This window comes from Rhinolophus sinicus, chromosome 17 (genome assembly GCF_057876585.1).
Source record: "Rhinolophus sinicus isolate RSI-liver-muscle chromosome 17, RSI-T2T, whole genome shotgun sequence".
In the NCBI taxonomy this organism is placed as follows: domain Eukaryota; kingdom Metazoa; phylum Chordata; class Mammalia; order Chiroptera; family Rhinolophidae; genus Rhinolophus; species Rhinolophus sinicus.
In genome coordinates this window covers 101,545,591-101,617,679 of record NC_142517.1, presented here as the reverse complement: position 1 = coordinate 101,617,679, position 72,089 = coordinate 101,545,591, and the positions used below count along the sequence as shown (strand labels likewise).

The window sequence follows — 72,089 nt, the reverse complement described above, 5'->3', positions numbered from 1 at the left end:
TCACCCTCTCCTCTTTACAGAGAACTCTTTTTCCTTCAGGACTGTGACAGTCTCTTTGGGCTAGGAAAAAGGTATAGTCGGTGTGGGGACAGAACCCCAAAAAGCAGTTTCCAGGTTCTCACCCTCACATAGAAAGGTGCTGGCTCAAGTAGTAAATGGCCATCAACTGTGATTGGATGGCCATCAGCTGTGGCTAGTTGGCCGTCAGCTGTACCCAGTGAGCCACTGGCCACTAATATAACTGCTGTGGCTACGCTAGCAGAAAAATGGGAGCTAGCAAGAAGATGGTGGCTGAGCCTGCAAGCGGCAGAGTAAGGGTTGTGGATCGTGTGGCTCCTGCTTCCTGTGTCTCCAATCCCACCGCCAGCGAGAATATTGTGGTATGACTCCCCCATCTATGGCTCCGTGGGTGTTCCTTTTTGGCCTCACCATATCCTGCATTCTTATGTGGGGAGCAGGAGCAGAGACCCCGCAGGCCGCCCTGCACGACAACTGGCGCAGCGAGCAGGGTACCCTGCACGACAGTTGGTTTTCTCATCATTCAGCTGAGAGGATGAATGAAAATCTCCTAACTGTGCTAGATACTCAGGAGGCCTCAGTAAATGGGAATTCTCATCCCTCATCTACGAAATAAAAAATCTGGACAAGGTTACCTCTAAAATCCTAGGATACCACAGAAATTCATAGCCAAGTGTGAACCCAGGATATATTTGCATGCTGGCAGGACAGTTTTTCTAACCACCTCCACCCTCACTCAACTAATCTCTAGTTGATAAACTATGTGATATTTAAAGATACCAGGGGAAACTGGATCACCCCCAGCCCACACACAAAGACCAGACTGGTACTAAGCTCCTCACCATTCCACTTCTGAAGGGTGGCTGGCCCCTGTCCTGCACACAAATATGGCTAAAGAATTGAAATTAAGATTACCTCCTGTTAAGGATGTTTATGGACAGTCCCAGGAAACATAGGTCAATGTCATCTTAGAGGGACACTTTGATCAGAAGCTCTGACCTCAGGTTATCAGAGGCATGACGGGCTTTTAGAATAGACTCTAAGAACAGCCAGGGCACCCCAGGTTTCTGCAAACATCTGCTGCATTCACACTAGGGTGACCTGACCTGAAGATGGCACTTGCCATTAAGGCAAGTTTGGAATTTGATGGTTGGTTTGTCAAGCGGAAGACCATCCATAGGACTGATGGCTCCATAAGAGCCCAGTAATGGAATTATGTGCCTAGGATACACAGCTGGCAATTATACTCTCTATGGATCACTTCAGGCAGCAATAAAGATGAAGTGCTTTATAATGTATTCATTCATTTCAATACAGTCCGTAGTAATGTTAGAAAGTGGTTCATATCAAGAAAAAGACGGAACTGCATTTGAAAAGGAGAAATGTGTTTTCTTAAAGGGATTATTTTGGAGAACCAAATGAATGTGCATGAGATACTTCATTAAATCATGTCAGTTTGGCAGGTGATCCTAATATGCTCCTGGCAAGAGTGGGAATTGAAGCAATTCAAACAGTGGAAACAAATGAGTTACAGGTGTGCCTTGTTTTGTTTTTGGTCTCATTTGGATTATTATAGGCTACATCAGATATATTTCAAAAAGTTTGCAGTAGATTATCCCAATAAACAGATTTGGACTTTCTAGAAATCATCAGTTATTTATTTGATGGACAGCCTAAAGGACAAAATGTAGTTCCTAGGTTGTCTTCTCAGAGACTCAGCAGCTTCCAGGTACATCCCCCTATTCCAAAGCTGTCTTCCCCTCCTCTCTCCCAGGGAACAGTTAAGTCACACAGGGAGGAAATGGACTCCTAAAGTAAGGGGGACAACACTGAGACACCACCAAGAGCAGGGGGCTATCCTAGAAGAGGCTGCTATGATGCTTAGAAGGAAGGCTCACCTAAGAAAGTAGCTTCAGCCTAGCTTGAAATCCTGCCAATCACCACCGAAGTGTTGTCTTTTCTAGGATGATCCATGTTTAAAGTTAGCTCATCATCTTTCTTCTTCTCCTCTCCCCACATTAGGTCCTTTTGGAACTTTCTTGTTTCATTCATTTAATTAACATACATTCATTGAGAACCTAGTATGTGCCAGGCTCTGTATTGGGTGCTGAGTTAAAAATAAGACAGTCTCTGTTCATATACCCTGTCGTGCAGGAGACCCTGCTCACTGCGCCATTTTTCAGGCGGGGTGGCCTGTTGGGTTTCTGCTCCCACTCCCCACACAAGAACGCAGGATATGGTGAGGCCGAAAAGGAACACCCACGGAGCCATAGGTAGGGGAGTCATACCACTATGGTCTCACTGGAGGCTGGGGCCACCGGACGCGCGACCTGCCGTCCACCTTTCCGCCAACCGACCGACCGACGACTCCTCCACTCTCCTCGACTCTGTTCCTCCGCTCTCTTCCGCTCTCCTCGGCTCCTCGGCAATCCTCCGTAGCCGCAGCAGTTATACCAGCGGCCAATCGGCTAACCGGCCACAGCCGACGGCCATCTACCACCCGAGCCAGCACCCTTCACGTGAGGCCGAGAGCCTGTAAACTACTTTCTGGGGCTCTGTCCCCACATACCCTTACATGCTAGTAAGAAAAAAAAGAAAGAAAAGAACCAAACAAATGACTATACATGATATACTGTCAGTTGAGGAAACATGCTATGAAGAAAAATGAAGTAGGGAAAGGGGAAAGAGAGGGATGGAGTAGTCAAAGGAAGGTCATGCTGATGAGGGTACATTTTAACAACTTTTATAGCTTAATCCCTCCATCTCTGTGCACCAGCAAGAATTTGGGAGGCAAGCAGTATTTTCATCTTTAGTGTATTGACTGAAAGCCCCAATGTTTACAAAGGTAACATAAATAAGTGGAGAGGGACAGATAGGGACTGAAAGTGAAGAACCAAGCCAGGTAGGTATCTGGGGGGAGAATGCTCAGGAGGAACTGGCGAGCGGCAAGGTCCTGAGGTGGGATTATGCTTGCCTTATTCCAGGAACAGCAAGGAGACCTGTGTGACTGGAGAAGAGTGAGCATGGTGGGTGAGGGGCAGGGTATGTCTCAGCTCTGATTCCCTTTCAGGTTGCAAATTGCAGCTAAACAACAGTTGTCTCTTACTCCTCCCACCCTTTCTTGGATCCAGCTATATTTGGTTATCTTTTCTAAAAGATGATTCTCTAAAACTGCCCTCCCTGCTTCTCCCTCCTCTGTTACCTGAATTTGGCCTTCACTCACTTTATGCCCGGATTACTCAGGAGCCCCCTGTCATGCAGGGTGTCAGGCGGGGTCTCTGGACCCTCTCCCCACATAAAAACGCAGGACATGGTGAGGCCAAAAAGGAACACCCAGGGAGCCATAGATGGGGGAGTCATACCGCTATATTCTCGCTGGTGGCATCCTCCTTTCTGCAATCCACTCTTGCTAGCTCAGCCACCATCTTCTTGCTAGCTCCCCATTTTCTGCTAGCATAGCCACAGCAGTTATATTAGTGGCCAATGGCTCACTGGTTACAGCTGACGGCCAACTAGCCACAGTTGATGGCCATCCAATCACAGTTGATGGCTATTTACTACTTGAGCCAGCACCTTTCCATGTGAGGCCAAGAGCCTGGAAACTGCACTCCTGGCTCTGTCCCCACACTCCACCCCTACAGGGTCTCGCCTCACAATCTACGTGACAAGCGTCTTCCGAGAGATGCCCTGTGCAAGGAGCCTGCAGATGAATGCAATATCCTGGACACAGCCAGGCTCTCTGGGCACAGCCTGGGTTTCTCAGGGCACCACCAGTCCTTCTGGGCACAGCCAGACTTCCTGGGCTTCTTAGGGTACCACCAGTCTCCCTGGGCACAGACAGGGCTTCTCAGGGCACTGCCACTCTCTCTCTGGGCCTCTCAGGTACCGTGCTGGAACAACAGCAACTCACAATCAAGGTGCTTACATATTCTCGATGGTGGCCAGTCAAGACACAAAATCAAACATCCGCCAGTTCCACTACATGGTGGTACCATTCCCAAGCAAACAGTCAAGCGGTCTATTAAATTAGGGATGGAAGGCAATTCCCCATAGTCCATAGTCATTTGCCAGGGCTGTCCTGGGGGTGAGGGATGACCTTGACCTCACCCTCATCTCCCACAAGAGAACTCAGCAAGTGTTTCCTTCTGGGACTACAAGTCCTGCATCCAGGCAACCTCAGCAAGAACCTCCAAGCCCACAAGGCCGCAACGACCTTCGCTTTCTCCAGCCTGTGCTGGTGGGGGAACCATCCACGTCTTCCCACCCTTCCATGGGGGTCCAGCTCTCCGGCAGCTGCTCCTCCTGGTCTTCCTGAGACTGATTGTTCATATGCACAAACTGCTCCACCGTCCTTCAGAGAGCTTTGGCCGGCACCGTACCCTGCTCGCTGCACCATGTGTCACGCAGGGTGTCAGGTGGGGTCTCTGGTCCCACTCCCCACATAAGAATGCAGGATATGGTGAGGCCAGAAAGGAACACCCACAGAGCCATAGATAGGGGAGTCATATCACTATATTCTCGCTGGCGGCATCTGCCTCTCTGCAATCCGCACTTGCTAGCTCAGCCACCATCTTCCTGCTAGGCCCCCATTTTCTGCTACCGTAGTCACGGCAGTTATATTAGTGGCCAATGGCTCACTGGTTACAGCTGACAGTCAACTAGCCACAGCTGATGGCCATCCAATCACAGTTGATGGCCATTTACTACCTGAGCCAGCACCTTCCCACGTGAGGCCGAGAGCCTGGAAACTGCACTCCTGGCTCTGTTCCCACAACCCCTAACTGGCCTTTCAGCCTCTTGCCATTTCTATCACTCTAATCATTTTACTCTAAGCTTCTAGATTAATCTTCCTAGAGCAGTGCTTTCGTCATCTTTTCCTCCCTTGCATATAAATGCCTTGACATTATCTGTAAGATAAAGCAGAAGCTCCTTAGCCTGCGTCTCCTCCATCCCTGCCTCCATCTGGCCTAAACTCTATCACTCTATAATTCTGCTCCCACCTTCTCAACCCCAGTGACCTCTACCCATCAGCCATACTCTGTCCTCACCCTCAACCCTAAAGCCCAGTGCAGGACCCACGTCAGCCTGCTCTGAGTGGCCCAGCCCAAACCAGGCGGCCTCCTCTCTGAACAGCTGGTGCACTAAGTCACTTATATCAGCAGCCCATTGGCGCTTACTATGCAGCAGTACAGAAGGTCCATTGTTCTTTCTTTAGTCCTGGCTCACCAATTAGACTAAATTCGTCGAGCGCAGGAACTATGTCTTCTACATCTGTGCATCGTCTGAGTGCCATATATGTACAAACCAGAATTCATACAGTATGTGAACAATAAATATTAACAAAGAATGATTTCAGGTTTGTCAGGCATTGAATTGGGTAAGAAAATGAAGTCAAATGATCATATTCTGTCTATGAAGTCCTCCTTCATCTGCAGGCAAAAGGGCTTTCAGTCAGTGCGAGGTCATCTTCCTCTTAATAGAAGGATGGGAAGCTCAGCAGCGTGGTCACAAACAGCTTATTTGCTCACCCACTATATTCAGTAACTAGGATTCTAAGTAATCAGATAGCGCACATATTTATGGTAAGCACTGTGTGTATGTAACTACAGACTGTCTAGTGAAGTGCTATCGATGTGGTAGAACCGAAGGTGAGACCTGTGCACACCTACCTCTGGGCCTCTAATCACTCATGTTAACACGTGTGAGGAGCCTTATAAAAGTGAGAACGTTTCTCACATCCTCAGTACCAATGTCAGAAGCTGAGCAGCAGCAACATTGTTCCCACACAGAAAGCTCACATGGGTGCCAAGAATAACACAGGCAAGGTTTATAAAGCCTGCGTTGTTATGAGAAGAATGTAAAATCTCATTCTTCAGTAGAAAGGTTCCCAACGAGATGCTCCAGTACAAACCCTTCACCTCTGGGTGCCTGATGGCCTCGTGTAGAGTTGTCTAGTGGAACTGAACTGTCTGGACAGTGTTTTATGTGCATTCTTAGAAGTTAGCACCTGCCAGCTTCTTTGAATTCCTATCTTTCAAAATAATAATAATAAAATTAAAAATAAGAGATGCAGGAATTCTGTATTCAATTCGTGTTTCACCTGGTTTCAGTAGGATAGAGTGCTTGAAGGTACGTGGGGGTGAGGTTGGGTACAAACCAACTTCCAGCTAACTCTGCTGCCTAACTTTCCACCTACCTTTATCCCTGGAGACCAGGTTGCCCTGGTGACACTGTTCATGTGAAGGCTCAGGACAAGCCTTGCTCACGTGAACAGTAGGCAAAGGCCTTATTTGACAAGATATGCAGAAGCCCTAATATGCTGAAACCTGAAATTCCATTATTATTCTATAATTATAATCTGTACACCTTCCTTCCTTTTCTGTGAATCTGCAGAATTTTGAGGAAAGATAATACTTGAAGCTGTCATCTACACCATAGGTTGAAATTCCAATGTCTACAGGGCCAGGCGAGGCTGGGAGCTGACTGAGGCAAACAGCTCCGCTCAGCCAGCAGAATGGAGTCGCGTCTACAGGGCCAGGCGAGGCTGGGAGGTGACTGAGGCAAACAGCTCCGCTCAGCCAGCAGAATGGAGTCGCGTCTACAGGGCCAGGCAAGGCTGGGAGCTGACTGAGGCAAACAGCTCCGCTCAGCCAGCAGAATGGAGTCGTGCAGCGTGGGTAGCCCTGTGATGCCAGACTTCTGACTTTTCCAGAGAAGCCAGAAATCCCAATTTTTATGTGAAATCTCCCATGTTTAGTGTTGGCAATGCCCTATGATTTGTTAATAATTGTACAGACCTGAAGCTGAAGCTGAATAATACTGAATGTCAACTGGATGTGGAGTACAGCGTAGGGAATAGAGTCAAAGAAATTGTAAGCTATGTATGATGTCAGAGGGGTAGCAGATTGGAGGAGGCGGGTTATCACTTTGTGAGGGGTGTAAATGTCTAACTAGTACATTGTTTTGTACACCTGAAACTAATAAAAAAATAAAAATTAAATTAAAATTTTAAAAAGGTCCAATCAGAAACAATGAAGAAATTTAAAAAAAAAATTATAATAATTGTTCAGACTAGAGCAAACCCACCCGCAGGCCCACACTGAAACATGTTAACAAGCTTGCCTCATTACAGTGCATGAGAGAAGTGGGGAAGCCAGCACCCACCTGGTGACAGAGGCAGGTGAGGGGTGGGGGCGGCTTCAGGGAGAAGCCCAAGGTGCACAATGAGTTGAGCAGCTTTGCCTAATGGGCTCTGCACCGGCTGGCTTGGGCACTACCCTGCAGAAAGGAGTGGACCACACAAGGAGCCTCCAGAAGGGCCTGTGAGCCGCAACTTAGGCCATACCCACCCACCTACCTCTGCTCTGCGCTCCCATCGGGCTGCGTTATGATGTCCCGGGGCACATTTTAAAATATGTGAAATATAAATTACGACTATACTGGTATAAAGACAAATATGATCCAGGCTAGATTATATTCACATATTTCTCCTGATTTTAAAAGAAATGAAAATATTTTCTTGGGCCCCTAAAAGAATTATGGGCCTTAGGCCCTGGTGTGCTGTGCCGAAAATATAACGTCGGCCCTGCCTCCCGCTCAGCAGCACTTAGCTTAAACCTTGGAGGGAACTCTTGGTTACTGGCTACTGTCATGTGTCGCGGAAATATGGCAAATTAGTAGTCATGTTGGGAGGTAGTTATATTATTGTGGACATAAGCACGGGCCTTAAAAACAGCCTGCAGAGCTTCAAATCCCAGCTCTGCCATTTACAATTTAAGTGACATTAGGTAAGTCATTTACCTTCTCTGTGGCTTGACCTCCTGATCCATAAAACAGGAGTAATAACAGTACCTACCTGAGGACTGCTGTAAGGATTCAATGAGTTAATAGATGTAAAAAGCTTAGAAAAGTGCCTGCAAAAGTAAGAAATAAATGTTAGCTATTACCATCACTTTGTTCTACTGTGTCCCCACAACTGACTGGCTTTATGGTTCTAGATATTGGTAAAATTATTGAGTTAACGCATGTGAAAACTCTTTTTTCTTGTGATGAGAATTTTTTCTTAATTAAATTTATTGGGGGTGACAATGGTTAGTAAAATTACACAGGTTTCAAGTGTCATTTCTACGAATATATATATTGTCTATATATCACATCGTGTGATATATATAATACATCGTCTATATATCACACTGTGTGCTCACCACCCAGAGTCAGTTCTCCTTCCATCACCATATATTTGACCCCCATTAGCCTCTTCTACCACCCCCCCTCCTCCCTTACCCTTGGCTAATTTTTAATTGTATCTTATGTTCCTTCTATCAGCTGATTGCTCCCATTTGTCTATGGAGACTGGAACTTAGAAACTTGGATTGTGTTATATTTCTAAAGCGATAGGATCTTTCAGTAAATATGCCTTGCATTCATCAAATGTCTAGCAGCTTTCAGAGCACTCGGACATTATAAAATGATATAACATAACATTCGGAACAGCTAACAGGAGAGAATTTTAGAAAACTTCATAGCACTGGGAGGACCCAGAGTATCAATCTTTCCTCTCGTACTTGGACAATTGTCGACAGTAATTTCTGTTGTGATCCTCAGAATGGCAGAGCGAGAAAGAGACTCTCAGGTAACCAATCCATCCCTCCTTTGCCAAGGACACTGAGGCTGAGAGAATTCAGTTGTTTCCTCAAGGTCTCACTGGTTAGTCTCATGCTCTTTCTCTATGTCTTCCAGGGCCACCTGTCATCATTTTGCCTATATTGTTTATTCTCAGATCTTTTGGATGAGTCTATATCTCTAATGTTAGAACTGTTGCAGCCAAAGACAGTTACAGACCGTTGTACAGATTTTAAATTTCTTTTGGTGAAGAAAAGAAAATAGTCGGTGCTCAAAAATGAATGAATGTTGAATGAATGAATGAGTGAAAGTTCTTTTGGCTTTCGTTTCATACCATCTTGTGATCTCATTGTTGAAATTCTTACCATTCTATAAAGTAGAAAGAGGATGGAGACCCTCATGTATTACCACGTTCTCAGCCTACGAATAGTCCATATGGTTCATCACTACATGTGGTTCATGTGTTGTGAAGACATAAAGGTTTTCTATTTCCAAATGTTGGAAGATTATATTAAAATGAGTACTGCTTGATTTCAAAAGAGCTGACAAAGATGTATCCAAAGCCATGTGATCTGGTGATTCCTGAAGACAAGAAGGAGGGAGGTTACATGGAATTGTGGGCTAAGCTAAGCCTGCAGTCCTTGCTCTCTCTGCATAATGTACTTTTAAGTGTTCAAAACTGCCAAAAATATTATACACACACACACACACACACATTGTAATCTAATCTGGAGGAAATGGCACAACTTTAAGTCTCTTCCATCAGCCAAGAAAAAAATGCATTTTTTAAAATCCATCTTTACTATAGCATAATAGCCTTCTTTCAAAAAAAAAAAAAAATCAGCAAACATCTTCTGCACAATACTTTAAAATCAATAATTCCTCCCAATGGCACTGTTAGCTCATTTTATAGTAAAGGTGCTAAAGAAAGTTGGAGGCATATGATGGAATTGTATGTAACGCAAGTTCTAGTCTGTTGTTGAGTCCAGTAAGCCATGCTGTGCTCCTACTGGTCAGAGTCTGAATCTTTCTTTGGGCCAAAATAAACCAATTGGTTGCATTTAAAAATAGCTGCTTTGTTAAAAATCAGAGTCATTTATAGACAAAATGGTTATTTCTTTATAGCAAGAGAACAAAACCTGTTCCTAATCTATGCTCACATATGATGTTCAGCGCTATGGGCCTCAAAGCAATTCCTGAACATAAGCCATGTCAGCATTAAGTGCTGAAAACAGGCTACTACATTGGCTCTTTTTAACTAGACTGTTAGATCCATTATCATTTAATGAAACAATTTCAACTTTAGCCACAAAACACTCATAATGCCTTTCCATCAACTCCCTAAAGGCAAAACATCATAAATTTAAAAGAAAAATAACTATGAAGCTTCCCTAAGTGTAGATGATTTCCACAGGACAGGTTAAGTCTTGAATTGCTGTTTCAATGCAGTCCACGTTTGATTTTTACTACCAAGATAAACCCAAACTGGCAATTACCCTTTGCTAACCCTACCAAATAATCTCAGCATGAAAACCCTGGCATTTTTCTTACTATAGTGTAATGTATATAAAATTAACTAACAAATTACACAGTCTTAGTAATCCATTTCAAAATTGTGCAGTGAAACTTTATCTTTAAAAATATCGTTAAGAGAATAACTTGCCAGATGGGAGGGGGTGGGTGACTGGGAGGGGTTAAGTACAAATTGGTAGTTGCAATAGTCATGGGGATGTAAAGTACAGCACAGGGAGTATAGTGAGTAATATTGTAATAACTATATATATATGGTGTCAGGTGGGTGCAAGATTTATCAGGGGGATCATTTCATAAATTATATAAATGTCTAACCACGATGTTGTATACCTGAAATTAATATAATATTGAATGTCAACTGCAATTGAAAAATAAAAAAAATTTTAAAGAATTTTAAAATCATGTTAATTATTTATTCTTTACAGCAGTCTCAAAATAAAATTATATCCACTTTGGCTTGAATGATTAAGATCTAGAAACCAAAGTCCTTTACAGAGATCCAACTGACACATTGACACAGAGAGATATGTATGAAACACAAAAAAATCAAATTGTTCATTCAGTTGTATTTTATTCCGTTACCTTCACCACATACATACACTAGTTTAAACTAATGTTTGTTCCGAAACTTAAGCCTGAATCTTTTTATAAGTATATTTTTCCCAAGGTCTAATTTGAAAATTCTAAGGTAAAGAGAATCGAAATTGACTCCCTTATTAGGATTTAAAAAATAAATGAACTAACGTTTTTATTCATGTTTCTTAGTGTGATGCTAATATCTGGACAATTCTATTTATTTAACAATCCTATACCCATTCCTCCCAAATTTGATCCCTTGAAAACAGCTCTCCCTCAAAAATTTCTTTTTCTGAAAGCTACAAACATCCATGACTTATAGTCATGTTTTTAGTAAACTTATTTAATAATCTACTGATTAAAAAATAAGTCATATTTTTTTAAACATCTGTCTTGAAAGATCTGACATAGCAGCTTCAGGGATTTGAATACCTTTTAGAAGCCCGAACATCTAAAGGAGTTAGTGGGACTTAGGCAGTTGAGGCCCTGAACACTTGACGTGGCAGTTGTAGAAGTTGTAAATGTACCACAGTAGGAAGCAGCTTTCCATAGACTTCAAAGCAAACAGCAGTTAATTATCTAGCTTTCAGGAGCAGCGCGGACTTACCGTGACAGCTGTAGACGAGGATACATGGGCGTCTCCACAACAGAACATCAGCTTGTGTCATTGGTTAGCTTGGATCTCATGGAAAGAAATGCTTAAGGTCTCAGCTTGGTTCAATCCAAATTAGTCGAAGAGTTTTCCCAGATGGTTTCTTGGCACAAGCTTATTTCTTACCCCAGAGCCTGTGCTTCGCATTACCTCAGAGCTGCAGTCGACATGCTGTTGGCATATGCTCAAAGCTCCATTTTTAATGCTATGTGTAAGATATATCCATTTGGACTGTCTCTTCCCCATCATTATTGTGAATTCAACCTGGAGATCTTATAACTTTGGTCAGAAAAAAATGCTGCTTTGTTTTAATTCTCTCTCTCTCTCTCTCTCTCTCTCTCTCTCTCTTTCTCTGTTTCTCCCCACTTCTCCCCTCCCACCCACCCCTCTCAGTTTTTAACCGACAGAGAAGATTATTGATTGTTTCTGCCTGGTGCCTAATGAGTGAGGTGTCTTGGAGTATTCTCCATGGCTGGCCAAATAGAGTGGGTCCCACAATTATTTGACTTGCATGAATCCTGGCAGCGCTGGCTTGTCCACAGTTTCCCAGAGCATCAGTTTCTATCTATAACCTCATCAGGTTCCAGATTATCTACAAAAAATGCTGAGAGTAACCGAGTTCATTCTTGGCCTCCCCTAACACCTCCTCGCAATTGGGGGCTGTCGTCACAATTGTGCACTTTGAGGCATCTGGCACCATTTTTAGATCCAGAACTCATCCTCTTGAACAATGTCAGGTAGGCCCTAAATGCAAGGGATGTTCCCTCAAGGAAAGAAGACAAAAAGAAAGTAAAGAATATATTCCTTCAACTATACCCAGGATATGAAAGGGGGAAAAAAATAAGAGACAGAATTATAGGGATCAGAAAGCTACTTAGGAAAGAACTGAGGGAAAGAAAACTTTTCAGAAAAAGAAAACTGAAGTACCAAACTCTTTGATAAGACCTAAACTATAACTTCGTCCCTCTTAGAAAATGTCTGCCGTTAAGTACTCTAAGTTAGTGAGGTCTTGCTCTTAAACTTGAAAAGTAAAAAAAATAGCACTTGAACAAAAATCCACAGCAGTTGCTGACCTCTCATTGGTATTCACTTCAATCAGCCCCATACTGTTTCTTGACGCGTCCAAAGTCCCGAATGAGGCCTTCCTGATTTTGAGCAATTGGTAACTATGTGCAACATATGCAGAATCATTTTCTGGGGACTTCAAAACTCTAGGACTCTTCTTGTCCCTCCACCTCCAGGAAATAAATATCAAATGCTTTCATCTTTTTAGTGTGCAAAATGTTTTTAAGCTGCCTGTGAAACATGTGATGTGAGCGATTTGACAAAAATATTACAAAAATGTATTAATTATCTTTAAATATGGTTCTTTGCAGTTTTCAGTTCATCTTATAGTAAGTACTGAACAGAAACTGGCTTTGTTTCTTGCAGCCAAATTACACAAGAAGCATAAATCTTTAATGTTCTTGATTTATTTTATTCTAGAAAGGGTCTGAATAGCATGCTGGATACATTCCAAAGATGCCAGGCTGTTGGCCAAAATACTCAAAGGTGATAGGAAACAGCTGCTTCCTTATTCCTAGGGAAAAGGATGCAAAGGTGTAGGTCACTGGACACTTGACAAATGTGTGATTGCCAAGTGTTCAGGCTCTGTCTCCGAAAGAGATGCTGAGTAGACTATGTTAAACCAAGCTGCTTTATGTGGAGAGTGCATAGGTTTTCTAGTCTAAATAAGGCAATGTTTAATCAATGAGTCATAAAAGCTGAGAATGGAAATGTATTCTAAAAATTACAAGGTGCAGAGATCTGATCCAAGAATACCTGCTATAATACTCCCATTGAGTGAGCATATATTTGAACACCTCTGGGGCAGAGAATCCACTGTGTTAAAACAGTCTATACACACACACACACACACAGCTGTAATTCATATCAGACAAACAGATAATCTCTATAATATGTAAAGAGCTACTATACCTCACTAAGAAAAAGACCAATAGTCCAACAGAAAAATGAGCAAAGGATGTGGAAATAAAAAGAAATATGATTCTTAGATATAAAAAGAGAGAGATAATATACTCAACCTCACTTATAGTAAGAGAAATGTAAATTAAAACTAAACTAAGATACAACTTTCAAATGTCTCATATATTATTGGTATGAGTATAATTTGGTACAATCCCTACAGAGGGCAATTTAGTAATCAAAGCAACACATATATGCATAAGCTTTTACTCACTATTTCAACTTTTGGGAATTTTCACACATGCAAAATGATAGCTATATATGGTTAGTCACTGAAGCATTAATTTTGCTAAGAAAAGATGTAAAAATAACCTAAATACCCACCATCAGCGATCAGGTTAAATAAACTGTAGTATATCCATGCAATGGAGTACTATGCAGCTGTAAGTAATAATAATTAATAATAATAATAATAATGCTCTTATGTCCATAAGAGAAAGTTCTCTATACTAAGGGAAAAAGCAACATACCCTCAGCAAACCGGGAATAGAGGAGAACTTCCTCAACTTGACAATGAACAACTACAAAACAATCTACACCTAACATCATACTTAATGGTGAGAAACGTGAAATTTTGCCACTAAGATCAGGAACAAGAGAAGGATGTCCCGTCTTACAACTATTTTACATCATACTAGAAGTCCTCACTAATGCAATAAGATAATAAAAGGAAATGAGAGGTATACAGATTGGGAAGGAAGAAATAAAACTGTCTTTGTTTGCAGATGACATGATTGTCCATATAGAAAATCCAGAAAAATAACAAAACAAAAAAATTCCAGAACTAATAAGCAATTATAAGGTTTCAGGATACAAGGTTAGTTATACAAAAGTTGGTTATTTTCCTATATATCATCAATGAACAAGTAGAATTTGAAATTAAAAACACATTACTATTTACATTAGCACCCCCCAAAACAAAATATATACAAGGTCTAAATGAGGAAAACTACAAAAGTCTGATGAAAGATGTCAAAGAATAATAAACAGAGAGACAGTCCATGTTCATGAATATATGGAAGACTCAATATGGTCAAGATGTCAGGTCTTCCCAAGATTATCTATGAATTCAACACAATCCCGATCAAAATCCCAGTAAGCTGTTTTGAGAAAATTGGCAAACTGGATATAAAGTTTAGATGGAAGGCAAACGATCCAGAGAGCAAACTCAGTATGAACAAAGCTGGAGGACTGACACTACCTGACTTCAAGACTTACTATAAAGCTGCAATAATCAAAACAGTGTGGTACTGGCAAAAGAATAGAGCATAGATCAATGGAATAGAGAGTTCAGAAATAGACACACATAAATACAGTCCATTTATCTTTAGCAAAGGGGCAAAGGCACGGCAATGTAGAAAAATAGTCTTTTCAACAAATAGTGTTGAAACAACTCCACATCCATGTGCAAAAAAAAAAAAAAAATTATGGCAGATACAGATCTGATACCTCTTATAAACGTTACCGCAAACTGAATCACGGACCTAAATGTGAAACATAAAACTACAAAACTCCTCAAAGATAACATAGGAGAGAATCTCGATGACCTTGGGTTTGGCAATGACTTTTTCAATAAGACACCACAGGCACAATCCATGAAAGAAAGAATTGATAGCCTAGAATTCATTAAAATTAAACATTTCTGCTCTGTGAAAGACACTGTCAAGAGAATGAAAAGATAAGCCACAGACTGGGAGAAACTACTTGCAAAAGACATATCTGACAGAGGACTGTTATCCAAAATATACAAACTCTTGAAGCTAAGCAGTAAGAAAATAAACAACCCAATTAATAAATGAGCCAAAGACCTTAACAGACACCTCACCAAAGAAGATATACAGATGCTACGTAAGCATAAGGAACTATGTTCCACATCATGCCACCAGGGAAAGGTGAATTAGAACATGACATACCACTACACACCTATTAGAATGGCCAATACCCAGAACACTGACAATACCAGATGCTGGTGAGGATGTGGAGCAACAAGAACTCTGATCCATTCCCGGTGAGTGTGCAAAATGGTACCTACACTGTGGAAGACAAGTTAGCCACTTCTTACAAAACTAAACATACTCTTCCATATGATCCAGCAATTGTTCTCCTTGGTATTTACCCTGGAAAACTTGAGTATGTCTGCACAAAAACCTGCACATGGATGTTTATAACAGCTTTATTCATAACTGCCAAACTTGGAAGCAAACAAGATGCCTTTCAGTAGGTGATGGATAAATAATCTGTGGTCCATTCAGACAATGGGATATTATTTAATGCTTAAAAGAAATGAGCTACTGAGCCATGAAAAGACATAAAGGGCCCTTAAATGCATATTACTAAGCAAAAGAAGCCAATCTGAAAAGGCTACATACTGTATGATTCCAACTATATGACATTCTGGAAAACGCAAAGCTATGGAGGCAATAAAAAGGTTAGTGGTTGCCTGGGTTATGAGGGGAGGGATGAACAGGCAGAGCACAGAGAATTTTTAGGGCAGTGAAACTGCTCTGTATGATACATAATGATAGATACACATCATACAATTGTCCAAAACCATAGAATATACCAAGAGTGAACCCTCTGGTAAACTGTGGACTTGGGGTGACAATGCTGTGTCGGTGTGGGTTCACTGAATGTAACAAATGCACCACTGTGGTGGGGAATGGTGACAGTGGGAAGGGCGTGTGTGGTGGGGACGGGAACAGAGGGTATATGGGAACTCTGTACTTTCTGTTCAATTTTGCTGTGAACCTGTGAGGAATTACAGTGAGGAATTTGCTGTGAGGAATTACATACATATTCATTTTTCTTATATATGCACAAAATGGTTGCCTGTGGATAGTAGGACAGGGATTGGAGAAAGATTTTTCATCATAAACCTTTTTATATTTATTGTTGAACCATTAAAAAATTACCTATTCAAAAATTAAGTAAAATAATTAAAAATACATGAAAAATAGTTTATTCTATCCCTTTCTTAAAGTTAGTTTTTAAAAAACCCACTTCAATATTGAAATACTACCCCAAATAGTTAACTCTTGTCACATATATCTTAACTGAGACAATCACACAATGGTGTATTTATTCTAACCCTCAAAGTTTGGACCCAATTTTCAATCTTCTTGAAACCAATAAAAGTGTAACGGAAGGGCTGGCCCGGTGGCTCAGGCGGTTGGAGCTCCGTGCTCCAAACTCCAAAGGCTGCCAGTTCGATTCCCACATGGGCCAGTGGGCTCTCAACCACAAGGTTGCCGGTTCAACTCCTCAAGTCCCACAAGGGATGGTGGGCTCCGCCCCCTGCAACTAAGATTGAACACGGCACCTTGAGCTGAGCTGCCTCCCAGATGGCTCAGTTGGTTGGAGTGCAGGTTCTCAACAACAAGGTTGCCAGTTCAATTCCTCGAGTTCCGCAAGGGATGGTGGGCTGTGCCCCCTGCAACTAGCAACGGCAACTGGACCCGGAGCTGAGCTGCGCCCTCCACGACTATGATTGAAAGGACAACTTGATTTGGAAAAAAGTCTGGAAGTATATACTGTTCCCCAATAAAAGTTCTGTTCCCCTGTCCGCCCCCCAAAAAAAGTATAAAGGAAATCTTACAATACCTCCAAAAGAGAAAAATCAAATCTTAAAAGAATGTGGATTCCTGTATTAACCTCTGCCTTCCATTTTTTTTTCTTATTTAATCTTTACCTGAAACGTCAGCCATCAGTCTTGATTATTTATCTGCCATTTAAGGCTTTAACCACTAAGCATCCAATCCAGAAGTTTCTGCAGGCAGGGAACAAATGGTGCTGTCTGCGTCATGGGCGTGTCTGAAATACCCAGCTGTCCTCACCAGCTGAGCATAGTCCCTGGAAACTGCTAGCTGCAGGGCTTCTGGTCCTTTCAAGCATTTTTCTCCTGACCTCAAAAAGCATCCAAACACCTTTTCTAGACAAATGCGATTTCTTTCAGAACCGATTTATCCAGGAGTTCTGTCGGACAAATTGACTGAAGGTTTATCTTTGATAAAGGCCTTTCTTCTGCTTGTGCCTGGGGAGTTTAGTATCTTTCTTACAGACATCCCCCGATGAGTTTCACATTGCCATGTTTCCCTGAAAATAAGACCATGTTTCCCTGAAAATAGTCAGACCATCAGCTCTAATAGAGCAAAAATTAATATAAGACCTGGTCTTATTTTACTATAATGTAAGACTGTGTCTATAATATAATAATATAATATAATACAATGTAATATAACATAATATAACATGACATGACATGACATGACATGACATGACATAACATAACATAACATAATATAATATCGGGTCTTATATTAATTTTTGCTCCAAAAGATGCATTAGAGCTGATTGTCCAGCTAGGTCTTCTTTTCCGGGAAACACTTTCTGGATGAATTTGATTCTAGCCTAACACACCAGAATTGTAAATGAATATCATCACTTCAGGGCAGGTGGCTGGGCAGCTCCCCCTCCTCTCCCTTGGGGAGAACTCACTTGTCTCCAGAAAGGGCTGCCCTCAGCTGACACCAACAAAACTTGCCAAAGAGTTCACATGCTGATTTTTTGAAAGGCCCAACGGGTTAGATACTATCACCCTCCTAAGCTTTTGGCCAGGCCAGAAGCTGGGTACACCCTAACCCTAATGATGTACCATGACCAAACTGCTTTGGCTGCAGCTACTTATTTGGCAATACAACAGTGCAGTATCAAATTCTGTAGTATCAATAGCGATAGCTTTCAGCTCTGTGGTATTCAAGGAAGATCCTGGGCTAAAAGAGGGGTTTTCCTGATGCAAAATGGCAGAGAAAAATCGACAGGTCAAGGTCAGTCCATGCTGCATGAGTCAGTCTACCCACTAGCCCTTAAATTACTGATTACAAAGCTATATCCAGAATATAGATATGAACAGACTGGAATTCCTAAATATTTGCCAATGAAAGTTAACAGTGCACACTTCATTAAAAATTTTAACCTTTTTAAATGCAAATGAAAATGATCTCAATCATCCAACAGAACAAAACCTGAAATATTTTGTGAACCAAACATGTATCTGGTCATCAAAAGCAAATTTCAAACTAACTAACTTCAAGTTCATCAGAAGGGAAAGTGAAAGCGACCAACAACATATATTTAAGAGCCATGTTATGAGAAACAGAAGAAATGAAGTATTTTAAAGCTCAAGGGCCATATTGATCTGTATGGAATAATAAAAAGTCACTCGTTCTCACCTTACTTTAAAAAAAATGCTTAAAACACATATGTGGAAAAAAACTTAAATATCCCTTAAAAAGTTGAAGTTCCAGGACTGAGTAAATTTCTACCTCGACATAAACACGTCTCCAAATTACAATGACCACAACAGCACTAGGTACCCCGATTACAAGAATTACATGCTACCATAATCACTCTTTGTACAAAATAGTGATGCCTCAATCAATGCATCTTCTGAAAAGCTGTTGCTTTATTGAGAAGTTTGTTTTCAAGAATTTTCAGTAATCATTTTGAGTAACACTCTATATACTCACATATGACAAAAATACTTCTGGACACAGAATCTATTTACTGGCTCATAAGAGGTATATTCACACACTGAAGGTAAACAGTTTCGTAACCTCTCAGTTTCATCATTTTTGTGTACAAAATGGAGCTAACAATAGCTCCTGCACAGGACTCTTGGAAAGATTACATGAGATCACATATATAGTACCTATTCCTTACTGTGCGTAATACTAACGTGATGTTAAAATAAGTGTCTCTTCTTCAACCGAATTGTTTTCCTCTCTAATTGTAGGTGAAACATTTTGTCCTCCGTAAAAGGAATTTCAGACAGGTGGGGTATTTCAGTAGCTTAGGATATTTCAAGACAGCATTCAGCCTTTGTTCAGATGACCTCTCCCTGGACCCAAGAGTCAGTGGTAAGACCCATTCTCAGAGCTGCCTGGGAATTACTGGGACTGAAGTGACACATGTGCTTTGACACCAGCTTTTCCAGGACCTTGGAGCTTTCTTTGCTCTTTTTCACGCCTACCCTCACTCCTCAGCCCACCCAGGGCTGTCTCTGAGGCTCCTTCTAAAACTTACCTATCTTTTACTTTCTGCCCCCTTTCCTATTCTTAGAAACCCTTTTTCAAAAATCCTATGCCTCATTCATTCCTCCATTTCCTCTCTATCAACAGGAGAAGCAGTTGGTGGGAGCTTATTGGCATACTGACTGCCTACACTGGAAATGAATATATCTCTGAGATCCTAAAGTCTGAGGAATCCTCTGTTTCCACTCAAACTTCAGGGAGGCAGCACAGTTTAAGAAGACCCAGACACACCACTTTCTAGTAAAAAGACCTTGAACAATTTTCTAACTTCTCTAAGGGGACAATAATTCCATGTGAACTGAAGAAAGTCATTTACACCTGGTAGAAAAGAAATAAAAACACCATATTTTTGTTTCCAAACATTGTGCTCAATAGACATCCCTCACGCTCACCCTCCCTTTGGAGGTTCAAAGCTGGGACTGAACTCAGAGGGGTATGAGGGGCTATTCAGTGACATGAAGAGGACTCAGGATTGGGTGGAGGTATCTGCTACAGCCTTTAGGTTTTTTTAAAGCTGTAAACTGAATGCTTTTAAAAATAATAATAATAATTGTTATTAGAGTTCCAATGGCCTTGTGAAAATACCATGGATCCAATTGCATTCCCTGAGAGGCTGTTTTCAGGATCAAATGAGATAATCCACAGGAGAATACTTTCTATGATATACAGAGGGTGCCAAAAAAAATGTATACACATTTTAAGACAGGAAAACACTGTATTAAAATTGCAATACTAATATATACCAATAACAAAAGACGAATACAAGTCACGTTTGACTTCTGCAATTACAAGAGGTGCTCAAAGTGGTTACCATCAGCGTCCAGACACTTCTGATTATGGCGAACTACTAAGTAATACATAGATAACATCTCTTAAATGTGTACACATTTCTTTTTGGTACCCCTGCTATGTTGTGACCTTGAGGTTTGGTGACAATGATGTTTTTGCTCCACGTTTTCTGCTCTTCAGGCAAAACCCCTGCAATCAATAGATCACTGATACTCTGGACTGTAATGAACCTTGGACTCGTCTTTTCTAATCCTTCTCAAAAGAGGCCCTGAGAGTACATGTGCTAGACACAAGTAGAAGCAGATGGCACTGGCATGCTAAAGGAAAGTAATTTTGCAGTAATACACGTGGGGACTTATATTCCCTTCTTTCTCAGTGTACTATAAGCAGACATCAGATCACCTTAGGCCATAATTAATTTTATATAAAACCAATAACTTCCATTCTTAATGATCTGATCCAAATTTGTTAATGAACTTGAAAAGTTAACTGCCATTCTTATAAAGTTAAATACACCATGCTATATCACCCAGCAATCCCACTCCTAGTATTCAAATATTCATGGTAGCTTTATTCATAAAACTCAAAAGTAGAAGCAACTGAAATGTCCATCTGCTGGTGACTATATAAATACACTGTGGTGGTATACACATGCAAAAGAATACTACTCAGCAATACAAAGGAATGAACCACTGATACGCTCGACAACATGAATAAATCTCAAAAGTATTATGCTAAGTGAAAGAAGCCAGACTAAATAGACTACATATTGTATGAACGCATTTATGTGAAATTCTAAAAAAGGCACATCTATATGGACCAAAATCAGAGCTGTGTTTGCCAACAACCAGGGTAGGGGGGTGGGAATGGCCAAAAAGGCATAAGAGAAAACTTTCTGGGAGATTGTGGTGATGGTAACATGACTGTATATATTTGTCAAAACTTACTGTACACTTTTAAAAAGTGAATTATATTGTACATAAATTATGTCACAATAAAGCTAACTTTAAAGAAAAGGTAACTGCCAAAGAGATTCTCTTAATTTTAGTCTTATAGCTAACTAATTTAAATTATTTAATCCACCAACAAACATGGAAACTAAAGTTTGAAAGGTGAAATATATTTGAAATGTTCAGAGTAAGAGACTCTGGACAATTTTATCCTTCCTTTTTGCCCACAGTCATGTTGTTATGCCACTGGTAGAATAAATTATAAAAGTAAGATTGAAAGATCAAGCAATTACTTTGTCTTTTAAGATTTTAAACTAATTACAAAAGGTTATTCCCATGTCCGGATCAGTAACACCGACTCTCTAATTTATAGATAGAATCCTCATTTTACTGACAAATGACTACAAAAACCTCCAGAGTCACCCTATTATGCTGAAATTTTATCTTCCATGTTCTACTCGCACTAGAAACCTCTTCTCATTTAATTATTTACTAATTAATCCCACATTCCTTCCCTACTTCCAAAGCGTCTCAAGCAACTTCATAAACAAGTCAGGCAAGAGTAATAATGGGGAAAAAAGTTAACGCACAAACAAATGCAGGATTGAGAGCCTAAATAACAACTAGAAGTGGCTGCAAATTTTGCCCTAGGCTTCTAAGTGGCCTCTAAAATGGGGAAGCTCTGATACAAGACTCAAAATGTCTATAAGACAAAGAAAAGATTATATATTAAAAAGAAGCAACCTTTCTGATACCAAGGCCAATATGAAAAATTTCCCATGGATCCTTCAAAAGAGGAAATTATAAATTGTGTGACATAGCAAATATCTTCCATAGCACCTAGGAAAAGCTACAACAGTGAGTTTTCCATGGCAACCTTAAAGCCACAGACAAAGCCAAGACCATAATGCCAATCTAAAGAGAGGAATGTGGTAGTTGGGGGTAAAGGTGGCCAGGGACAGTTTCTTTCCTCTATACACATATCCTTTTGCAGATTTTAATTAGTGCACAAGCTACACACATTACCAAACAGTGGTTAATGTACAGACTGGGGAGGCAGGCTACCTGGTTCGATTCCCGGCTCCCAAATTACTAGCTGTATAATGTTGGGTAAATTCTGTGCCTCAACTCTAAACTGGGGATTAGAGACTATCTACCTCATGAGACTATTGTCAAGGCTCAATGTTTTCATATATATAAGAGCTCAGCATCAGGTAAGTGTTAGCCATTACTAACGACAGTGCCAAAAGGCAGTTTTGAAAAGGTTGCCCTGTGATGGGGCAAAACAACGATGCTCCGCGTATAAAGCTTGACCCGATAATCAGATCTTAGTCAAGAACGTAAGTTCAAAGTATCTAATGGATATGAAAGTCAGCTGCTATGCCTGTGATGTCGATGCAGCTAACAGACCTAATTTATTTGAATTTTATGTGTTATAAAAGGCAATGTACTACTAAGCATTGTTGAAAGAAATTAAAGGTATAAGTAAGATATATGAAAACATATCCCATGTTCATGGATCAGAAATCTTAAAGTTGTTAAGCTATCCATACTCTCCAAATTGATCTGCAAATTCAGTGAAATCCCTATCAAAATCCTAGCTTCCTCTACTACAGAAATTAATAAACTGAAATTATATGGAAATTCAAGGAACCCAGAATAGCCAAAATAATCTTGAAAAAAGAACAAAAATGAGGGACTCACAATTTGCAATTCCAAACTTAACTACAAAGTTGCAGATATCAAGATAGTATAGAACTAGAATTAGGATAGACATGTATATCAATGGAGTAGAATTGAGTCCAGAAATAGAATTGTCACATTTATAGTCAATTAATTTTCAACAAAGGTGCCGAGACAATCCAATGGGCAAATAATAGTCTTTTCAACAAATGGTGCTGGGACAACTCAATATTCACATACAAAAGAAGGAAGTTGGAGCTCTACTGCACACCACACACAAAAATCAATTCAAAATGGATTATAGACCTAAATTTAAGAGCTAAAACTATAAAACTCTTAAAAGAAACATAAAGATAAATCTTTAAGACCTTTGGTTAGGCAATGGCTCCTTAGACATGACACCAAAAGCACAAGCAACAAAAGAAAAATAAATAAATTGGACCATGTAGAAATTTAAAACTTTTCTGCTGAAACACACACACACATACACACACACACACACACACACACACACACAAAAGTAAAAAGTCAACCCACAGAATGAGAGGATATATTTGCAAATTTCATATACATGCATGTCATATATATCTGATAAAGGACTTATATCCAGAATATACAAAGAACTCTTAAAAAACAATAATAAAAAGCTAAGCCAATTTTAAAAAATAGGTAAAGGTTTAAATTCCCATTTCTCCAGAGAGGATATTCAAATGGCCAATAAGTTCACAAAAAGATGCTCAACCTCACTAGTCATTAGGGAAATGCAAATCAAAACCACAATAAGAGACCATTCCAGGGACGTCATCAAAATGGCGGCATGAGGTGAGCCTCTGTAAAACTCCCCTGGAATTTACATCTAATCAAACAACAATAACTCCACAAAGGACTCCCTGCACAGCAGACACGCAAGACGAAGAGGCCCACTACTGAATTCACCTAAAGGTGGGCGAATCCCGCGAGTGGGGGAGGAGGAAAGGGAGAAGTGCGGAGACAGAACCACGCAGGCGCAGGAGCAGACCTAGCTCAGTGCTCCGAGCTCGCTGCTTCCCGGAATTACCGCAGCTACGGGAGAGGGAAGAACTCGGACTGCTAGGGCTCCGCTTATGGCCCTCAGGGCTGAGGGGGCAGCATATAACACGGCTGAACCCAACGTTCACGGCAGAGACCACGGAGAAAAAATTGAGGGAAGAAGGCTGAAAACAGTGGTAAGCCCCCACTGCCACAGAGAACAGAAGCCTTAGGCACTCAGACTAGCCGCCCCTCCCTACCCTCCCAGAGCTCACCCCACCCTCATCTGCCTGGTGCTAGAAGCAGAACAGTAGCAATGTCAGATCAAAAGAACAGAATATTTGCTGTTCTGAGAACTGTGGACCGCAGACACAGATTCGCAGCCCAACTAGTTCCGGCAAAGGGGAGGGAGCTGTGGAAGCAGGACCGGCTGTGGTGGTGGTCGCCATCATTGCTCTGGGCCACTTCTCACAACTCACCCTGCCCTTGGCCCCACTTATCTGGGCGGATTCCTGCAGGAGTAAACAGAACTGCTGAAACATACGGGCTCTGAATCTGGATCTGGAAGAGCTTTGGAACATCAAAAGCTCTTCGCATACCCACCGGGGCACTGCGCCCTGTGACCCAGGCGAACTATTAACAGAGGAGAAGCCCGTCTCCCAGAGAATCCCCCCCATTGTGTGAGAAGCTGGAATTGTGCAGAGAAAACATAGCACTACCGTGTGAGAGAGAGAAAAAAAGGCTGCAATCAGAGAAAAAATAAAACATTCTACCAACAAGTACTGGAAAACAAAAGAAAGACCTCTTCCTATCAACCTGTTGCAGAAGCCACTCATGTAGATGTCTAGGAAGAGAAATAATAAATCAGTAATTGCCATGAATAACAAAGGCAACAAGACAGCTCAGAAAGAAAGTGAAATATCTCCAGGAAAGGAACTTCAAGACATGGAAATATGTGACTTAAATGACAGAGAATTCAAGATTGCAGTTCTGAAAAAACTCAACAAGATGGAAGAAAACACAGAAAGGCAGTTTAATGACCTCAGAAACACAATCAAAGAACAACATGAGCATTTTATGAAAGAGATTGAAATTTTAAAAAAGAACCAAATAGAATTTCTGGAGATTAAGAACTCAATAGACGAATATAAGAATGAAATAACCAGCTTAGGTAGTAGAGTTGACCAGATGGAGGAAAGCATCAGTGACATCGAAGATAGAAACCTGGAAATGACACGGATGGAAGAAGAAAGAGACTTGAGACTTAAAAGAAATGAAAGAACTCTACAACAACTTTCTGACTCCATCAGAAAGAGCAATATAAGAATAATGGGCATACCAGAAGGAGAAGAAAGAGAGAAGGGAACAGAGAATATATTCAAACAAATTGTCGATGAGAACTTCCCAAACTTGTGGACAGAACTGGATCCTCGAATCCAAGAAGCAAATAGAACACCTAATTACCTCAATCCCAACAGGCCTTCTCCAAGGCACATTGTATTGAAGCTGTCTAAAATCAACGACAAAGAAAGAATCCTCAAGGCAGCCAGGGAAAAGAAGACGGTAACCTACAAAGGAAAGCCCATTAGATTATCATCAGATTTTTCAGCAGAAATTCTACAAGACAGGAGGGAGTGGAATCAAATATTCAAACTATTGAAAGAGAGAAATTGCGAGCCAAGAATAATATATCCAGTAAAGATATCCTTTAGATATGAAGGAGGAATAAAGACCTTTCCAGACATACAGAAGCTGAGGGAATTTTCTAATACACGACCTGCACTACAAGAAATACTAAAGAAGGCTATTCAACCAACATCAACAGGGATAATTAGTGGCAACCAAAACACAAAAAGGGGGAGAGTAAAGGCCTGAACCGGAATACGGGAATGGAGAAATATGGGTGCTGAAGAAAATGGAATACTCTAAATATCAAACTTTCTTTTACATAAACTTAAGGGTAACCACTCAAAAAGAATCTAGAACTGAAATATATACTGTAATAAAAGAAGAAACAGAGGGAAACATCATAGAATACCACCACACAGAAATAATAGACAACAACAAAAAGGCAAAGAAACAATGGAGACACAGCCTTACCAGAAAACTAAATATAGAATGACAGGAAATTCTCACATATAAATAATCACCCTAAATGTAAATGGACTGAACTCACCAATAAAAAGGCACAGAGTAGCAGATTGGATCAAAAAACTAAACCCAACCATATGCTGTCTCCAAGAGACATATCTCAGCTACAAGAACAAGCATAGACTCAAAGTGAAAGGGTGGAAATTGACACTCCAAGCAAATGGTACCCAGAGAAAATCAGGTGTAGCCATAATGATATCAGATGAAACAGACTTCAGGGTGAAAAAGATAACAAGAGACAAAGATGGACATTTCATAATGGTAAAGGGGTCTAATACAACAAGAAGACATAATAGTCATCAATATTTATGCCCCCAATCAGGGAGCACCGAAATATACCAAGCAACTACTAACAGAACTAAAGGGAGAAATTGACCAAAACACAATTATACTAAGGGACTTAAATACATCATTGACAGCTATGGATAGATCATCCTAACAGAAAATAAATAACAAAATAGCAGCCCTAAATGACACATTAGATGAAATGGACATAATTGACATACATAGAGCACTTCATCCTAAAACATCAGACTATACATTATTTTCTAGTGTACATGGAATATTCTCAAGGATAGACCATATATTGGGACATAAAATCAGCCTCAACAAATTTAAGAAGACTGAAATCATACCACGCATATTCTCTGATCACAAGGCTTTGAAATTGGTAATCAACAGCAAAAAGAAAGCAGGAAAAAACACAAATACATGGAGATTAAACAACATACTTTTAAAGAACGACCGGGTCAAAGAAAAAAATTAGAGGGGAGATCAAAAGATACATAGAAACAAATGACAATGAAAATACATCCTACCAAAATTTTTGGGATGCAGCGAAAGCAGTTTTAAGAGGGAAATTTATCTCACTACATGCTTATCTCAAGAAACAAGAAAAATCCCAAATAAACAACCTCATGTTACACCTTAAAGAATTAGAAAAAGAGGAACAAGTGAAACCCAAGGCCAGCAGAAGAAAGGAAATAACAAAAATCAGAGCAGAACTAAATGAGGGAGAGAACAAAGAGACAATAGAAAAAATTAATGTGACAAAGAGCTGGTTCTTTGAAAAGATTAACAAAATTGACAAACGCTTGGCTAGACTCACTAAGATAAAAAGAGAGAAGATACTAATAAACAAAATCAGAAATGAAAAAGGGGAAGTTATCACGGACACCACAGAAATATAAAAGGTCATCCAAGAATACTATGAAGGACTATATGCCACCAATTTCAATAACCTAGAAGAAATGGACAAGTGCTTAGAAACGTATAGCGTTCCAAGGCTGAACCATGAAGAACTGGAAAATCTAAACAGACTGATCACCAGTAACAAAATTGAATCAGTCATCCAAAACCTTCCCAGATGGCTTCACTAGTGAATTCTACCAAACCTTCAAAGAGGATCTAATACCAATCCTGCTCAAACTCTTCCAAAAAATTGAAGAAGAGACAGTACTCCCTAACTCATTTTATGAGGCCAACATTACCCTGATACCAAAACCTGGTAAGGACAACACAAAAAAAGAAAACTACAGACCAATATCTCTGATGAATACAGATGCAAAAATCCTAAACAAAATTCTAGCAAATCGAATACAACAATGCATTAAAAAGATTATTCATCACGACCAAGGGGGGTTCATCCCCGGGGCACAAGGATGGTTCAACATCTGCAAATCCATCAATGTGATACATCACATAAACAAATAAAGGACAAAAATCATATGATTATATCAATTGATGCAGAAAAAGCATTTGACAAAATACAGCATCCATTTATGATTAAAACACTTAATAAAATAGGTACAGAAGGAAAATAACTTAACATAATAAAGGCCATATATGACAAGCCCTCAGCTAATCTCATAATTAATGGTGAAAAACTGAAGCCCTTTGCTCTACGTTCAGGAACACGACAGGGCTGTCCCCATCATCTCTGCTTTTCAACATAGTGTTGGAAGTCCTTGCCAGAGCAATCAGGCAAGAGAAAGAAATAAAAGGCATCCAAATTGGGAATGAAGAAGTTAAATTATCACTCTTTGCAGATGACATGATGCTATATACAGAAAACCCTAAAGACTCCACCAAAAAGCTATTAGAAACAATCAACGAATACAGTAAAGTTGCTGGCTACAGAATCAACGTACAAAAGTCCACTGCATTCTTATATACTAACAAAGAAATCTCAGAAAAAGAAATACAAAAAACAATTCCCTTTGCAATTGCAGCAAAAAGAATAAAATACCTAGGAATAAACTTAACCAAGGATGTGAAGGACCTATATGCTGAAAACTATGACATTTTTGAAAGAAATTGAAGAAGACACAAAGAAATGGAAAGACATTCCGTGCTCATGGATTGGAAGAATCAACATAGTTAAAATGGCCGTATTACCCAAAGCAATATACAGATTTAATGCAATCTCCATCAAAATCCCAATGGCATTTTTTAAAGAAATAGAGCAAAAAATCATCAGATTTGTTTGGAACCACAAAAGACCCCGAATAGCCAAAGCAATCTTAAGAAAAAAGAACAATACTGGAGGTATCACACTTCCTGACTTTAGCTTGTACTACAGGGCTACAATAATCAAAACAGCATGGTATTGGCAGAAAAAACAGACACATAGACCAATGGAATAGAATTGAGAACCCAGAAATAAAACCACATAAATATGGACAGATAATTTTTGACAAAGAAGCTGAAAACATACAATGGAGGAAAGACAGCCTCTTTAATAAATGCTGCTGGGAGAATTGGATAACCACGTGCAAAAGAATGAAACTGGACTGCTATCTGTCATCATGTACCAAAATTAATTCAAAATGGATCAAAGACTTAAGCATAAGACCAGACACAATAAACTGCATAGAAGAAAACATAGGTACTAAATTTATGGAACTTGGGTTCAAAGAGCATTTTATGAATTTGACTCCAAAGGCAATGGAAGTAAAAGCTAAAATAAATAAATGGGACTATATGAAACTTAAAAGCTTCTGCAGAGCAAAAGAAACCATCGACAAAATAAAGAGGCAACCAACTGAATGGGAGAAGATTTTTGCAAACAGTGCCTCCGATAAGGGGCTAATTATCCAAAATATACTAGGAACTCATGCAACTCAACAACAAAAAAACAAACAACCCAATTGAAAAATGGGCAGAGGACCTGAAGAGACATTTCTCCAAAGAGGACATACAAATGGCAAATAGACATATGAAAAAATGCTCAACATCACTAATCATCAGAGAAATGCAAATGAAAAGCACAATGAGATATCACCTCACCCCAGTCAGAATGGCTGTCATCAACAAGACAAATAGTGACAAGTGTTGGAGAGGCTGTGGAGAAAAAGGAACCCTCATACACTGTTGGTGGGAATGTAGACTATTGCAGCCGTTATGGAAGGCAGTGTGGAGGTTCCTCAAAAAATTACGAATAGAATTACCATATGACCCAGCAATCCCTCTCCTGGGTATCTATCCAAAAAATCTGAAAACATTTATCCATAAAGACACGTGTGCTCCAATGTTCATTGCAGCGTTGTTTACGGTGGCCAAGACACGGAAACAACCAAAATGTCCTTCGATAGATGAATGGATAAAGAAGTTGTGGTATAGATACACAATGGAATACTATTCGTCGGTAAGGAAAGATGATATAGGAACATTTGTGACAACATGGATGGATCTTGAGAGTATAATGCTAAGCGAAACAAGTCAGACAGAAAAAGCAGAGAACCATATAATTTCACTGATATGTGGTATATAAACCAAAAACAACAAAAGAACAAGACAAACAAATGAGAAACAAAAACTCATAGACACAGACAATAGTTTAGTGGTTGCCAGAGGGTAACGGGGGCGGGGGGTGGGGGGTGGGAGATGAGGATAAGGGGATCGAATATATGGTGATGGAAGGAGAACTGACTCTGAGTGGTGAACACACAATGGGATTTATAGATGATGTAATACAGAATTGAACACCTGAAATCTATGTAATTTTACTAACAATTGTCACCCCAATAAATTAAAAATAATAATAAAGGCAAACAAGTACAAACATAAAAAAAAAAAAAAAAAAAAAAATGAGAGACCACTCCAAGCCCATTGCTATGGCTACATTAAAAAAGCAGTAACAAGTCTTGGCTAAACAGTGAAGAAATTGGAACCTTCATACTGGGAATACAAAATGAGGGAGACCCTTTGGAAAACAGTCTGACAGTTCTTGAAACTCTAAACATAGAATAACATTATGATCTAGCAATTCCACTCTTGGTTTATATCAGGAGGAAGAAAAAATATATTATCTCTGCAAAAATTTAGACACAAATGTTCAGTCCACCATTATTCATAACAACTAAAAAGTAGAAACTATACAAATGTCCATTAATATGTTTACCCATGAACTGGATAACCAAAATGTGGTATATTCATATACTGTAATGAAATATTATTTGGCAATAAAAAAAGAATGAAATGCTGATACATGCCACAACATGAAAAAGCCATGAAAACATTAAACTAAGTGAAAGAAGAAAGTCACAAAAGACCTCATGTAGGCAAATTCCTATAGATAAATCTATAGAGATGGAAAGTAGATTAGAAGTTACTTAAGGCCTGAGGGGGAGAGGGAGAGAGTGAGGAGTGACTGCTAATGGCTTTCGGTTTCTTTTTCAGTGATAAAAATATTCTATAGTTAGATTGTGGCAATATTTGCCCAACTCTGTGAACATACTAAAAACTATTTAATTGTATACTTTAAGTGGATGAATTTTATGGTATGTAAATTATATCTCAATAGATATTTTTTTAAGACAACGTAACTAGTCACCAGGCCCCTGCAATTTGTGGAGTTTGGGATTCCAGCTCTTGACTGAAGAATGAGCTACTCTAGGCCTCCAAGAATAATACCTCTTGAAACTGAGCTTCTGATTAGAACTGGACATGGTTGTGATCACTGGCAACAACTCCAGGCACAGAGTTTGTGTGCTATCAATTAAGGGCAAAATTTTCAGTAGTTAACTATTGAGCTCCTGTGTCTGGCCAGATACGGTGTATCTATTTCATGGACTGTTCCTGGGAACTATTTGTGTCTAAGTCAGCAGGTTGCCCTCTGCTCTGGAATGTATTTCCAGGTCAGTTGCTCCCACCATCAATTAGTGTGTGTGCTCGAGGGAATACAAATTGATTTCAGCATTATCTAAAACAAAACATAATTAGGAAGGTATAATTTGGTATCCTGCCAAAAAGTTACATAATGCGTTCCAAAGCCAATAAAAAATAAATTTGGACCAACCATCCGGAATATACACATTTAGCACAGGTTTAAATGGTTAATAGTTATATGTACCCATGTAGAGTACAGCTTTTCTTTTTTAACGCAAATCTTTTCTTTTAGGATTCAGAAATTTCGATAGTTCAAACTTCACGGGGAAAAAAAATTGAACAAATCAAAGTCTCAAACATTTGTCTCACTACAACGTATGTCTATCCACTGCCTCCAAAGCCGTAACATCCAAAATACTCCAACACCTTGCTATTCAATGTTGGTCCACGGTGTGGGCATCACCTGAGAGACCCACCGGAAACTACTGAGTCAGAATCCGCATTTTAACGAGATCCCCAGGCAATCTGTGTGTACACTAAAGTTTCACAGGCCTTGCTCTTGCAACCAACTGACGCTCAGTATAGAGCAGCCTCAGGAAAACTGGGCAGTGGGTCACTATTGCTAATTTGGATTAAGACCATGTGTAAGAGTAGACTGTAGCAACCTCACAATGTTCCTATTTGATTCAAAGGGGTAAAAGCTATAACCTTTCTGTTTCTGTAAATATGCATGAAACATGGGAAAGAAGGCTGTGTTGATCGCTTTTACTTAAACACCCAGTGGGTGGAAAAGAGAGAACCTTGTTCCTAAGGGAAGCTCCCCTACTGTTCTGTTTGTCCCCAGCTCTTCCTCCTTGCTTTGCCCTATTAGGCTCCAACACCACACCCTGCGGAAGCCCAGCCTACACACTTGGGCTTCAAGCGGCAGGTGGTTAAAGGTCACTGATGGCTGCAGGGTTCCTGGGTGAAAGATGGAAACCTTCCTCTTTCTGGTCCACCTATCTGTATGGAAAGGAGCGATTCAGACCTGGAAGCACCACCCTGTTTTCCCTCTCCCCAGGAAGGTACAATTCAAGTATAGTCTTTATATTCTTTAAAGAGCTCCAACTCTTCTAAGCCTTCAAGGTTTTAATAAACGGAAACCCATCCACTGCACCTTTGCCCCCACATTTCCACTTCCTGCAAAGGAAGTTTATCATGACAAGTAAGCGGGAGTTCTTCCCAAATGTATCAGTGGTCTCCACGCCATGGTGGGGTTGAGGGGAAGGGGAAGGATTCAAGTGAGTCTCCCGGAGGGTGATATTTAAAATGTTGATTCTTGACTTCTACTCTGAAAATTCTGATTCAGGAGGTCTGAGCTTAGGACCAAAATTTGCCTTTTAGCAAGTGTCCCAGGTGATTCTGATGTAGGAGGTCCAGGCATACACTTGAGGAAAAGCGATGTAATTGGTTTGAGATCAGCAATACCACCTTTACAATAAATGACTTAGTCTTACCATCTATTTCATTTTTTTAAAGTGATTTTGTCAATTTCCTGTTTGGCTTTCATTCAGCATTTACTGAGCAACTACTGTTGGTAGAGAATTGTAGTACCTGCTGCTTTCCGGGTGTGTCTGGGCTGGGTAAAACGGAAGGAAGGGGAGAAGGGTGTGATCACATTAGACAGCCATTTCTCAACTTCCTAGAACAATGACAGATTCACCCTTTCATGATTTGTGAAACAGATTATGCTAAACTAGTCCATTACCCAATCAGTTACCACAATTTACTAACCATTTCAGTGTCCAGTGTATCAGAAATGTCAATGGCCTTGCGGGTGGGAAGGTCAGTTTTGTAAACCCAACTGCAACGGTTCTAATTCTACCTTCTTTACGTACCGTGAGAGGACCATGGGCAAGTAATTTAACTTTTCCGTGCCTCAGTCTCCATAGCTGTAAAAATAAGGACTTCATGGAGTTTGTATGAGGATTAAATGAAATTTAAATATTTAACGGATGCAGAGGGCACCAAGAATCTAAATAATATACTGAAAATTCATTCTGTTTTTCTGTCAAAGCCACAAAACCATTGTGAGACCACTAAGAAATGCTTCCCTAGGCTGATTCGGAATTCTAGGTGAAAAAAGTGTAATTAAACTTTATGTTTAATTCAAGCAGTTCAGATGAATTATTATAAGTACAGTGATGTGGGTTTTTGGTTCGTTTTTTAAGTTCCCCGAACCCTTGGTTTCTTTGAGAGTTTGTTCCCACTGATGCTGCCATCCGCCCGAGAGTCCCCACCCAAATCCCTGGGTGGGGAGGCGCGCGGACCCCGGCAGGTGCCCCACCGGACCACGCCCGGAGGTGCCGGGGAGCTGGAGCCCGAGCCCAGCCCCAGAGGCAGGGACGCGGAGGGGCAGCCAGGGTTCCTCGGTGCCGGGGGCCGCTGCCCCCGCGGGCCCTGAGTGGGGAGGCTGCGGCCAAGCGCCCGGAGCGTGCGTGGCCACGTGACGGCCGCTATAAGAGCGCCCCAGACGGCCACTCCGCTCCCGCCGCGCCTCCTCACTGGCCGCGCTCCCTCCCCGCGCCCGGTTCTCCCGGCCACCAACCTGCGGCTGCGGCGGCCGCCCGCCCCCCGGCAGCACCATGGCAGGTACGCGCCGCGCCGCCCACCGCCCCCGGGACCTGCGGCTCCCCGCCCCGCCGCCTCTCCTGTGCTCCCCGCGCCTGGGCGCCGGGGATTCCCCGCAGGACGAGGACCGCCGCAAAGTTGCAGGCTGGCTGCAGCCGGGCGTGGCGCCTCCTGCGTCAGCGGCTGCCCGGCCGGCCCGGGCCCGGAGCGCCCCGGAAGCCGGGACGCAGTAGTGGGAGCCGCCAGGCAGAGCCTGGGCCTCCGCCGAAGCCCCCGTTCCTGCTTCCGTCTCCTTGCCCTTCCTCCTGCTCTCACGGTGAAGGGCGGACCGGCGGGCGGAGCAGCGGCGTGGGGCTGAGTGGGGGTGGGGAGCCGCTGCCCGGGCGCCAGTTCCGAGCCGGGGGCGCGGCGGGTTTCAGGAGCCGCCCCCGCTACCCGCAGGCAGGAATGTTTGGAGGGGCGGCGGCGAAGCAGGGATCCTGGCGGCCCCGGCCCGGCTCTTCGGCCGCCAGCCCGGCCGCTGGCTGTCACGCCGAGCCTATTTTTAGGCCGGTGTGGCCGGGTTTCGGGAAGCCAGAGCCCGGCGAGCGCCTCCCGGGAGCGGGCCCCGCGCGGTGGGAGGGCGCCGGCCCACTTGTTGCAAGGTGTCCGGGCCGCAAGGCGAATCTGCCCCGGGACCGCAGTGTCTGCGGTACCTGCTCCTTCCCGTGTTGTTGAGACTGATAGCAGGGATATAACAGCGCACCAACTGTAAAAAGTGCAGACGCACCCCATCGCTGGGAAGGTGGAACTCTCCCCAGCTGTCATAGGTCTTTCCTGTCTGTCTGGAGTGTTTGCTAGGTCTGGCGTTCTAGCCCAGGTTCCTAAACATTTGTCACCTACTTCGTCTTGGAAGTCATCAGTGGGGTTGCTTCCCGAAATCCTTGTGTCCTACTTTCCTCATTCAACTTGCCTTCATGATCCCGAGAATCTTTACAGGGTTTGAGTTAAAACATCACTCATTGTGCCCCAGATGAAGTACCCTTGGGGCAGACCGACTGGCACGTTGCCGTGGAATGATGGGTTGAATGAACAAGTACAGAGGTTGATGGGCATGGCAAGTGACAGGTGTCACTGTTCTGAGCTTTCCTAGAGTGTGACTGGCTGGGAAGCTGGTGTTCCTCCACGGGTGGGGAACCCCCGTCTTGCCACAGCTTAATAGTGGGCCTGCCCTGGAAGAGAGTCTGGTGCTATGTGTGAAGATGGTCTTCAGGTCACGCTGGGGATGTGCTGGCCCACGTGACAACCAGGATTTCTTCTCCCTTCTCAACGGAATTGCCACTGCCTCTGCCCTCCACGTTGGAAAATGGGCAAAGGGAGAATGAGGACACCTAAGACCAAAAGAGAGTGACTTGGTGACAAAATGTCCCAACTCCCTGCTTGGGCAACAGTGCCCCCAAGTGACCCCTGCCAGAGCTTGATCCTAAGTGTCCTGTATATTTGGATGCCCCCCAACTTACTCATGTTAAAATCCCTTCAGAGACTAAGTGTGCCCCAGAATCATCCCAGGGAAGGATTGGAGAAATCCTAGAGTCTGGCCTCGTGCTTGGGAGGGTGGGGCTTGTCCAGTAGGAAGAATAACCCTTGTGTTTGCCTTTGGTCCCAGCAATTAAGTAATTATTGGAGAGAGAGGTGGGGGAGGGGGGATAATATAGGTTGGGTGCAGGGTAAGGGTACTGCTTGCTTCTCCAAGGACAATGAGGCAGGTGAGGTGGTCCCTAAATCTATTTAACAGCAATTGGGCACTATTTAGATAAAAGCATTAGGAGGGAAGGCCTCTCTTGGGATGTGATATTTGAGCAGAGACTCAAAGTGACTCTAGAGGGGTGGCCTTTGCTCCAGGTTGAGGAAACAATAGCAAAAGTCCAAGGCTTGACAGAAATTAAGCCTCAGAATGAAGAATATGGCCTCTGCTTTCAGATGCTCCCCATTGGGGTCGTGGGGTTGTTCGCTGGATTTGTCCCTGGCTGAAAATATTCCCTATGGTACCTTGTAGGAGAAATAGAAGTGGTACTTCTTGATCTCTTCATTACCACCTGTTAATTGCCTGAGGTTCACCTTCTGGGTTTTAAGCTAGTCTGAGAATTTAGTTTGTCTGGACTCTTAAATTAGGGTGGGTTGATAGAGGAGCTGATTTTTGCCAAATTACTGGGGATCCTGGGGTAGCTTTTTCTAGGTAGGACATTGTAATGAGCTTTTTTTTTTTCTTTGTATTAAGATCAGGCTTTTGTGACACTGACCACAAACGATGCTTACGCCAAAGGAGCCCTGGTGCTGGGCTCGTCTCTGAAACAGCACAGGACCACCAGGAGGCTGGTGGTGCTCACCACCCCGCAGGTGTCAGACTCCATGAGGTGAGGACCCTGTTGCTGTCTGGGGGGGATACTCTCACGTCCCTGTCCCTTTGCTGGCATCAGTGGGCAGTGAGGCCATACCCCTTCCAGGGTTTGAGCACCAGATGGAGAAAGATGAGAGTTGCTGAGTGAAGGATTCCTGGATCTGAAACCTCTTCCTATGTAGCTTTGGAAGATACTCCAACCAAGCTCCCTTCTGTGAGGTGCTGTTCTGTCCGGTGCTCTTACTGATTCTCACGAGGAGTAGAAGGACTCTCCCTTAAGCATATCCTTTCAGGGTGACCTGAGTGAGGGATTCAGGCCAGGCATTGCCTTTATGTGGTCACCCTTCACATGTATTCCTTTCCCAAAAAGCAGCAGGGGCTACTTTGTTTCCTGTTTCAAACCAGGGAAACCTGAGGTGACTTTGAAAGAAAGTAGCAGTTTTCCCTACTGCCAGTGACCATTTGTAACTTAAAGATCTTTATTTACACTTTCATAAGTTAGTATATTTGCCAATGGACTTTCTGAACTTGGGTTGTGCTGTGAGAGCAGCCTGAGGAGCACAGGCTGCTTGTTGACTGAGTTAATTCACGTTGATTCGTTGGAATTAAATTTTGCAGTGTCTGACTGAACTACCGAGTTCCTAATACTAACTTTAAACATATCCGGGCACACTGGCAGCTCTGTATTGTGTTTATTTTTGTGTTCTCCTATCCCTCTTAGAAATTGAAAACGCCTTTTTTTGTGTAACTTTTTTCAAAATATGTACACACATTCCAAGGACCTCTGAAAAGGAGGAGATAAATATACATGCACACTAACAACCTTGTTCCTAAAGGGAAATTTAGGAAAATGCCAAAAAGACCGTCTCCTCCTGTGTATGTCCTGATTTGTAGTCTGTTTAGTGAGGGTGTGTGTAAGAAGACAGATGCAGTCTTAGTTTCCCTTCCGCCCCTACCTCTTTACTGTGGCAAATGGTGCTGCTGACCATTTCTTTTTAAAAAGATCAAGTTTACTGTGTGAACTGGAACATATTTTTGTACAGCTCTGGAGACAAATAATACAATTCCAGTTTTGTTGTGCATGTGTGATATTGCAAACTTTCAGTGATGATGACCTGTCTTTATCGTGTCTTCCCTTAGGCTGAGTTTAGTGTCTTACCTAAATACCCCCCCTTAACCCACCTCAAGATTGCTTTCTAAAATAAATCTTTAGTTTACTTTGGGTGTGGAGAAGTGTTGTACCTCACAAACCAAAGTGAGTCTCGTTATGCTTGGTTGCTAAATACGTAATAAATGCTGATTCTATTCTATTCTAAAAAATGACAACTGAATAACTGGGTCCTTTAACTTCTTTTGAGACACACAGGCAGTTCTTGGTCAACTGCTTTGGCAAAATGATTAGTTAGAGGCTTCACTGCAGACATTATGGGCACTTAGCATCATTTGTAAAAATATGTGGTAGTCAGCTTCTAATGAGATATCATTGTTAAACACATAGACTGTTGCAAAGGTGTACTCTTACAAAATGTGCATCACATTTTTACAGGCTACTTCCACAAGTGATACAATAAAAAAAAGAAAACTTCTTCTGTAATAATGTTTTAAGGCAAGCGTTTCAGCCTCACTGTAGACGGTTCTTATTATTTTAGTGAAGTTAACCGAACAAGCAAATGAACATATTTTGTCCTGACACAAATTAGTGCATATTTAAGAGATTATACTATCCCAAAGTAACCAGTTGTTCTAGTAGTTGATGGCTAGGCCAATAGGAATGCAGTCTTGCGTTAGATGTCACTTGTTCAGAACAGATGCTAAGTGCTGTTTTTTGGATTTGATTTTGACAGAAAAGTGTTAGAGAATGTCTTTGATGAAGTCATCATGGTAGACGTCTTGGACAGTGGCGATTCTGCTCATCTGACCTTAATGAAGAGGCCTGAGTTGGGTGTCACCTTAACTAAACTCCACTGCTGGTCCCTTACACACTATTCAAAGTGTGTGTTCATGGATGCAGATACTCTGGTGAGTGTGGCTTTTATGGCTTGAAAGATGTGTATAGTAACTGTTAGGCATCTGAGAAACGCTGTCAAGATATGATAGTAAAGTTCAGGTACAACCACTGCCATTAAAAATGTCAGGTGATGAAAGAGACAAGCCTGCTTTCAGCTGTCATGTGAATAGTTAAGACCAGCAACAGATTGCATGTTTTGTGTTAGATAACTTCAGGAGAACGTAAGAAAGGTGTGCTGCAGAGAACGTTTCTGTAATGCTTTCGCTCTCCCCTCTTTGAATCAGGTCCTAACAAATATTGATGACCTTTTTGAGAGAGAAGAATTGTCGGCGGCACCAGACCCAGGGTGGCCTGACTGCTTCAATTCTGGAGTCTTCGTTTATCAACCTTCAGTTGAAACATACAATCAGCTGTTGCACGTTGCTTCCGAGGAAGGTAGTTTCGATGGTATGTATCTGTTATCGTTATACCTGATAAGCTGTCAGTAACTTCTGGGGGCTACTCTTCTTAGCGATATAGTTGCTGTGGTTCCTGGTGTCTGGAAGACAGCATTACATGAACTGCAACAAGCATTTTAAGTTGTACACTTTTGGAAATACTATCGTGTGGTTGTGTGTGCACGTGCATCCTTTTTGTATAGGTGTGTAAGATTACCCTAAATTAGGACAGGCAGTTTCACAGGTGTGTCCTTCTTTAATTGGCTCTCCTGTGTCTAAATTAGAGTGTGATAAGTGAACCACGATTATTCAAGAACTCAAAAGACGACCAGACAAATCAAAAACTTGAACAACAATCTGTAAATCTGAGTAAAGTCATGTGCAAGAGCTAACAGGAGCACCAAGTGTTGTCTCCATGGAAATTGAAGGAATAAACCTAATAATTTGGCTCTATTGTCTTGGGAGACATTAAAAAAGAAGATGGAGAGTTTCTGTGAATAATCTTTGCCTCCATGTTCTCATTCTCTGTAAGGCTGTACCTCAGATAGAGCTGGTTGTCTGCAGGGCCAGAGAGTAGATCATTGGCAAGGTCAGCGTCCATTTTCCATAAGGTGTGAGTGTGTCTGTAGCTATATGTAAATATAGAAAGGTGCTGGCGACTTGTGCTTTCTGGCCTCACATCCTTTGGAGAATTTTGATCGAATGAACTAATAGGTATGCTTCTATTTCAGGCCAGTCTCTGAAATAAAAAATAATAAGCCTTTTTTTTTTTTAAACAACAAAACCATACATAAGACAAAAATAGTTAATGTGCAGAAGCAGCTCTTTTTAAAAATTACTGTTGATGGATGTTTTGAATAAAGACCCAGTGCATCTAGGAAGGACGATGTACTCCAAGAAGAAGCCCTCTCAGCAGTGACTCACTGTCAGATACTCAGCATTATGGCAAAAGCCCAGGCCAGGGGCATGGGGCGGGCCCAGAGCCCTGAGCTCTGCAGCACACTTGGTACCAGGGGCCTCCTTCCGCCCCTTTCCCTCTCCAAGAGTAGACCTGAGATTTGCAGTGAGTTCATCTTTCAAAACTATCAGAAACAGCCTTCCTCAATTGACTTAAGGTCAATCATGGGTACAGATACAAGGATTCATTTCCATTAACTAGTTAAAATTTAAAAATCAAAACCTCAGATTAAAACGTTTTAAATTAAGTGTAAAAGTTTACATGAAGTAAGAGATGGGAAGTTGAAACAATTTAAATTATCCATAACACTGAAATTGGGTTTTTGCGGTTGTTGTTTACAGAGATTGAATTCTGTTTAGTCACATGAGGATTTGGGGTATACAGATATTTGAAATGTCCTTGAAAAGACTAAGGCAGCTTAAGTCTCAATCTTGTTCCACTATTTGGCTAGTTTATGTTCTATGCCAGTAGTTCTCAACCTGGGGTGATTTGGCCCCGTCTGGAGACATTTGTGGTTGTTAGAACAGAATGGGGAAGGCGCTGCTGACGTCTGGTGAGTAGAGGCTCAGGATGCTCCTGCATGTCCTCCAGCAAGGAGGAGAACCCCTCAACAAAAAGTTATCTGGCCCCTAATGTCAGCAATGCTGAGGTGGAGTAACTCTGCTCTCTGCCAGGACATTACATGCTCTGACACAGTGAGCAGGGATGTCTGAGCCATAATAAATGGCTGCATCTGACAAGAAGTGCAGTCTTGTTTTAAACAATCTTAAGTACGAAATACTATGCTGAGTGTTCAATGTGGTCAAGTACAAATGTTACTTCTTCACTTTACGGGCTTATATTTTAGCTCCCACTACTTTCCTTTCATATAAGGAGTGAAAGCTGTATTAGTATTTGAGTTAAAACATGTATTGCTTGTTTCTACTGCTTATACGGAAAGTTACCTTTGCATAAGCAGAAGATAAAAGTATTTTCAACAGAAGTCCAGTTTGTCTTCACCTTCCTGTCAGAGTCAAATTTGAAGGAACTAGTGTAATCCTGCCAGGAATTCAGTGTAAAGTTTCAATTCCAGTGAATGAATCATATTCTAAAGTAAATCCAGTGGCCTGAAATCTACATGATTGTGATATTGGTAAGATAATCCAATTCCTAATCAACAAGAGTATTAGATTTTGTTGTTGAGAGGTAAGAGTTTGGATACCAAACAGTAGTGTGTCATGGTTACGGTGTTAGAATCTAAAACTAATTAATTAGCTGTAGACACCAACCTGGATTGTCCCCCTTGTTCTACAATCATGAGGCACTAGAGGAGTTGATGAATCTGTTGTCAAGAAGCAAGGATGTGTGAAAAGTGCTCAACTAGAAAGCGCTTTCTGCTTTTTCAGCCAGAATCTGAAACCACTGAGATTTTCTTTGTGCCGGCATGTCATCATCAACAGCAGGGTTTCCAGGAGCTGGCCTTCTGTAAGGTACTCCGTTTACTATTAGGTTGGTGCAAAAGTAATTGCAGTGCTTGCAATATTTTTAACGTTTTAAACCGCAGTTGCTTTTGCACCGACCTAATAGCTCTTTGGTGGTGAAGGGTTGAATTTTCTGTGAATAGCAATGCTTAATTGACCAAGTTGAAAATTTAACTGTGTAGATGGGAACTTCTAGTTATTCGCAATATGTCGTTTAAATTCAGCAGAAGAATAAAATAGGAGCTCTTAAATGAAAAATTGTTTTCATGTGATGTGTGGCTGAGCTTTACTCATGGGAGAACACTCCCTCCCTCCCATGGGAGCCTGCTCGTCTCTGGAAGGGTTTACAGTAGTCCCCCTTTACCCATGGTTTTGCTTCTGCAGCCTCAGTTACCTGTGGTCAACCATGGTCTGAAAATACTAAACATGGAAAAATTCCAGAAGCAATTCGTAAGTTTTAAATCGCATGCCATTCTGAAAAGCGTGACGAAGTCTCCTGCTGTCCCTCTCCGTCCTGCCCAGGACGTGAATCATCCCTTTGCCCAGCGTATCCATGGTCACGCTGTATATACCACCCACCTGTTAGTTACTTACAGACAGCTTGGTTATCAGATCACCTATCCCAGTGCCACTGGGCTTGGGTTCAGGTCACCCTTATTTTATTTAATGGTGGCTCCAAAGCACAAGTGTAATGATGCTGGTAATCTGGATGTGCCAACGAGAAGCCATAAAGTGTTTGCATGTATCCTCATGTATGTGTAGGAAAAAAGCATAGTATATACAGAGTCCGGTACTGTTTGCAGTTCCAGGCTTCCTCTGGGGAGCTCGGAACATATCCCCAGAGGGTAACGGGGTTACTGTACATCCTATTGAATCCACACCTGTGTGACACAGAGACTTACCGATTATGCTTAATATTCACAAATATTTCTCTGTGAGCTACATCCTTTGCTAATGGCAGTAACCTTGCTTTGCCTCAGGTTTTCCATACAGCACCCAATTTTGTTTAGCTGTTATGTCATAAGCACTGAGAGGAATATTTTCAGATGTTTCCTTTCACTGTATCGCACATTTTGTACCCACAGGTATCTGCCCCTCCATCCCCAATTTTTAATGAGCAGGGTGCTTCAGTCCCAGCATTTTTAAACTGGTATTCAAGAAAACTGGTTTGCAGATGACTGTATCTCAGTCTGAATATCTTGCAAGTTCTGCTTAATCTCTTGCATACATTCAACAAAAACTGGTGGGGCCTGGTGTCCCCTGACAAGGCACACAGAATGCTGATGGCTGAGCATTTGCTCCTGCTTTCACAACTGTTCTCATGGGAAAGAATGTGGCTGTCATGCTTCTAATCACTAGTCCTCAATCACACCCTCCCTGCCCCCGCTCCCACCGCCTCTGGCCAAGAATAAAATCCTAATATGGCAAATTGTGCTAGGTACCTGGACTTCTTTTTTTTTTTTTACCAGATATCTAGAGAATTAGAATGTAGAGCTAGTAACTACATACCTGAATTGTGGCTGGCGTCTCATTTCCCGTAGTGAAGTGTCTGAGTTCCTATACTGTTTGTATTTGCAAACTATCTTGGCACTTACTTCATAACTGAAGTTACATGTTTCCTGAAAGTTGAACAATAGCTGTTGTGAAATAGATGTAAGCTAACATTTTATAGAATGTGACAAGGTTAACTTCAGGACTTCTTATAGTGAGAGGCAAAGAGAGAGGTTGCGATATCATAGATGCTAATCAGCAATTTTGTCTGCACACACTCATGTGCAATGAAGCTGATGCATTTGGCACTTAATTTGAAAAAAGTCAATCTGAATGAAAGTTGAGGTTTTTCTTTTCCCTTGTGATTCTAAAGTATCTAAATTAAGAGTGCTTATACAGTTGAAAACAGGAGTTTAGTGTTTGATCATTGCCATGTATTAAATTTCATTTGTGTTAGTTTCAAAAACTTAAGTTAAAAAGAGGAATTCATATTTTCCAATTTGGAGTGTTCTTTTTTAGAAAAAAAATTGTTGGGATTCATTTTCATTACTGTAACCTATGTACCCTGAACTTTTTATTGGAGTAAAGAAATTTTGGTCTATGGTTGAGTTTTCAAAAAGTATGGGAGAGAATAAATTGGTGATAGAATATTAGGTATGGTTTTAATTTAAGCAGAATCCAAGCTCTGCTGTGAGAGCACTATACCTGCGTGTTCCATATTCTAATTCTAAGTGGTCACTGAGACTTAAACTGTAAGATCTTTTTTCTGGGCTTGGAGTTGTAGTAAAGCAGGAGAGTACAATAAGTTTTTTAAAAGATTTTTGTTTTTTTAAAGATTTTTAACAGAAAAGATGTGGCACTAAGTTCTATTAAAGTACAAAAATGGACCCCAGTGCCATTTTCCCTAATCTTTGTAGTCAGGCTTCAAACTGGACCTGCCCAAAAAAGGAATGAGGGAAGAGGTATTTCCAGATAGTACTTGTCCAAACCAAGTGTGCTAAGAATTTCAGGTCTGCCTCACTTGGTTTCCTGACTTGATAGGCTCTACGTGACAGTTAGCTGCCTGTGGTATGCTTGTCCTCGCTGCCCAAACACGAAGCTGCCCGTGGCCCGTAGGGTGTTTTATCAATTGCTTTGAAAATTACTCTGTTCTCTTGCATTTACGTCATGTTGATGGAGAGTTTGGCTGATAAGTATCTTGGATAAGTAAAGATGCAAAGCAAATTCATAACATGTAATAGCAAAATATATGAGCACACAAGTTTTTTCTGAAGAGCTATTTTTATCTCATTGTACCCATGAGTTTTCTTTTCTTTTCTTTTCTTTTTTTTTTTTCCACTTAGCCATCTGTTTGTCTCTAGTCTTGTAACCAGCAGAGATCACGAACCCTGTGAGAAATAGAGGAGGGACTAAAAGTGTTACATGTGTACAGGCTCTTAGGCTCATCATTTCACTTCCTTTTTCACTTATTTTTCAACAGTTCTGTGAGGCAGTCATTCATTCACTCACTCATTAATGGATTAATTCAACAGATATGTGTTGAGGGCCTGCTGCATAACCAGCCCTGGGAACCTGCCATTCTCAGAGCGCAGGGCAGCCACTGGCCCAGGGTCCCTGAGCTGGTGGCAGAGCCAGGCCTGAACCAGAAACTTTCTCGGCTCCGTGGCTGGGTTGTATGTGTAGTTTTTTTGTTGTTCTCTCCCAATTATCCCACACTGCAATGTTCACAAAAATGTGTCCCGTGAACGACACAGGGAAAATCTCTATTACACCGGCCTTTTTACAGATTAATTACTGAAAACTCATTTCTCTGAGAGCGCAGCTGATGCAGTCCTCATTTTGCAGATGAAGAACCAGAGGCTTAAATCTTCTATGTCTACAGCTGCTCGTCTCCTCTGAGCCACAACATCGTTTGAATCAGCAGCACAGTTGTCTTGCATTGTTTTATGGGTCTGGAAGTGTTCTTAGAAATAGTACCCTCGCCCTCATTTCTGTAGTCCATTTATTCAGTATTTCAAAAATTATTTTAGCTTCTCGTCTGGGCAAGATGCTAAATTTAAGGACTAGGAATAGACTGGTGAATAATAATACAGACTTTATCTCTGCCTCTCTAAAACTCATAATCTATGAGACCTTCCAGACATTAACAACTAATCACACAATTAATTATGTAATTATGATTCTGATAAGTTCGGAGAGCTAAGGGAATCTAGACCAGCAGGACCTGCCTTAGGCTGAGAAAGTGAAATTTAAGCCAAGAATAAATGTTCCTTTGTAATGAATATAATTAATTAATAGCTGGATTATTAAGAATCTTTTCTCAAGATGAAAAATAAAAGCTAGGACATAAAATGGTAAAAATAAATCCCTTGTTCTGGCACAAATGGGTCAGAGCCAGTAAGATGCCGTGATCTGAGCACCAAGAGTCTGGATGGCCGTGAGCTGCTGGGATTAATTGGTGACCGTTATAAACCTCACAGAAACATCCCCAAGAGCGGGCCATTCATCAACTGTAATTTGTAATCCTTGGCGTGCTCGCTATAGGCAGGGATGATGATTCCTGCCAAATACGTTGTGGGAAGTCAGTGTTGAGGGGTGAGTCACATTTCCATCTCAGCACTTATCTCTGTCACTACTATAGCATGAAGCGTATTTGCTGGGTATCTGCCGCTCCGCCCCCTGATTAGATTGAGAAGCCCTTGAAACCTCCCTGTCCTTCTCATCATTTTACCTGTATAATGTTTATACCTAATTTATATAATTTTAGACATTTCCTATAGAAATGACACTTCTGAGAGTTACATTCTCTGATATAATAAAATCAAAAAGGAGTCATTTTCTAAAAGATTCTAGCCCAGTGCTTTCCACATGTTAACATGCAAACAGATTACCCGGGGATTAACCACGTGGATTCTGATTCCGTAAATCTGGGGGTGGGGCTGAGTCTTCTGCATTTCTCATGAGCGCTCAGGTGATGCCCGTGCTGCCAGGCCCTGGGTCACGCTTGGAGCAGCACGATTCTAGGGAGCACATTGCTGTGGCTGAGATCCTAGGGTTCCTGTTTAAATCAGAACGGCCCGCCCACCCTGCTGTCCGCAGTCGGCAAGCCAGCTGCCAGCCACGTGTGGCAGGTCGTACAGACTGCATAAGCACTGGACAAGGGCATGGATTTAAAACATAGCGCTTGACTTCGTTTCTCGCTCATAAAACAACAGGCCTGGTTTCTGATAAAGGCTGTCATGTGTCCATGGTTACAGGTTCACGACCCTGGTCAGTACCAAGTGGTTGTCAGGTTATTACGAGCACTGAGGCAGCCTGGAGAAAGGATGGTGCAACACCTGATATTTGCTTTTGTTCATAAAACAGGTGCCAATGGTCGCCTGTTCCATGTCCTTTCTCTCTCTCTCTCTCTCTCTCTCTCTCTCTCTCTCTCTCTCTCTCTCTCTCTCTCTCTCTCTCGCCTGTGTCATCGCCACACCCTAGCTGCTGGAGCACAGCTGCCAACACACCCTATAATCATGTTTGTTGTTCTGAGCTAATTGAGATTAAAAATGGCTTAACCTGTCATTAACCTGTCAGAATAAATAAAATTGCCCCTGGAAGTTTGACTGGAACGTACTGGACAAAAGTCCTGGGGTTGTTTTTTTGTGTGAAAATTCAGTGGTCTTCACGGTATCCTTGAGGGTTTTATAGCACAGACATCCTTAGCTTTGCTCTCTCCTTTGAACTGGGCTCTAATTTGGGACTTCCAAGGAGAGGATATCGATAACACCGCACATAGATTTTTGTGATGAAGCTCAAACATTTGCCTGACTTGGATCACGCCTTTGGAAAAAAGGTGGTTAGAATGCTGAATTTAAAATTACTTAAGAAGCCACAGGCTTCTAGGTGGTATTTAATTCTATTTTTAATTCACAATTTTTGGCTAAAAGGTGACCCTTTGTGGTCACATAATGAGGTCAGTGACCACGGAAGGTTCATGGCCTGTAGTGTCCCCTCTGGAGGCGAGTTTGAGGGAGTATTTCAGGATCTGCGCGTTGAGTGGGCACTGTTGATTCACAAGTCTCCTGCCCTCTCTCCCACTTCTTGCCTGTATCCTATTCCAGTGCTTCTCGGCCCCACGGAGGCTCACAGCCCAGGGACTGAAGCTGTTTGTAGGGCACCTGAGGAGACCTGGAGATGGCCGGAGGCAGCCAGCCGGGGTTCTGAGGGATCAACGCTCTGTGTCTCGTTTCCCAGGCTCACACCATGGGATTGTGAAGTTCTGTTTTACAACTGCTGTTCTGACCTTCATGGAATTAGATTTCTTCACTGTATTCCATGTGGAAAATAGTCACTTTAAGTGGTACTGCTTAATTTGAAAAAAGGTCTTATAATGTGGCATAAAAAGAAACAACTAGAAAAAATATATAATGTGATACCCAGTTTTACAAAGTTCAAAACCAGCAAAACTACACATATTGTCTGAGGATTCCTACATATGTGATAAAATAAATGAAATCAAGACAATTACAAACAAAATTCATTATTAGTGGTTCCTTCTGGGGGAGGGGATAGTGAGGTCGGACTGGGGAGCCCACAGAGAACTGAACAATATTGGTAACGTGCGCGTTCTTACACTGGATGTGGGGTGAATAGAGTTTTATAAATGCTTGATAACCTACACACATATATATTTTTGGTAGTTACTTCATAACAAAAATAAATTAAGAAGTAAAGAGTATTTAGAAAGAAAAGATCTCATTCCACTAATTGTATTAACCAATTTTAAAATTACAAAAATAATACAACAGTTTTAAAGCAAAGTCAGGGAGAAGGAGCATCTGTCATACCAATCCTCTCAACACAATCACTGTTGTTTCATTCATTTTCTTCCATTATGAGTGGTTACGTTTTCATTATAATCACAAGCCCTTATGTTTATACTCGGTGGGAGATGGTCTTCAGAACCATTAGTTTTAACGGCTGAATAATAATTGCCATGAATGGTTCATATCACAGTGTACTGATCATTCCTCTGTGGTGGGATATTTAAGTTGTTTCAACTTTTCTGCTGATACAGAACATCTTCAAGGTTCTTATAGTCATTCCACAAATAATTCACTTATATGTAAGGCATTCTGCTACATGCTAGAATTATAGTGGTAAACAGAAAGAGCCATAATCTCTGATCCTGTGCAATTTTGAATCTAATGACTAACAATTCTTGACTGTATTGTGTGTGCACTTTAATCACATTAATCCTTAGACTTAAAAACAACAACAAAAGTCTTTTTATTTTGAGAGAACTGTAGGCTCATGTGCAGTTGTAAGAAACAATATAGAGAAATCCCGTATATGCTTCCCCCAATGGTAACATCTTGAGTGACTCTTGATGCCACAACCAGGAAATTGACATTGATACAATCCACCAACCTCATTCAGACTTCACCAGTTTCACTCATTTTCCTTGTTGTGTTTCTGTGTACTTTTATCACACGTGTAGCTTGGTGTGACCGTTACCACAGTCAAGGTACAGAGGAGTTCCATCACAAGGGTCCCTCAGGCTGCCCTTTCGTGGCCATGGCCACCTCTTCCCCTCCCCCGCCCTCATCCTTGGCAACTGTGAATCTGTTCCCTGTGTCTGTAATTTTTTTCATGTGAAAGATACTGTATAAATGAAGTCATTCAGTACCTACCCTTATGGGCTTGGAGCTTTGCAGCCAGCATGATTCCTTTGAGATCCATCTAAGTTGCTGTGGGTATTAATAGTTTATTTCTTTTTATTGCTGAATAATATTCCACATGTAGCAGTATCACATTCCTACACCCATTGAAGGTGTAGGACATTGAAGGACAGTTTTGCACTATTGTGACTAAAGCCACTATGAACATTTCCTCAGCCTTTATTGTGATGATTATGTGTAAAAGGAAATTAGTAAGACTTCAGGCCTCTGTACCTCCACCACCAGTGTCTATGCCCACATTTGCGGTTTCTCTGCAGAATCCAGCGTGAGCCTCTAATGAATAATATGGTATTTTCACTTTAATATTTTGTGTCTCAAAAATATGTTAATTTGTTTACATAGCTAAAATCTTCTTTTCTTCATGTAACAAGTGAAGCATATCCTGACACCATCTTTATTGTCCTTTAGAACTTACAAGGTGAAACTCTAATTTTCTTTCTTTTTTTTCAATTAAAGTTTATTGGGGTGACAATGGTTAGTAAAGCTACATAAATTTCAGGTGTACAATTCTGTAATATATCATCTATATACCGTGTTTTCCTGAAAATAAGACCTAGCCAGACCATCAGCTCTAATGCGTCTTTTGAAGCAAAAATTAACATAAGACCCGGCCTTATTTTAATATAAGGCTGGGTCTTATATAATATATAATATATATAATATTATATAAGACTTGGTCTTATATTAATTTTTTTGCTCCAAAAGACACATTAGAGCTGATGGTCCAGCGAGGTCTTATTTTTGGGGAAACACGGTATCACATTGTATGTTCACCATCCAGAGACAGTTCTCTTTCCATCATCATCATATTTGATCCTGCTTACCCTCATCTGAAACTCCAATTTTCTGTTGAGCTGTTTGTCCCTTGAAGAGTGGGTACCTGTCAGAGCCCCCCTTGTACAGAAAGGTTGCTCCTAGACTTTGCTCACTGATGCCTTTGATCCACAGAGCAGATGGAGGGTGTTTGGGAAGGATGGGAAACTATAGATGGAGAAGATGCAGTTGGACTGTAAACCTAATGCCCTGATCTTACGGCTTAGCTCCAACTATTAAATCAATCTCTGAATTTTTTAATTCTCTTTCAAACCCAAGAAAAACCAATTAGTAATGACAGCCAATTAGACCTGCTGCATGTGTAGAAAGGAAGCGATCTTAGGGCACAGCAGACGGAGGAGGAGAGTAACTGTTCCCTGCCCGCCATCCCCCCCACACACACAGGTATGCATACCCTCGTGTCCACACCTGAGCTGTTCTGCCGCCGAGGGCAGATTCCGGTTCTGTGAGCGTTTTCTGACATCTCTTGACCCTAAGACAGGAAGGACGTGGGCTACATGGTGGAGTATGTTTGGAGGTGGAGTAGTGGCCTGTTTGGTGACTTGTGATTTGTGTGTTTGTGATTTAGGTGCTTAGATTTGTATAGGTTTTATATCTTTTGAATGAATGGCATGGTCCTCACTTTCCAAGGACGGCTCGAGGTCCAGGAAACCCCCGGGGCTGAACAAGCCCTGTGCAGTGGCTGTTCCGTGGTTGTGGCGGACCTGGCCCCAGTGATGACTGAGCTGGCCCTGCCTGGACGGTGGGTCAGCGGTAGGAGAGCGTGCCGGGGAGATGTGGTCTGCTGGGCCTTCTGTCGATGAGCCTGCACTGGAGGGCTCTGGAAAACAATTCCATTGTCCCAGTAGCTCTCTTGCTTTTTACTTCTTCCTTTTTCTTTTCCCCCTCTGCTCTGAACAGAAAGTCTAAATCTTTAACTGCGCATAAAATCTCAACTCCAGGCCTGGTGTCGCCTAGTGCATACTTACCTCTGAGACTCCCCCAGTGCCCTCCCCACTCTGCAGTCTGCTCGCTCGGACCACCGCTCAGGTCTTTCCACAGCTTCATGTTGCTGCCCGCCGCAGGTCTTGGTGTATGCCTTCGTTCTGCCTGGAACACCATTTGCCCTTCTTCTCTCCCCCTGCATTTGTCAGGTCCTCCTCAGACCTGGCTTAAATGCAGCTTCCGCATGCAAGCTTTCCCATACCCGTCAGACAAGGTCTCAAGCCAGTTCCACGTGCATCTCAGGGTACCCTGTATTTTCCTTCACTGCCCTCTTCCCCACTTGTGATGAGGTTTATTGATTCTCGGTTTGCGGGTATCAGTACCGCTGACCCCGCCCCGCCTGGCCCCTGTGAAGGTGACGAGCACGTCTCTCTTAGCCGGGAACTCTCTGTGCCTGGTGCGGGGTCTGGCACACAGCACCTGCTCCGTCCGTATTGGTTGAAGTAGTGAATTGACTCAGGGCAATGGCCACTTCCTAACATGTCCTTAGTAGGTGTAACATGGAATTTCTTATTTTAAAAATGGAATCAGTACCTGTTTGTAAAAGTATAGGTCTATATTCCTGTAAAATAATTGCACTGTCCTTGAAGTATGTGACTATAATTTTTTTTCTTTCTTTCAGGTGGGGACCAGGGTTTACTGAACACGTTTTTTAGCAGCTGGGCAACAACAGATATCAGAAAACACCTGCCATTCATTTATAACCTAAGCAGCATTTCTGTGTACTCCTACCTCCCAGCATTTAAAGCGTAAGTGCACAGGGTTTGACTGTTGTTGGGGTGGTGAGGGCAGGGAATGGGCTTAAGATTTGGGGGTGCATTGTCAGCCTGATGGTAGTAATAGGTGGGAACTTGCAGGGAAGTCTTTGTCATGTAAGAACCGTGGCTGCAACGGGAGAGGCCTTGGTGTCACTCTGCTTGGAGTGACTCTGAGGGCACTTAGCTGCCTTATGGGAAAGGGTCCCATCAGTCCCTGGGGTGCCGGCCCTCCAGTAAATCATCTGCTCATCATGGTCAGGAACACAGACGGGTGCAGACCCACCTCTGCCCCCCGCTGCCTGCGGAGTCTCAGTTTCCTCTCTGGTGAAATGAGGGTGTTCCCAGTTCCCTCCACGTGGCTGCGGGGATTGAGCAGTTGCTGGCACCAGTGTGGTGTGTGGTGTCGGGAGTGGGGGCTGTGCAGCTGGGCCACCCCGTTCACGTCCTGGAGAAGCTGCTTCCTGGGTGGTTACTGGTTACCAAGCTTCTAGTTCAGTGGAAGCTAGGCTAGTTCCTGGACTTCTCTCTGCCTCAGTGTCCCTCAGAGGTTATGGTGCGCATTAAGGGGGGTTGTCATGTGAAGTGGTTGGAACAGGGCCTGGCCTACCCTTAGCACTCAGTCAACATTAGGTTGTTCGCCCTTTTCGCTTGAGAGGTGGCACAGCATAAGGGTAACCCCCGAAGCCAGAAAGGCAGGGCCTCACGCTGCCATTTCCTTGCTGTATGGCTTAGGCTCTGTGCCTCAGCTCCCCCCATCTGCAGAATGAGGAGGAAAATAAGGCCGACCCCTGAGGGTTGTCAGGAGGATGAAGTGAGCTCACACACGTAAAGTGCAGTGCTCAGTGAACGGCTGTTGTTTTTGGCCTTGTGCTTGCTTGGCACTGTCCCTGGTGCTGTTCTAATTCAGCAACTGATACAGCCTCGTTGTAGCACTTGTCTCACTGAGTGCCTGGACCCTGCTCTTTAGCCTCTGACTCATTTGTGCTGCAGCAAGAAGATGATTCAGGTTTCCCGAATGCAGGCCAAGCTGTCAGGTTAATCCTGAGACAGCTGTGAGCAGCGACGCTCTTCATTGAGCTGGGCTTGGAGCTCCATCTCGGTCTCACGTGGGCATTCCTGAGTGAGCAGAAAACAAACAGCCGTTCACTCGTCATCTTTCACTATCCCGAGTCCTCTCTATAAGTCTTGCACCACAGTAATGAGCACGTCGGGCTTTCTGTGGCACACGTTTCCTTCTTTGTTCTTTTCCGGGCAGACCCTGTCACGTCCCCCAGACAAGGATGATAAGTAGCTTGTGTTCTTTCCTCCCTAACTGTTCCCTTGGCACGTGTCTCCAACATATTACAGTCTCTTGATTCTCTTCCCTTTCGAGCACAAAACAGGCAAACTTGCAAACTTACCAACCGTGGTTCAAGTAAAGCACACAGGACAGGATTCGCTATCAAGGCATGGGGTAGGGGAAGGATTATTTTTGCCTCTCAGTCTTTGGCCTTATAAAGTACGAACCTGTCTCGCTTGAAAATGTGGTCCTGATTCTTTTTCATCTTTATTGCCTTATAACTAACCCTGCCAGTTTGAACAGTGTTCCTGCAAACCTCATAGCTGACCCCAGAACTGAATTTGTCTGTAATAGGGAACTTGCTTAATGTAATTGACTAGATTCAGCTGAGCAAGCAAAATGGTGAGCGCGTGCGTACGAGAAAATCACCGCTGTGATTTTCTACTCATTTCTATACTATGAGCATGTGCTCCTGGGTGAAGATGTCGGGGAGACATGAATCTGATGTCCTCCCAGTGGGTCTCAGTTCCCACACAGGAGCATCCTAGCTTTTAAAGATTCGTGTGTTTCCTGTAATGTGGCCCCCAGTGCCTAGCAACGATTTCCCCTATGGTTCATTTGGAGTTCATCTGATGTTCACGTTACCACCAAAACTGAACACACTGTACCTTTCAAGGAGAGCCTGGTTTGCACAGACACTGCTTGCATTTATTTTATTCTGACAAAGAAAAACAAGAAGCCGATGAAGCAGTTTTTAGGTAGGAGATAGACTAATTTGCCCCCTCTCTCAGGATTTCAGGAAAGCAGTGGTTTTTATATCCTCTAAATGAATTTCCCAGGGGGGGATAAAAACAAAACAAAACAACTTTGAGATCTAAATTGCCAGAATGGTTAGGATGGTTCCTTCTTCTTGGCTCAACAAATGAGTGCTAATTTTGGAAATCTCCTTGGTTTATTGCCATCATCATAAAGTATATGACGCACTGGGGAAGCTGGGAGCTACTCCATCCATGAGCTGGACGTCATCTGGCCTGTGGCCTGACAGGAGCTAACGCTGCGTCTGTGCAGCTCACCCTACGGGACGTCAGCTCTGCATTTCTGCGATAAGACTGCTCAAACCAGTGCCTTGTCTCACCCCACTGCTCTCTATTTAGTAATGTCGGAACCAGATCAGAGAACGCCTTTTCCCTTCCCTCTCTCAGAAAGTGCTTTTGGGTTTTTCTTGCAGGAGATCCATCTCCAGAGACATTTTTCCTTACATTTTTCTTTCAATTTGGAAGGGCTGAAAAGACAGATAGTTACATTTACTTGTTTGTTTGTTTCAAATTAATATAAAATTGTGGTCCAAATCTCTAAGCTGAAGTGGACTATTCTGAATGTTTGGGCCACCACAGCTACTCCACAAGGCGCCCAGTGGACCTCTCGGAGCTCCACATGAATTTGAAAACCACTGTTGGGCTCACACTACCCTTGGTGGCCTCCAGGACGGAGTGACTCTGTGATTTCTGGCCTTCCCTAGGACAGCATAGGTGGTGGCACGTAAAATGAGAAACCATGGAGTGGCTTAGAGCAACTTGGGCTACATAAAAAGAGTAGAGAATTTGTCTTACCAGCTCCAAGCAGTCGCCATGAGGTCGCAAGGCAGTGTTTGCAGTGTTTCGATGCCCCAGCATCTTAGAGCGTTGCATATCTTAGGATGGTGTAGCCTTGCTAGTACACGAAGTTTCCACTGGAGGACAGCCTAAGATGAAGCAAACCTAACTGAATTGGAGCCATGAAAGGAGCACATCTAATTCTTTTCTTTACATACCATTTGGATAGAACAAAACATAAAGGAATCACACTTAATAGTTTTATCCCTATGAATGAATACTCAAACATAGCTTCCAAAAAAAACAAAATTAGTAGTATTTTCTGTAGGACAAGATCCTCTTTAACACAGCACAATTTGAGAACTAAAATGCTTGGTTTTGTCGTTTTTAAGTTAATTTGTAATGTATGCATTGAGAAACAAGTTCATCATACCTTTCTCAGTGAAATAATATTTCTGAAAGTGCCGAGCATAATGTTTAGGAAATAGTAGGATTTTAGTCAATATTAATTTCTTTTTAAGTTTTCTCCATGTGGAGGGCCTGTTTTATCTGTGTAGCATAGAATTTGGCTTATGCATAGCACTAGGCGAAATCTCATTAGTCTTTTGTTGTTGTGGTTGTTTAAAGATTTTATTGGTGGATATTGGGTAACAGTGTGTTTCTCCAGGGCCCATCAGCTCCAAGTCAAGTTGTCCCTCAATCTAGCCATGGAGGGCGCAGCTCAGCTCTGAGTCCAGTCGCCATTTTCAATCTTTAGTTGCAGGGGGCGCAGCCCACCATCCCATGCGGGAATTGAACCGGCAACCTTGTTGTTAAGAGCTCATGCCCTAACCAACTGAGCCATCCCGCTGCCTTTTTAAAATTAGTCATTTATTGCCATTTTAGTGTTCTATCATATCCACCAAAAAAAAAGCTATGTATGTCATAGCATGCTATGTAAAATGGGCCTAAAGCAGAGATAAAGAAATCTCTGGTACTGCTTCAAACTCTCATGCAAATTAATTGGTCAAATTGATTCACTACGAAGCTTGATTTACCAAATACTTTCCAACTAAACATTTTCATTTACCGTTTTACTTGAGTTTAGATGTGATCTGAGACCCAGCCACGCCTAGTCTCAGACACTAAGTCAAGAATCCTAAAAGATTTCTTTCCATTTCTTCACTGCTTTAACCTTTCTGAAGATAATTCATATCCATTATTTCTTTTTCAGGAATGTGGCTTATTCACTACAACCTTATCAAACCTCTGTAAAAATCAGTATCTTCCAAAAATGAAATTGAACCCTCAGTGTTCCAAATTCTGTCATTCTTCTGTGTTTCTGATTTGGTTGGGCTTTTGGATACCCTGAGATGCCCTTGGCTCCAGCTGTCCTGTGACTGTTGTCATTGGAAGCAGAGCCTTCCTGTGTTCATTTTTCACACTCTGACCTCTTCCCCTAAGACCCTGAGGCTCTGTAGTCCGGATCACCTTTATTTCTTGAGCCATCTGTTTGGACCTCACCTTTGCATTCATTCGGCCGGCCTGGAGCCTGGGGAGGTGCCATGCGTTCTGCTCAGTGAGGGCCCCAAAGATGAATGTGGGCGCTGTAGTCTGACCAACCTAGCAACGGTTCAGCGTGCTGTTCCCTGCGTGTCACGTGGTACAGTCCATCATGGTTTGAGTGTTGAAGAAGAATCAAGGGATGGTTGCAGGCATGTCTTGTTCCTCCTTTCTGAGCACTAGTGATGCCTGGGGGGCCTCAGCTGTCCCGTGTCTCAGCATGGCCATCTGGTCGTCCCGAGATCTGCCTGTTCTGCTCTCCTACTTGGTCCTTATCACTGAGGGAAAAGCTGCCACCTCAGACCCAGCCCGGCCTTTGGGGGCTGCTCTGACAGTAGGCAAGATGGGCACAAGGAGTGATACCCATGGGCAGAAGCCTGGTGGAGAAATGCCATCTCAGTAGGAGATGTATCTGTTCAGTAGGAGAGGAAGCTCGTGCGATCAAGTGGAAGATGTTCCCTCCTCAGAGGTCTCATACTGCTGGGCTGCAGACTGGATTTGTGCCACAGACATGTTGTGTCTCTCTTCCATAGTTAATGTCCTGAGTTTTCAGTGCCAACAAATTAGGGAATTTCACATGAAACTCAGATTTCCAACTTCTTCTGGAAAAAAAAGCAGATTTTCTGTGGGATGTGGGCAAAAGATGTTAAAGAAGACTTACAGGTCTGGGGACTACACAGCTGGAATAAGGGAGATGCCGTTTCCTGAGATGGGAAAGACGGTGCGTGAAGCCGGTTTGTGGGGTAAGGATTGACCAGAGATGCATTGAGTTATTAAATTTGGGGTGCATTAAGTGCGAGGTGCATATTAAACATCCTAGTGGAAACATGGAATAGTTAAGTAGATAGAAGAGTTGGGAATTGAGGGTGAGACATAAGTATGGGAGTTGTCCACATATAAGCAATATTTATAGCCATGTGACACGGTGCTATAACCAAGTGTATGATTATGATTGAAAAGAGTCCTGAAGACTGAGCCCTGAGGCAGGAAAATGAGGAGGAACAGGGACGAGAGTGTGAGAACAGCGCGGCAGGAGGCCCAGCCAAGCAACGAGCATTTCACGGAGGAGGGGACTGTGGCAGATGCTGTGATAGGTCAGACTGAGGACGACTCGAACTGGCAGTGGCCTGGAATGTGGTGGTCACTGGTGAGCTTGGCAAGAGCACATCTGGTGGAAGAGAAAGCCTGAGTGAGCGGGTCCGAGAGAATGGAGATGGCAGACTGTGAATGTAGACAACTCTCCTGAAACATTTCCTTTAAAAGGGAGCAGAGAAAGGATTAGGAGCTGGATGGGGATGTGGGATCAAGAGAGGGTGGTGGTGATCGTCTTGTCAAGATGGAAAGTTACAGCATGTTTGTGTACTGATGGGATGACCCAGCAGGGAGGGAGAGAGAACCCTAATAATGCGAAAGCAGAAGGGCGACTTGTGTGATGTCCTCAGGAGGTGAGAGGGGATGTGTCCTAGCTCACAAGTGGAGAGGTCGGTTTCAGGGAAGAGCTGGCCATAACATGAAGGGAAGTAGAGGGTGTGTGTACAGATGCAAGTGGGCGGGTGTAGTTTTTGTTTGAATGAATGAGTGAATGAATGAATGAATGAATGGGCAAGCAGTCAGCCAGGAGAGACTAAGAATGACATACAACCCCCAGGAAAGTCTCCCCGGTGGCCTGGCTTGGTGGGGCTTTCCCTGGCCTACTTGGTGAAGACAGGCCAGCCTGGTAGGTGGTGTTATTACCTCGCTCCTAGTCTGGTTCTTGAAGTCTGGGTTTTAGCGCTGATGTTCTGATTTCCGGAGCGTAACTGGGAGGGTCATTGAGCTTGAAAGGTAAGGAAACATTGGGTGAGTCCTGGTGGCCACAGCTGTTTGCTGGTGGTGGGACACGCACTCACTCTTGCTCCGTAGTCCCAGGTCCACTCTGCGTGACCAGCCCACCCTTGGGCACTTGGGTTTATGACTTGATGCAGACTGTGAATGTGTGAGGGGAGGAATTTTTTGACGAGAAAGGAGAGGTGGCTGTTGGCTGTGGGAGAAGGGTGATTGTGTGAGAGTGGGTCTGAGAAGGTGCGAGAGTGAGTGGCCACGTAGCAGAGCAAACAAGTGACAGAAGAGGGCAGAGGATGGCCAGCACTGCCACCACCTTTCCCAGAGCAGGGTCATGCGAGCAGTGCTGTTTCTCTTTTTTGGTACCTAAATGAACTTTGCACAGAAGGAGTTTCACGTAAAATTGTTCCTGTGTGCAGCCAAGGATTCCTTTTCCGTTCTAAACAGTTCTGTTGTCTCATCCACATGTTACCGGCTACATTTCTCAACTGCTAAACTAGTCATGAAAATTCTATCTGATCTTTTGGTAACATCAGGTCACAGGGATTATTTTAACGGCTAACATAAGCAGTATTATTGCTGGCTCAGGTTCAAACTATGTCTTGTGATCTGGACGTCTCTTTGGAGATTCTATCTGGTTAAAATTAGAACACTTATTTTAAGAGGTATGTGCAAGCTGAGACAAATACCCATTACTGGGTCAGAATGAATGGCTCTCAGTAATTTAGAGACAATTGTGGTATGTACCCAACTTTTTTTTATTATTGTTCCTGGCTGGTAATTCAGTGGATAAATCAGGCAGTGAATCAGTAAATCTTCTAGTTATCCTCGTCCTGGGTCGAGGTCAGTTGACTTTATCTTTTGACATCAACATTTCGCACTTGTTATTCATCAACTATTTTTCTCTTAGCCAGGCGACATACATTCTGACTGGTACCTACTTGTTGCCTTTGGAGAGACAGAGCTAAACGAGCAAAATATCCTGAGTTACCCATGTATAAAGAACACTCCCCAATTTCCACTTAGGCTAAAATGTTCTTTCAAGCAAGAAGTAATTTCTTCTTGTACTTATTACCTGTCCTCTTACTTATTATATTTTAATAATGGTTATTTTGGATTTTCATAAATGACAGAAGACTAAATTAATTGGTTAAAATAATTTAAAAAATGATTTTTAAAAACATTCCTCAGGCAATATGATTGAGACAAAAAAATAATTACATGAAATTCATATCTAAGTTAATTGAAACTCTAGATACGAAAACAGTGTGTGAAACCTTTTGCTCATCTTTTTTGTGAGCAAAGTGTTTTACTATGAAAGCTAATAGAGCAAGCCCTTCAGGCTGCTTCGCGGTATGAACAGTGTTCTGTTTGTACAGTTAGTACACAATTATATAGTATTTTTATTTTATTCACATTTATTTTACAACATAAAAAAATTATATTTTCACAAACTTTTGTACTTAAAGCTCACATATATATTGTGAAGACAATTTATCTCAACCAAAACTCAGTTAATAGGATGCAGTATGTTATATGCCTTTGCTGATGTCTTTTTTTTTTATTACAGTTGACATTCAGTATTATTTTATATTAATTTCAGGTATACAGCATAGTGGCTAGACATTTATATAATTTACAAAGTAATCCCCCTGACTAGTCTAGCACCCACCTGGCACTGTACATAGTTAGTACAATATTATTGACTATATTCCCTGTGCTGTATTTTACATCCCTGTAACTATTTTGTAACTGCTAATTTGTACTTCTTAATCCCTTCAACCTTTTCACCCAACCTCCCAATTCCCCCCTCCCCCGCCAATCTGCCAACCATCAGCTTGTTCTCTGTATCTATGAGTGTGTTTCTGTTTCGTTTGTTCACTTATTTTGTTTTTCAGATTACACATGTAAGTGAAATCATATGTTATTTGCCTTTATCTGACGGACTTATTTCATTTAGCATAATATCCTCCAGGTCCATCCATGTTGTCACAAATTGTAAGATTTCATTTTTTATGGCCGAGTAGTACTCCATTGTATATATGTACCACATCTTCTTTATCCATTCGCCTATCTATGGGCACTTGGGTTGCTTTCATATCTTGGCTACTATAAATAACGCTGAACTAAACATAGGGGTGCATATATCTTTTCAAATTAGTGTTTCGGATTTCTTTGGATAAATACCCAGAAGCGGAATTGCTGGGTCATAAGGTAGTTCTATTTTTAATTTTTGAGGAACCTCCAAACTGTTTTCCATAGTGGCTGCACCAATTTGCAATCCTACCAACAGTGCACAAGGGTTCCCTTTTCCCCACATCCTCGCCAACCCTTGTTGTTTGTTGATTTACTGATGATAGCCATTCTGACAGGTGTAGGGTGGTGTCTCATTGTGGTTTTAATTTGCATTTCTCTGATAGTTAGTGACGTTGAGCATCTTTTCATATGTCTATTGGCCATCTGGATGTCCTCTTTGGAGAAATGTCTATTCAGGTCCTCTGCCCATTTTTTAATTGGATTGTTTGGAGATTTTTGGTGTTGAGTTGTATCAGTTCCTTATAAATTTTGGATATTAACCCCTTATTGGATGTATCCTTGGAAAATATCTCCTCCCATTCAGTAGATTGTCTTTTGGTTTTGTTGATAGTTTCCTGTGCTGTGCAAGAACTTTTTAGTTTGATGTAGTCCCGTTTATATTTTTTCCCTTGCCCAAAGAGATATAGCGGGAAAACTATTACTAAAAGCAATGTCAGAGAATTTACTGCATATGTCTTCTTCTAGGAGTTTTATGCTTTTGGGTCTTACACTTAAAAGTCTTTAATCCATTTTCAGTTGATTCTTGTATGTGGAGTAAGAAGGTGATCCAGTTTTATTTTTATTGCGTGTATCTGTTCAGTTTCTCCAACAACATTTGTTGAAGATACTGTCTTTACCCCACTTACATTCTTGCTTCCTTAGTCATAGATTAATTGACCATATAGGCATGGGTTTATTTCTGGGCTCCCTATTCTGTTCCATTGATCTATGTGTCTGTTTTTATGCCAGTATCATGCTGTTTTGATTACTATGGCCATGTAGTATAGTTTGATATCACGTAGCATGGTGCCTCCAGCTTTGTTCTTCTTTCTCAAGATTGCCATGGTTATTTGGGGTCTTTTGTGGTTTAATCTAAATTTTAGGGTTATTTATTATAGTTCTGTGAAAATGGTATTTTGATAGGGACTGCATTGAATCTGTAAATTGCTTTGGGTAGTGTGGGCATTTTAACACTGTTAAAGTACAGGTCTTACCTCTTTGGTAAAATTTATTCCTAGTCTATTGGTTTTTTGTGTTTGTTTTTTGTTTTTTGATGCAATTGTAAATGGGATTGCTTTCTTATTTCTCTTTCTGATAGTTTGTTAGTGGTGTATAAAAATACAGCCAACTTCTGAATATTAATTTTGTATCCTGCTACATTACTGAATTCATGTATCAGTTCTAATAGGTTTTTGGTGGAATCTTTAGGGTTTTCTATATATAGTGTCATGTCTTCTGCAACTAATAACAGTTTTACTTCTCCCTTTCCAATTTGGATGCCTTTTATTTCCTTTTCTGTCTGGTTGCTGTGGCGAAGACTTCCAATACTGTGTTGAATAAAAGTGGTGAAAGTGGGCATCGTTGTGTTGTTCCTGATCTTAAGGAAAATGCATTTAGCTTTTCCCCTGTGGGTTTTTCATACATAGCCTTTCTTTATGTTGAAGCCTGTCCCCTCTATTCCCACTTTAGTGGATTTTGTCAAATGCTTTCTCTGCATCTATTGATATAATCATGGGATTTTTTTATCTTTCATTTTGTTTATGTGGTGTATCATGTTAATTGATTAGATATTGAATCAAAACCAGATAAAGACACGACAAAAAAAAGAGTTATAGGCTGATATCCCAGATGAACATAGATGCAAAAATCCTCAACAAAATATTAGCAAACCAAATTTAACCATACATTAAAAAGATCATACACCACGATCAAGTGGGATTTATTCCTGGGATGCAGGCTTGGGAGACTTCCCTCCTCTTGAATTTTTTCGAATAGTTTCAGGAGGATGGGTGTTAATTCTTCTTTGAATGTTTGCTAAAATTCACCTGTGAAGCCATTGGTCCAGGACTTTTGTTTGTTGGGAGTTTTTTGATTACTGATTCGATTTCATTTGTAATAATTGGTGTGTGCAGATTTTCTGTTTATTCTTGATTCAGTCTTGGAAGACTTCTGTTCAGCTAGACTTTAAATGGTTCTCCAGGTTGATTGTTCTATAATTAAGCTGTAATTTTAATGTGTTCATGGGTGAGCACAACATATATCTACTCTGCCGTCTTGCCCCAGACTTTCTATGGTTGTACCGTTTTCACTGTATAACACACAAACCTGCATATAAGGCAGCCAGTGTGAGGCCTAACAGTCTACCTTATATCAAGCCCAGGGCCGCCCTAGATGATTTCCAGGAACGTCCTGTGGATGAGGACCTTATGCCAAACTTCAAAGTCCATCTTCGCTTCCCTCCCCTCTTCCTGGGCCCCGTGTTTACCAGTAAGCAGCTGCCTTACTTCCCCCACTCAAAAGGCCCCTGGTGGGGTTGGCCCAAACCTTCCATGTGCAGTGACTCCCCCAGGCCTGCTCTTCTCATAGAGTCCTTGCTCTAAAACTTGTTTTCCTCCTGCCCCTGATCGCTTCCATCAGTCCATGGGGTGTGTGGCAGTTAGGTTCCATACCTACAAAAAGAGTTCCTGCCCCTTACTCTACAGAAACAGGGCTGATCCCAGCCTGAACCCATAACATCTGAAGCCTGCACTTGATTTCTGTGTGTCCAGCATCTTTCTTACTTCCTCTCTTATGAGTCTGTATCACACTCCTGAATCCACATGAGCTATATCTGGTCTGCCCATCAATACCCTGGTGCCAGTCAGTTTGTGTAGGAAACCTACTCACAGCATGCACTTTGGGACTCGTTTTGTTGCTGAAGTTTGGGAAGCTGTTAGGAGGGTACATCACAGGGTACATCCTGCGCACTCCTGCTCACCTCTGCCCCTCGCACCCTCACCAAACTTACCAGCACCAAGGAATTCCTCGCCTTTGAGTAGAAAGAGCAGTTCCACCCAGATTTAGGACCCTTATGATCTTGATTTCTACCTCAAGCAGGCGTATCAAGAACTTTCTTAAAACCAAGACTGTGCTGCCTGTGAAAGTACCAGCCAGTAGATAAATTTTTCACGCTGTGAGGGTAGAATAGGTGAAGGAGCTAATTTTAAGGAAGAAGGATCCTTCCCCAGCCACTGAGGGTAACAATAACTTAGCATTAAAGAGACACTCGAAGACCATGGATTCCTGAAGGTAGAGTCCAGGCCTGAGCCACAGTGAAATACAGGGTGTGGACTGTGTCCCCAAATTGAGTTCCTGTTGACACACAGGGGCCACATGGGGCGGCATCTTACCAGCATGAAGCTGGCATCCAGGGACGTTGCAGAAGTCCTGGAGCCACCATGGAGTACAGACGGAGCCCGGGGCTGAGGGAGAAATGGGGCAGCCTCCCTGTGCAGACATTTGTGGCACTGCCAGTGGCATTCCGTTGGGGTCCTGTGCCTGAGCTCTGAAGCCCAGCTCACGGACTGAGGTGTGGAGAGGAGCTGAGTAGACACGGTCCAGCTCAGTCCATGTCAGGGCCACCGGCTAGCTGGCCCTAAGAAGCACCATCCATTTCTTGTTCTCGTTCTCACCTCTTTCCGCTAAACTTGATGCAATCTGCATCTTTCTGAGAACAGTCTTTCTTCAGACGCTGCTAAGTGGCTGGCTTTGTAGCTTTCTTTCCTATTGCTTACTTCCTGTTGCTGTGTTCTTGACTGTATGTGGGGTATTTCCAGGGCTTATTAGGCACCCTTTTCCACCTTTCAGATTGATCATCTATAGGCAGGGGGTTAATCCATGGAGTAACAAGTGTCACTCTCGGACGACGTCCTTAAAATTCTGGGAGTGTCTCATAAGAACAGCCTCGCTGTGGCTAAGAGCCGTGGCGCTGGAGCCAGACCGCTGGGTGGGATCCCAGCCCTGTCATTCACCGGCCATACGATCCGACACAAGGCAGTTACCCTCTTCAAGCGTTGCTTTCCTCCCAGAGGAGGTTAACTGTCATCAATCATGCACATGTTTTCCTGGCACAAGTGAGTGCACAGGAGAGCAGTTAGAAAGGAACAGGGTTTTTCTAGATTCATCTTTTAATTTTAATTTGCTTTAATTAGTATTTGTACCTCTCATGTCATGAGTGTGTATGACGTTTATATCAGGTCTAAGCAAATCACGGCCAAAGCTCACTGGTCAGCTAATACAGGAGGAGCGGACAAATGCTGTCATTGCAGGCGGGGAAGCTGAGTCAGGAGGAGTGAGTGTCTGAGAAGCTCACACTGCGCTCTATTCCAGTTTTAGGCTTAAGTGTTTACATTGCTGGGATGAGGCGGGATGAGGGGGGTACGGGCTCTCCCCAGCCCAGCACACAAGGGTCGGAGCTCTGGTTTGGGTCCCGTCATCATTAGAACATTTGCTGAAGGCAGTTGTCTTAGTGCTGCTCGTCTTTCCCAGGCCTGTCGGGCCCACTCCCGGCACACAGCGTCTCCTGACGATGCAAACCTGCCCTAAACTGCTAGGGAATTTCCATGGCCCGTAATGTGGCTCTTGCCCTGGTAGCCCCGAGCTGCTGCCTTGCTTGTGCTGTTGTTTATTACCTTCATGTTGGTGACTCATCTCACTGTTTGGAGAAAAGGCTCTTGAGAGCACACGTTGAGCATCATGCCGTACATATAACAGGTGCTTATTTCATGGAAGCCATACTGTGCACAGATTTGAGCATTATGATTTCTATGCTTTTACGGATAAAATGGATAGGGGTGTGTGTGTGTGTGTGTGAATATACTGTATGTATAAAATAAAGAGTAAGCTTGGGGGTATCAGGTATCTGCATCTTTTTCAGAAGAAATGCACTCTGGGATGGTCACCCTTAGGAGGAAATTTACAATAGGCTCTACTTGAATAGTTTGGGAACGGTGGCATGGCAGGATGGGAAGAGCTCAGGCTTTAAGAGACAGGCAGAAGTGTGCCAAATCCCATCTCTGCCACCTCATTGCCTCCTCCTAGGAGCCTCCATTACCCATCAGGGAGACCTACCTTGCAGGACTTTTATTCCCAGTCGTGTCCAGTGATAGCTATGTAACAGGTCTCTGACATTAAAAAAATAATAATAAATTTTAGGAGCTGGGAAAGGTTACGTGACTGGAGTTTGCATTGTATTGATCTGTATATCATGATCAAATCATTTGGTTGCCTCTGTGACAAATCCACTAAAGTCTGACACGTGAGCCTCACACACAAGGATCTGTCCCGTTTCCCCTTTCCCTAGCGAAGCTTCCTCCTGGGCTCCAGTTGGAGGAGACTTGGTCCAGCACACAGATGCTCGCCTGAGAGCTGCCATCCCCTGCCTGAAATTCCCCGTGTCAGCACCCGCTCCCCAGCTCCTCTGTCGTACACACCGAAGTCCCATCGCCGGCTCAGCACGCGCTGCCGCATGGTCCTACTTAGCTCCCACCACCCCCTGCCTCCGAATTCCTGGAGCAGCCACTGTTCCCATCTTCCTTTTGGCACTTGTGTTCCCCTGTGTTCTTACTTGGTTTTCTATGCATACATTGCCTCCAACCCAGAACAGCACCACTCTTAACTCCTATTCTTTGTAAGATGTTATTGTGAAATACAGTGTATCTACAAAAGAGAATATACCAAAAAAAAGTGCGATTTTTAAAAAATTCCCACCACCCCAGTTAAGAAATGGAACACAACCAGTACCTTAGAAGCTCTTTTGTCCCTTGCCCATCACAGCGTCCCCTCTCCACCGGATAACCAATAGCATGACATTTATATTGATTGCTGTTTTCTAGTCTTTTAATAGTACTTTTTTGTTTTTGTTTTAAATGGATTCATGTTTTTCTATTTGAATTTGTACGTATTTCTTTTTTCTGGCATATTTTTAAAAGTTCATTTACTACCTATGTATAGCTAGAGTTCATTCATTTTCACTACTGTATTGTATTCCATGATACAGATATACCAGAAATTGTCCTTATAAAAAAAGAAAAGGATGTGAAGGACCAGGTCACATAATTTAGTTTTTATGACATGGGACAGGCACAGAGAGCCATTTAAAGTTTGAAATTGCATGAGAGAAAATATCTTGGCTCAATTTTCCACCAGAAGTAGGAAGGGAAACACAGATGTGTGAGCCTCCCCTGCTCAGTCCTCTGCTTTTAACCAACCTAGGATGTGGGTGTGTTTCTAGGGGGAAAAAATGACAAAATTTAAAAAGTACAAAGAGCAGTTATAAAGTGGGAATAATACTTAATGAGTGATTAGCATAGAGCTGATAGTAAATATTTTTTGAATGAAAAAATGGAATGGATCAATAACCATAAAATCTGAGTAACGTTCAACAATAAGCATGTGTGTCTTGCTCATATGTTTGTGGAGAGGCTGGGACAGCGCCGATAATGTCAGCTGGGTTTGGAGCCAGGCCACAGGCTTGATCCCTGTTTGCTCCATGGGTCTCATTCATGTGGAACCGGCAGGCGACCCGGGCACATTCTCAGAGAGGATGAACAAAACAAACAATGCTTTTTAAAGGCACAGTCTCCTCTGCCCACATTAAGTTGGCCAAAGCAGGTCAAATGAGCACGCCCAGCATCAGTGAGGCAGGAAGATGTACTCTCTTGGGGAGACGGAGCAGAGGAGTGAATACTTGCTGAACAATAAGCTCACCTCACATGTGGTCATCTGGGTGGTTTCGAGTTCGTACCAGTTTCAGACAGTGCTGGGGCTCAGGGCATTTTGGTTATGGCCCCTGTTGCATGTGTGTAAGAGTTTCGTTGGGGTACATGACTGCGAGCCCAGTTTCTGGGTTGTAGAACGTGAGCATTTTCAACTTTACTAGGTAATAATAGCAAGTGGTTTTCCAAGTGCTCGGACCTTCCCTATCCACCAGGAATTGGTGTTTCAGTTGTTGCACTGATCCCCTGATACTTTTGGATTTTTGTGTATATTTAACATACAATTGAATAACCTAAGAAGCACATCAAAAAATTTTGTAGTGAACTCAGTTTCCTTTCCAGCCCCTGCTACAGGATGGGAGGTGCACTGCTAAGGCTCCGGAACGAAACGATGCTTATTTTGTTAGCGCTCCGCATCCACTAACCAGTTCAACTTGTGTTCACTCGGCAGGTTTGGTGCAAATGCCAAAGTTGTGCATTTCCTGGGACAAATCAAACCATGGAATTATACTTATGACCCCAAAACAAAGACTGTCAGAAGTGAGTCCCCTGACCCCATCACGACTCACCCCCAGTTTCTCGACCTGTGGTGGGACATCTTCACCAGCAGTGTTTTCCCGCTGCTCCAGCAGTTCGGCCTTGTCCAGGACACCGGCTCGCACCTAAATGTGGTAGGTTCTGTGTTGAACTTTCTTTCAGGTAATTTGATGCTGTATTTTGAAAAACTTGGTATACTGGCAGAAATGGATTATTTGGTGGTATTTTAAACAAAGAGATAAACAAATTTTGTGTTTAAAAAACAAAATAAAAACACTACCCATCTCAGAGGGGAGAGATGTTACCAGCAAAGGTTAAAGCAGTAGATTTTGTGGCAGATTTCATTAGATCTGAGAGCATAATAAAGGGTTTTAGAGGTTTTCCTATATATCCATCCATTTTAACTATAAAATTCCTAGCCCATTGTCCTAAGATTGTGAGATGTTCCTAAAGGTGGTTTATAAGAACAAAGGTTGTCCCATTTCATGTTTTAGAAGCTGCAAACATTTAAATGCACCTGTTTTATTTTTGCCATTGCTCAGAAGAATGTGTTTTCAGTGAAAATTACAATAACATGAACATACAGATACTTTTCTAGGATTATTTTGATTTGCTGCTTGAACTCCTCTATGGTTATATAGTATCTTAAAAAGAAACAATGTAAGAGGAAGATGCCATATTAACATTTACAACAGCAAACTGCTTATCATCTTTTCTGATTTTAAAGGTCTTCCTCTGAGGTTTATTCTTTTTTAAGAATTGGAAAAGAAATTAAACTTTTGTGGTACATATTAAGGTCTAAAGAATAGAATTGAATGGGTGAATTATAAGCAAGTCTAACTGATCAGTTAATTACCTTGCTATAATTGTAAGAGACTAAGGTTATAAGAAATCCGTCTCTTTGCTGTGGTATAAATTTTAGCCATTTCATTTATTAGCACTTTTAACAAAATATAAAACGGAGAAAGGGAAAGATAACTCACACTTACATTCTTACTCTAATTGTTTTATGTGGATCATGAAATAACATTTGTACTTGCAACATTGCCTGGCACATAATAAGTGCTTAAGAAAAGTTAGCTATTTTTTATTTAACTCTTACAGCTATTTTATTGAGTAAATATTGTTGATAGTCCCTTTTTATATGTGAGAATGAATTAACTGAGGCTTAAGGATGGTTTGTAATTTAGTCAGTAGCAGAACTGGGATTCCAATCCAGGTCTGAGAGACTGTTAGGAAAAACACTCTGAAGAGCCTCTTGTATCTTTCCTGCTACAAGTGGAAGGCGGAGGCAGGCCTAACCCAAGGGAAGGACTGCTGCTGCCTCAGCTGTAATACAGTCCCATGGAACCCACCCCAGTACCTGAAGTTCCAGTTTATGTAAATGCAGATGTATACACCGACACTTACATACATGTAGTAACAAAATCAGGTAATCAAAAATTTGGTTCTCCCATTTTCTCTGTCAAAAGCAACACCTATATGTATTCATTCACCTTCCTTTTTCTCCGCTAAGATTTCCAGTACTTTTTCCCTTCAAGAGTTTTTTGAAAGACAGCGTTGATGTTCCTTGATGGTCCAATTGAAGTTAATTGCGTATTATAGGTAATGAGAATCAAATTTAATGTAGAGTAGGTTTGCTCCGTTTCCTGCACATTTATTTTGTTCCTTCTGCAACCCAGGGACTGAGAATTATGAACCAAGAAAGGTGAAGATGGGAATTGAGACAGTTGTTCAAAACTAAGCTAATTAAGTTAACAGAAGCTACAAGAATAGATGCTACTTGGTAATGAGCTTGAACAGGCAGATGAGTTTGGTGCATGGTCTCAACCCCTTAGCTCTCGCTTTTACAATGTGACAGCTTGTGTACAAGGTGCGGCTCTCTGGGTAGATTCCTTCTGAAGCTTAGCTCAGAGGTATCATTTTGTTTAAGTTCTCAACCTTTCTGAGCCGACACAGATCAAGAATTTATCGTGAGACTTGTGTTCCCGTGTCCATCCATCTTACACTTTCTAATGAACTGTTTGCAGCTTTCAGACTTGGTCTATACACTGGCTTTCTCTTGTGGCTTCTGTAGAAAGGTATGCAGAACTTAAACATTAACCCTAATTACTTTGTTCTCCCAATGTTTTCACTGAGTCAAGAAGTCTTCATTTCGTTAGGAAAAAATCATATGACCCTTGTATTTCTGTGTCTTTTTTGTTTGTTTCATGTGATACTTTTCAGTTTTTGCTACTTTGCATGATAATTCACCCTGGCTTTTCTCACCTTCTTCAATTTATTGCATTCCTTAAAACAGTCTGATTTTCAGCTCTCAAGGAGTCTCTGATTCTGCTCTCCTTTCTAGGAAGACATCTCAGGAGCCACATCACAGCTGTCCCTTGGGGAGGGCTCACCTCCAGCACAGCCCTTTGTGTCCTCAGAAGAACGGAAGGAGCGGTGGGAACAAGGCCAGGCTGATTACATGGGAGCAGATTCCTTTGACAACATCAAGAGGAAACTTGACACTTACCTCCAATAGAAACGCTGCCATTTTCCCGTGGACGCATCACTTCGCAGGCACTTACTTCTTATACTTAGTTTTTAGAGCTGGGTTAAGGAAGGTCTGTTACAGTTGCTAGTGGCTTGCACTGAAATTCATCAGATGTGGGGCTTTTGTAGGGCAGGTGAGCACTGGGCAGAAGCTGTGAAATAACAATTCTGTTACATAGACTGTTGTTTTTTAACTCTAGGCTTATTTCACTGATGTTTCAGATATTTGTCAGTTACGCCCACTGCTGATGTTTCAGATATTTGTCAGTTACGCCCACTGCCGAGTTATGTGGTAAAGGAGACTCAACCTTAAACTATTAAGACGGCTTTGTCAACTCTTAAAATGTGCTCAGCTGGGTGCCAAGTCAGTCTCCCTTCGGAATGAGACATGGTGTCGGTCTCTTGCTTTCTTGTTGTACCCTCACAAGTTCTGCATTTTAGGGTTCCCCGGGGCTGCCAGAGTGACTGTAATCCTGCTTTCGGGTCAAGACAGCCCACAGTAACACTGCTGAGTGACTCGTAAGCATCCCGACAGGTGACTTCAGCCCATTTTTTTTCCTGGTTTTAGTGTCTGGCAACGCTCACCGGTTTTCTGTGTACAGAGGGGCAATGTGTTCAGTTCTGTATATCTGAAAACAGCAGTGTTTTCTCTGGTTACCTGCAATAGCACCTTGAATGAAAAATAAAGACTTACTGCCACAGCTTGGTTGTCTAATTAAATTAAGGATTCCCACTCCCCTTGAAAAAATGTAATAGGGAATTTTTCATAATTTGTAGAATTTGTGGTTTTAAAACCAGTATAAAACGACACTGGAATGTATGCTTTAAAAATTGGTTTCCAGGTAGCTAATGATAATTCAGTCTAGTGTTCTCCAGTGACGGTGGTGGATCTAATAGATGAAAGTGACATCATTTATCTACTCTGTCACCCATGTCGCATCTCCATGTTAAGTATTTCAGATTTTAGAATATTGTAACCTTAAAACCCTCACAGGTTCATTGTCAGTCTCTGAATGTACTCAATCTATCAGGACTGTTAGAAGCAATATGGGACCCAATGTCTTCCAGTGTTTTATTCATGACTGAAAATGGTAGAAATCTAAAGCATATTTATTAATGTACAGATGATTCTAGATTGCAAGGATGGCAAGCTAGAGAAAGGCAGGATCCAAAATGACCTTTTAAAGCTACAGTCAGGAATGAGAAGTCATTCTATTGAAGAAAACAGGAGAGAAGACCCACACAGGAAAAATCTTGAGAGGTTTAATTGGGCAGAAGCTGCAATGGCTTTTATGACCTAACACAAGGTCACCTTCTTTTATTCCCACAATATCCTGTTGGTTATATAGGCCAGCCCTATTCAGTGCGGGTGTGCATGAGTACGCGGGGCTGTGCAATCCTGCCCCCGCCCCCCAGAGGCTGGCTAACACAAGAGCTCAAGAAGAATCTGAAGATTACCTAAAACTAAAATATTAAATGATAAATGATTTCTGAAGATAAAATGAGCTACAATTAATTGGACTAGTGGAGAATGAGTTGCTGTGATCTTCAAGTACATGCAGCAGTTGAAGTGCCTCCGTGTGTCAGGTGCTGTGGTACAAAGACCTCTTCAGAGAGATACTCCTAGTCCAGGGATCTCAGTACTGGGGTACGAGCTAAACTCTTCCAGTGAGCATTCAATGCAGAGAGACATATGGCTAAACAGAAGTTAATGTCATTAATGAAATATACAGGTCACACAAGTGGACAATCTATGTACTATTTCTGGACAGTCTATGTAAATTTCAGAGTTCATTTCAGCCCTATGTTGCTTTCACAATCCCAGTTGTCATAAAGATATATGTCTGGTTTCAAGGAACTACTTGAGCTTATTCCAGAAATAACATCTACCCAGTCAACTTAGTTTCACATCAAACAGTTTGAACTCACAATCACATTTAAGACAGAACACAATTCATTCAACAAGCACTTATTAAGTACCTACTATATCACACATGGACCAGGCATTAGAAATACAGGACAGACATAGCTCCTTATATTCTAGTAGGAAACACAGACCAAAAAAAGAAACTAACAGATATAATTATAACTTATGCGAAAGTACACTGACAACATTAACAGGCACGATCTAAGTCCAGGGTGGTCAGGAAAGACCTACAAGATGCTGGTTACGCCAGAAAGAGAGGCTCCAAGGCAGCCAGAGGGGAAGGAAGAACTTCCCTTCAAAGGGAAGGAACTGTGTGTGCAGAGGCCTGGGGCAGCAAGAACTTGGTGGAAGTAAAGGACCCCTAGACAGAATGGAGAGGCAGGCAGTGGCTTCACAGGCCCAGGTACGGCCTTCGGATTCTAAATCAATAGCAGATGAGGTTTCAGTCATGTCATTTATATCTAACTTTATTAATGAGAATGGAGAGGTGCACACAAAAGCAAGGTTCAACAATTGTTTCTCATCTATGTCCCCACCAACTCTTCCCCCAGTAGACTATTTGGAAGCAAATCCCACATAAAAAATTTCATGTGAAATATCTCCATATATATCTTTAAAACAAACATAAGGACTTCAGAAAATTATCACACCAAAAATCTATTAATTCCAAATGTCCTCCATTATTTTGTGTTTTATTTCCATTTTGTTCTTATCAGGATCCAAGTAAGGTCTTTAAGTGCAATTTGATACATCTCTGGTAGAATCTTCTGTTTCCTTACCCTCCCTTTTTGTTCGTGGTTGTTTCCTTGCAATTTATATATTGAAGAAACCAGATTATTTGTTCTGTAGTCTCCCACATTCTGCATTTTGCTGATTGCAATTTGACATGTTTTCCTGTATTCTACTGAGGCAGATTTTGGGGGCAATACTTAATAGTGGTGTTAGCTACTTCCACACCTGTGGTTACCTTCTTATATTAACTGCTACTGATAATCATTACCTAGATGAGATCATTATCTCATTAGGGATTTCAAAATGGTGATACTCTCATTCATTAGCTGAACTATTTCTATATATTTCCATTCATCAATAATTTGGTAATCCCGAGGTTACATTTCTATAAAAAAGGAAGGATAACAAAGAATTGGTTTCCTAGCATCCTCCAAAGATGGCCAAGGTG

General features: G+C 42.0%; 1 protein-coding gene across 2 annotated transcripts; it reads left to right on the top strand.

Moving 5' to 3' along the window:
* The first annotated feature begins 33,696 nt into the window (after positions 1–33,696).
* Positions 33,697–69,683, top strand: GYG1 (glycogenin 1). Of its 2 annotated transcripts, XM_074333900.2 has the most exons (8): positions 33,697–33,836; positions 36,073–36,208; positions 38,037–38,211; positions 38,485–38,647; positions 50,713–50,839; positions 66,365–66,584; positions 68,481–68,531; positions 68,798–69,683. In XM_074333900.2, the coding sequence occupies exons 1-8, from the start codon at positions 33,830–33,832 to the stop codon at positions 68,969–68,971; spliced, it is 1,053 nt and encodes a 350-aa protein (XP_074190001.1). In that variant the 5' UTR covers positions 33,697–33,829; the 3' UTR covers positions 68,972–69,683. The 2 variants fall into 2 exon arrangements, with proteins under 2 accessions (XP_074190001.1, XP_074190002.1); XM_074333901.2 differs by lacking the exon at positions 68,481–68,531.
* Positions 69,684–72,089: the final 2,406 nt, after the last annotated feature.

Coding starts and splice junctions, on each gene's coding strand:
- GYG1 (XM_074333900.2), top strand. Junction 38,648..50,712: donor CGAGGAAGGTAGTTTCGATG/GTATGTATCTGT, acceptor TCTTTCTTTCAG/GTGGGGACCAGGGTTTACTG. Junction 66,585..68,480: donor CCGGCTCGCACCTAAATGTG/GTAGGTTCTGTG, acceptor AACTGTTTGCAG/CTTTCAGACTTGGTCTATAC.